The sequence below is a fragment of the Haliotis rubra genome, unplaced genomic scaffold (assembly GCF_003918875.1).
Source record: "Haliotis rubra isolate DU_JTF1 unplaced genomic scaffold, ASM391887v1 Scf1684, whole genome shotgun sequence".
NCBI lineage: Eukaryota > Metazoa > Mollusca > Gastropoda > Lepetellida > Haliotidae > Haliotis > Haliotis rubra.
This window is the reverse complement of record NW_025765652.1, coordinates 55,828-127,916: the sequence shown is the minus strand read 5'-3', so window position 1 is coordinate 127,916 and position 72,089 is coordinate 55,828. Positions and strand designations below refer to the sequence as shown.

The following is a 72,089-nucleotide window of genomic DNA, read 5'->3' as shown; positions in this document are numbered from 1 at the left end:
GGAAAAACCCACAACAATGTAAATACTGCTTTTCATACACACACATATCCGACGCTTGTAAACTCCCCATGCTATGCCCCAAGTGCGGGTCGGACACTCATACAATAGACGAATGTCGCCAACCAAAATATTGCATTCACTGCAACACAACCGGCCACACCGCTACACAAAACACATGTCCCATTAAACAAAAACACATACTCAGGCTAAACAAACATATTAAAAACACCGACCTGCCCAAACCTGCACGCCCACTACTCGCATACCACTCCCTCCTCTCAGCTTCCTCATCTTCGCCCTACACTTCCTCTACCCCCAACTCATCGCTCTACTCACCCCCACCTTCACCTAAACCCAATAAACACCGCCCCCAACCAACCACCTGCCAAACCCACACGCTCCACCAACCCACCCAAACCACACCCAACCCAATCCGCCCAAAACACCCTCCACCCAAACAACCCTCCTCCCCACACCCATCCCAACTGCCCCACCCAAACAAACACGCCCCCAAACTGCACCCCCACCCAAACCCACCAGCCCTCCCCACCCCCAAACTCCTCCCAACACAAGCCACCAACCTCCCTACCCACAAACAAAACACAACACCCCACCCCCCACCCCCCCACACACACACTTAATAAAACCCACCACCAGCCCACAATCCCACACTAACACTCACACCACAAAAACTCAACCAAAATCTAAACAAATTAGTGGAATTTGTCATTATGGCCACACTCATGGACAAACCCACAGCAAAAACTACACACCCTCTCGCACACAAATCTAAACTCTACCGCAAAAAGTCTAGCCAGTCTTCTCATCGCCATCAAAAACCCCTTTTAAACACCAACCACTAAACTACTAAAGCACCAAATCTACCTTTTTCCAAATTCATGCCCCACGCCATGGCATTTATTACACTCCTCTTCCAAATTACAGTAACCATGGCACTTATACAGTGGAACTGCAACAGTCTCCGAGCGCATGGGCATGAGCTCAAGGCACTCATCGCCCATAACAAAATTGCCCCCGACATTATAGCTCTTCAAGAAACTAGATTATCACCAAAAAACGCCTTCAAAATACCAGGCTACAATTTCATTCGGAAAGATAGACCTCGGCCACATAATTACCCAGGCCCCCCTGGCGGGGGGGGGGTGGGCATTTACATCGCAGAGAAGTTAAATTATACCATTTTGCAAATTCCCGTAACCAACCTAGAAGTCCTGGCTATCAACACTAAACTAAATAACAAGAAATCACAATTATTAACGTCTACAGAAGCCCTACTATCAAAATCACCCCCCAAGATTTGGAAATATTGTCTAAATTCATAGCTCCCAGCACCATTTTACATTTTACACTTAAACAACCAAGAAATTGAATTAAAAAAAGGAGCGAAATTTCTAGGAGTAACCTTCGACCACCACATGACATGGACACCCCATATTAATAACTTGGTCAATTCATGTCAAAAAGATCTGAACTTAATGCGAGCCATCAGCGGCACAAATTGGGGTGCCGACAAACATACCCTCATTAATATATACAAAACTCTCATATTATCGAGATTGGACTACGCCGCACCGGTTCTCCACTACCTCCCCCTCCCACAATCTTCAAAAACTTAATTCCATCCAATTTAAAGCCCTTAAACTAGCCCTCGGCGCGAGGAGTGGTACCTCTCTTAACACACTACTTCTTCTCACAGGCACCTCTTCAATCACACAAAGAATAAACCAAACCACACTCACTTACTGGGCTGGGGCCCAACACAACCCCACATTTAAATTAATCACAAACAAATATAAAAACATTAAAAAATCTACACTTAAAAAATTCAAATCAAACCCACTTAAAGCATCATGCCTTACCCACCTATACAGTCTGCTACATGCACAACAGCTAAACACCTTACAACACACACCTCCCATTACAAGCTACATTCACGACAAACCCCCACCCATCACAGACATGTCCCTTGACACAATCATCAAACAACTACCTAAAAAACACCCGTCAAACCACCATAACTAATATCACAAACAACTACTTAAATACAAACTACCCCAATCACACACACATATATACAGATGCATCAGTCAGCTCTAACAAACCCACAGGCCTAGGCATCCACGTTCAACAAACCCCTCCCATCAGAACAAACTTCCACTACACCAACTACACCACAATAAACACTGCCGAACTCACTGCCATTCTCACTGCACTACACCTAATTCCCTCCCTTCCCCAAACAAACTTCCTTATACTATCCGATTCACTCAATTCTATCAAACAACTTCACAACATGCATTCTAAATCGCGCCCAGACCTCATACACAATATAATAATCCAAACAGACTCACTCACACGCTCAAACAAAAATATCACATTCACATGGATCCCCAGCCACTCAAACATCACAGGAAATGACACCGCCGATACAGCAGCCAAACTCGCCACATCCCATTTTTCACCAAACCTCAACTTCCACACATCCAAATCAGAAATTAAAAAACTCATCAAAACAAACATATCAAATACCAACTTTCAACACAACATCAGCACAAACAAATCAACCTGGGTCACATCCATCATCAAATCCCCAATAAGAAAAAAATTCCCACATATTCAAACATCAAAAACATTGACACGGCAATAACCAGACTAATCACAGGCATCACTAACTTAAACTACACACTCTATAAACAAAACAGACATCCAGACGGATTATGCACACACTGCAACACCCAGGAAGACATAAACCACATATTCACTCACTGCCAGCTGCAACAAACAAACATTAAGCAATTACACAACAACATTCTAACGAAATTCCACAATAACATACACCTCCTACTTAACCCCCACAATCCAACCATTATATTCCATGCCATAGCCACCTTTCTTGAAAACTCTAACTTACTCCACAAAATTTAGAACCTCCCAAACAAACCCTCTCATTACCACTCACTTCTAGCTTATATATTTAGATCAGGCGTCAAAATTCAATTTACCCATAACTATCACTCTATCACCAGCACGTGCCTACACATTTAGACCTGGGGATGTGAGCCATTAGCATCTTGGTCATTGTTGCAGCTGGTACCAACTTTTCATTTCCCAAAGTACCTTTCCTCAGCTGAAAATGAAGCGCCGCTCGGAAATAATCTACACTTCGTTGGAGTCATCAGAAACACGCTTTTAATGACACCCAATTTCAACTTTGCTAACAATGCTCCTACATCACGACTGGTGGATTATTCTTTCACAGATGACAGTGACAACGATTATGAAAACGACTGTCGTGATCCACATTTCACAGAACCCCTAGAGAAACTCAACTCAGAACTGGCTCTGCTAACATCCAGAGCACGACAGGTTCAACGTGATCGTCGTCGCCGAGATGTTCAAAGAGGATTCAGCAGACATTTAAAGGAAAGAGCATCTCTTAGACTGAAGACAGAAGAGGACGATGAGAAGCTGAGAAACGAATGTGTCTTAAAACGATTAAACGATGCTTTAAGACTTCCCCAAACCCATTTCAACATCCAAGGAAGACTATGCACGCTTCAAGAAAAGCAAAGATCAAGGAAGAAGATGAAATCCACGCAGTCCACTTCATTTGCAGTGTATGATACCGAACGACCGACAAAAAAAACCCAAAATGGATTTCAACTTATTTAGGAGGTGTTCTAAGAAAGTCGTTGTCAAGAAGGTATCCGGCAAAAGGAAGCAGTTGTGCAGTTTGGCTGTAGACGATGACAACACAACGCCTGCAGACTGCCTTTTTGGATTCCTCAAGATGAAAAGATAAACTTTCCTACAATACTGTTTGATAGGTTTATGCAAAGAAGTGCTTTGTTTTACCCGTTTCAGTGCTATTGTATGTCTTCAGATTTATTGCTAATAAACTTCAAAGGGGATAAAGGCTTTACTCTTGTTTTTGCATCCTAAATTACAATCTTTCTAAATATGAGGAATTTAAAGAAAGAGTGTTGCTTAATAGTTTCCATTCAATGTCTTATTGATAGTATGCATACTCGTTTTCTCCATTGTCAGTTATGCAAGTCAGCAACAGTAAAAAAGGCTACGCCACCACAACAGAGTGAGTTTAGTTTTACGCCGCACTCAGCAATATTCCAGCCATATGGCGGCGGTCTGTAAATAACCGAGTATGGACCAGACAATCCAGTGATCAACAGCATGAGCATCGATCTAAACAATTGGGATACGATGACATGTGTGGACCAGGTCAGCGAGCCTGACCACCCATTCCTCTTAGTCGCCTCTTTCGACAAGCATGGGTTACTGAAGGTCAATTCTAACCCGGACCTTCGCGGCTCACCACAAAAGAAATGGTTCCAAATTGATGTTGCATGGACATTACCGAGAACAAACGTTTGACACACGCAATGTAACATTTGCAAAAGGTGGCTGCAAGCGGTTTGTCACGTCTGACTTTGACAGATCTAATTATGTTCCTAAAACTATGACAGAAGTTAATGGCTGCATATTTTTAGATGTTCTTGGTGAGTTTTCTTGCAAGGCATGAAAGCATTGGATATATATCTGTGTATCCAAGAGCTTACTCTATATGCTTAACATTCCAAACCCAGACAGAGAAATAAGTGCAGTGATTCCAAATCCATGTCAATCACATTAGCCCTTTCATATGTGAAACGCTTCCCTTTGCTTGACAACATAGTCCAAACAATTAACACTAGTAAGTGGGACAGGTTTTCTTAGCCTGGAGCACCAAATGCACAGTAAGAATATGCACCTTTACACATCCAATAATCAAACAAATCATGCACACTAGGTAGATATACGTGCGATCATTTCACAATCTGAAAAAGGTTTCAATGAAACCTGCTTACAACAAGCACCTATGTCATCCAAACAATGCACAATGCAGGATATCAAAAGAGTGTGAAGCAATATAAAATCCACGACATGTTGTGACAGTGGCTTAAGCTGAAATAAACATATATTATATGGATTGCACTATTTAACTTTCAACTCCTATAACTTAGAGGGGTCCCTACGAAAAGTGTAAGGCGAGATGACAGAGGGGACCCTTTGGGCCTGTACAACAGATGAACGGGAAAATGTTTACTGTTCCGTGCGTTATCATTACCTTTTATAAGAGCTTTGGCAAAGTATGGCACGTTCGACTCCTTTTCCCTTTTAACTTGAGCAACGCAATAACAGCTTGCCATCTGTGTCAGCTTAATGACACTGAATAGTTAACTCAATCAAACCTTGACCGTCAATCAGTGAATAATCAATCCCAAGTTGAGAGATAATTGTTATACACACATCCTTGCTTTTGCAACGGCGCTGTGCTCTTGTCTTTGGGATCACAGAACTGTATCAAACTAATACTCAGTTCTTTGTGGAGAAAACATTACTTGCAATTCATGCAGATGTCATGTCCTGCCTTGTTTGGTCTTTTCAATTCCGGTGGATAATAGACAGAGAGTGCGCTTTTCAATGCCTATCTGACACGCAAATCATGTGGCTCTTTATTGAAATAAGTGCAAATGTGGGAATTTTCAATTTTAAACTACATACCATACATATCTATGCAAAGATGTTTAGTGATAGTTGTTTGTAAAATAAACATTACATTCCAACCCGTGTGCAATTTGTACAATTACAAAAGATAGTGCTTTGGGAGTTTCTTCAGATGCCATGCTTAGGTTACCGGTAGTAATATGTAAGAAATTCCACACAACTACAGTTACGTGCTGGATTAGATCTCCTGAAGCTACTGGAGAGCTGAACAGATTAGCGCCTGGATCTTTTGAAAACGCGAAACGGATTACAGGTCAGTGTATGGAATCAAATAATTTCAACAATGACAAGTACTTAAACCAATCTATACCAATCTACTGGAGTGGTGTTGTTATGGTCGAAAGATACACCTGTCCTTCTTTTCAGAATGTAACTGCTTGATAATGAATTGTAATCTGTCTGTATTGATGTCTCTCCACAATTTGAACAAAGGTTGGTGTTTTCTGTGTAAACATACCTTCATTGTCAACGTGCACGATTTGACGAGCCCATTTATTTCAGTTAAGCAAGGCTGCTATATAAGAGGTCAAGTTGGGGATGTGAGCCATTAGCATCTTGGTCATTGTTGCAGCTGGTACCAACTTTTCATTTCCCAAAGTACCTTTCCTCAGCTGAAAATGAAGCGCCGCTCGGAAATAATCTACACTTCGTTGGAGTCATCAGAAACACGCTTTTTAATGACACCCAATTTCAACTTTGCTAACAATGCTCCTACATCACGACTGGTGGATTATTCTTTCACAGATGACAGTGACAACGATTATGAAAACGACTGTCGTGATCCACATTTCACAGAACCCCTAGAGAAACTCAACTCAGAACTGGCTCTGCTAACATCCAGAGCACGACAGGTTCAACGTGATCGTCGTCGCCGAGATGTTCAAAGAGGATTCAGCAGACATTTAAAGGAAAGAGCATCTCTTAGACTGAAGACAGAAGAGGACGATGAGAAGCTGAGAAACGAATGTGTCTTAAAACGATTAAACGATGCTTTAAGACTTCCCCAAACCCATTTCAACATCCAAGGAAGACTATGCACGCTTCAAGAAAAGCAAAGATCAAGGAAGAAGATGAAATCCACGCAGTCCACTTCATTTGCAGTTTATGATACCGAACGACCGACAAAAAAACCCAAAATGGATTTCAACTTATTTAGGAGGTGTTCTAAGAAAGTCGTTGTCAAGAAGGTATCCGGCAAAAGGAAGCAGTTGTGCAGTTTGGCTGTAGACGATGACAACACAACGCCTGCAGACTGCCTTTTTGGATTCCTCAAGATGAAAAGATAAACTTTCCTACAATACTGTTTGATAGGTTTATGCAAAGAAGTGCTTTGTTTTACCCGTTTCAGTGCTATTGTATGTCTTCAGATTTATTGCTAATAAACTTCAAAGGGGATAAAGGCTTTACTCTTGTTTTTGCATCCTAAATTACAATCTTTCTAAATATGAGGAATTTAAAGAAAGAGTGTTGCTTAATAGTTTCCATTCAATGTCTTATTGATAGTATGCATACTCGTTTTCTCCATTGTCAGTTATGCAAGTCAGCAACAGTAAAAAGGCTACGCCACCACAACAGAGTGAGTTTAGTTTTACGCCGCACTCAGCAATATTCCAGCCATATGGCGGCGGTCTGTAAATAACCGAGTATGGACCAGACAATCCAGTGATCAACAGCATGAGCATCGATCTAAACAATTGGGATACGATGACATGTGTGGACCAGGTCAGCGAGCCTGACCACCCATTCCTCTTAGTCGCCTCTTTCGACAAGCATGGGTTACTGAAGGTCAATTCTAACCCGGACCTTCGCGGCTCACCACAAAAGAAATGGTTCCAAATTGATGTTGCATGGACATTACCGAGAACAAACGTTTGACACACGCAATGTAACATTTGCAAAAGGTGGCTGCAAGCGGTTTGTCACGTCTGACTTTGACAGATCTAATTATGTTCCTAAAACTATGACAGAAGTTAATGGCTGCATATTTTTAGATGTTCTTGGTGAGTTTTCTTGCAAGGCATGAAAGCATTGGATATATATCTGTGTATCCAAGAGCTTACTCTATATGCTTAACATTCCAAACCCAGACAGAGAAATAAGTGCAGTGATTCCAAATCCATGTCAATCACATTAGCCCTTTCATATGTGAAACGCTTCCCTTTGCTTGACAACATAGTCCAAACAATTAACACTAGTAAGTGGGACAGGTTTTCTTAGCCTGGAGCACCAAATGCACAGTAAGAATATGCACCTTTACACATCCAATAATCAAACAAATCATGCACACTAGGTAGATATACGTGCGATCATTTCACAATCTGAAAAAGGTTTCAATGAAACCTGCTTACAACAAGCACCTATGTCATCCAAACAATGCACAATGCAGGATATCAAAAGAGTGTGAAGCAATATAAAATCCACGACATGCTGTGACAGTGGCTTAAGCTGAAATAAACATATATTATATGGATTGCACTATTTAACTTTCAACTCCTATAACTTAGAGGGGTCCCTACGAAAAGTGTAAGGCGAGATGACAGACGGGACCCTTTGGGCCTGTACAACAGATGAACGGGAAAATGTTTACTGTTCCGTGCGTTATCATTACCTTTTATAAGAGCTTTGGCAAAGTATGGCACGTTCGACTCCTTTTCCCTTTTAACTTGAGCAACGCAATAACAGCTTGCCATCTGTGTCAGCTTAATGACACTGAATAGTTAACTCAATCAAACCTTGACCGTCAATCAGTGAATAATCAATCCCAAGTTGAGAGATAATTGTTATACACACATCCATTGCTTTTACAACGGCGCTGTGCTCTTGTCTTTGGGATCACAGAACTGTATCAAACTAATACTCAGTTCTTTGTGGAGAAAACATTACTTGCAATTCATGCAGATGTCATGTCCTGCCTTGTTTGGTCTTTTCAATTCCGGTGGATAATAGACAGAGAGTGCGCTTTTCAATGCCTATCTGACACGCAAATCATGTGGCTCTTTATTGAAATAAGTGCAAATGTGGGAATTTTCAATTTTAAACTACATACCATACATATCTATGCAAAGATGTTTAGTGATAGTTGTTTGTAAAATAAACATTACATTCCAACCCGTGTGCAATTTGTACAATTACAAAAGATAGTGCTTTGGGAGTTTCTTCAGATGCCATGCTTAGGTTACCGGTAGTAATATGTAAGAAATTCCACACAACTACAGTTACGTGCTGGATTAGATCTCCTGAAGCTACTGGAGAGCTGAACAGATTAGCGCCTGGATCTTTTGAAAACGCGAAACGGATTACAGGTCAGTGTATGGAATCAAATAATTTCAACAATGACAAGTACTTAAACCAATCTATACCAATCTACTGGAGTGGTGTTGTTATGGTCGAAAGATACACCTGTCCTTCTTTTCAGAATGTAACTGCTTGATAATGAATTGTAATCTGTCTGTATTGATGTCTCTCCACAATTTGAACAAAGGTTGGTGTTTTCTGTGTAAACATACCTTCATTGTCAACGTGCACGATTTGACGAGCCCATTTATTTCAGTTAAGCAAGGCTGCTATATAAGAGGTCAAGTTGGGGATGTGAGCCATTAGCATCTTGGTCATTGTTGCAGCTGGTACCAACTTTTCATTTCCCAAAGTACCTTTCCTCAGCTGAAAATGAAGCGCCGCTCGGAAATAATCTACACTTCGTTGGAGTCATCAGAAACACGCTTTTTAATGACACCCAATTTCAACTTTGCTAACAATGCTCCTACATCACGACTGGTGGATTATTCTTTCACAGATGACAGTGACAACGATTATGAAAACGACTGTCGTGATCCACATTTCACAGAACCCCTAGAGAAACTCAACTCAGAACTGGCTCTGCTAACATCCAGAGCACGACAGGTTCAACGTGATCGTCGTCGCCGAGATGTTCAAAGAGGATTCAGCAGACATTTAAAGGAAAGAGCATCTCTTAGACTGAAGACAGAAGAGGACGATGAGAAGCTGAGAAACGAATGTGTCTTAAAACGATTAAACGATGCTTTAAGACTTCCCCAAACCCATTTCAACATCCAAGGAAGACTATGCACGCTTCAAGAAAAGCAAAGATCAAGGAAGAAGATGAAATCCACGCAGTCCACTTCATTTGCAGTTTATGATACCGAACGACCGACAAAAAAACCCAAAATGGATTTCAACTTATTTAGGAGGTGTTCTAAGAAAGTCGTTGTCAAGAAGGTATCCGGCAAAAGGAAGCAGTTGTGCAGTTTGGCTGTAGACGATGACAACACAACGCCTGCAGACTGCCTTTTTTGGATTCCTCAAGATGAAAAGATAAACTTTCCTACAATACTGTTTGATAGGTTTATGCAAAGAAGTGCTTTGTTTTACCCGTTTCAGTGCTATTGTATGTCTTCAGATTTATTGCTAATAAACTTCAAAGGGGATAAAGGCTTTACTCTTGTTTTTGCATCCTAAATTACAATCTTTCTAAATATGAGGAATTTAAAGAAAGAGTGTTGCTTAATAGTTTCCATTCAATGTCTTATTGATAGTATGCATACTCGTTTTCTCCATTGTCAGTTATGCAAGTCAGCAACAGTAAAAAGGCTACGCCACCACAACAGAGTGAGTTTAGTTTTACGCCGCACTCAGCAATATTCCAGCCATATGGCGGCGGTCTGTAAATAACCGAGTATGGACCAGACAATCCAGTGATCAACAGCATGAGCATCGATCTAAACAATTGGGATACGATGACATGTGTGGACCAGGTCAGCGAGCCTGACCACCCATTCCTCTTAGTCGCCTCTTTCGACAAGCATGGGTTACTGAAGGTCAATTCTAACCCGGACCTTCGCGGCTCACCACAAAAGAAATGGTTCCAAATTGATGTTGCATGGACATTACCGAGAACAAACGTTTGACACACGCAATGTAACATTTGCAAAAGGTGGCTGCAAGCGGTTTGTCACGTCTGACTTTGACAGATCTAATTATGTTCCTAAAACTATGACAGAAGTTAATGGCTGCATATTTTTAGATGTTCTTGGTGAGTTTTCTTGCAAGGCATGAAAGCATTGGATATATATCTGTGTATCCAAGAGCTTACTCTATATGCTTAACATTCCAAACCCAGACAGAGAAATAAGTGCAGTGATTCCAAATCCATGTCAATCACATTAGCCCTTTCATATGTGAAACGCTTCCCTTTGCTTGACAACATAGTCCAAACAATTAACACTAGTAAGTGGGACAGGTTTTCTTAGCCTGGAGCACCAAATGCACAGTAAGAATATGCACCTTTACACATCCAATAATCAAACAAATCATGCACACTAGGTAGATATACGTGCGATCATTTCATTAATCTGAAAAGGTTTCAATGAAACCTGCTTACAACAAGCACCTATGTCATCCAAACAATGCACAATGCAGGATATCAAAAGAGTGTGAAGCAATATAAAATCCACGACATGCTGTGACAGTGGCTTAAGCTGAAATAAACATATATTATATGGATTGCACTATTTAACTTTCAACTCCTATAACTTAGAGGGGTCCCTACGAAAAGTGTAAGGCGAGATGACAGAGGGGACCCTTTGGGCCTGTACAACAGATGAACGGGAAAATGTTTACTGTTCCGTGCGTTATCATTACCTTCATGCTTTGGCAAAGTATGGCACGTTCGACTCCTTTTCCCTTTTAACTTGAGCAACGCAATAACAGCTTGCCATCTGTGTCAGCTGAATAGTTAACTCAATCAAACCTTGACCGTCAATCAGTGAATAATCAATCCCAAGTTGAGAGATAATTGTTATACACACATCCATTGCTTTTACAACGGCACTGTGCTCTTGTCTTTGGGATCACAGAACTGTATCAAACTAATACTCAGTTCTTTGTGGAGAAAACATTACTTGCAATTCATGCAGATGTCATGTCCTGCCTTGTTTGGTCTTTTCAATTCCGGTGGATAATAGACAGAGAGTGCGCTTTTCAATGCCTATCTGACACGCAAATCATGTGGCTCTTTATTGAAATAAGTGCAAATGTGGGAATTTTCAATTTTAAACTACATACCATACATATCTATGCAAAGATGTTTAGTGATAGTTGTTTGTAAAATAAACATTACATTCCAACCCGTGTGCAATTTGTACAATTACAAAAGATAGTGCTTTGGGAGTTTCTTCAGATGCCATGCTTAGGTTACCGGTAGTAATATGTAAGAAATTCCACACAACTACAGTTACGTGCTGGATTAGATCTCCTGAAGCTACTGGAGAGCTGAACAGATTAGCGCCTGGATCTTTTGAAAACGCGAAACGGATTACAGGTCAGTGTATGGAATCAAATAATTTCAACAATGACAAGTACTTAAACCAATCTATACCAATCTACTGGAGTGGTGTTGTTATGGTCGAAAGATACACCTGTCCTTCTTTTCAGAATGTAACTGCTTGATAATGAATTGTAATCTGTCTGTATTGATGTCTCTCCACAATTTGAACAAAGGTTGGTGTTTTCTGTGTAAACATACCTTCATTGTCAACGTGCACGATTTGACGAGCCCATTTATTTCAGTTAAGCAAGGCTGCTATATAAGAGGTCAAGTTGGGGATGTGAGCCATTAGCATCTTGGTCATTGTTGCAGCTGGTACCAACTTTTCATTTCCCAAAGTACCTTTCCTCAGCTGAAAATGAAGCGCCGCTCGGAAATAATCTACACTTCGTTGGAGTCATCAGAAACACGCTTTTAATGACACCCAATTTCAACTTTGCTAACAATGCTCCTACATCACGACTGGTGGATTATTCTTTCACAGATGACAGTGACAACGATTATGAAAACGACTGTCGTGATCCACATTTCACAGAACCCCTAGAGAAACTCAACTCAGAACTGGCTCTGCTAACATCCAGAGCACGACAGGTTCAACGTGATCGTCGTCGCCGAGATGTTCAAAGAGGATTCAGCAGACATTTAAAGGAAAGAGCATCTCTTAGACTGAAGACAGAAGAGGACGATGAGAAGCTGAGAAACGAATGTGTCTTAAAACGATTAAACGATGCTTTAAGACTTCCCCAAACCCATTTCAACATCCAAGGAAGACTATGCACGCTTCAAGAAAAGCAAAGATCAAGGAAGAAGATGAAATCCACGCAGTCCACTTCATTTGCAGTTTATGATACCGAACGACCGACAAAAAAAAACCCAAAATGGATTTCAACTTATTTAGGAGGTGTTCTAAGAAAGTCGTTGTCAAGAAGGTATCCGGCAAAAGGAAGCAGTTGTGCAGTTTGGCTGTAGACGATGACAACACAACGCCTGCAGACTGCCTTTTTTGGATTCCTCAAGATGAAAAGATAAACTTTCCTACAATACTGTTTGATAGGTTTATGCAAAGAAGTGCTTTGTTTTACCCGTTTCAGTGCTATTGTATGTCTTCAGATTTATTGCTAATAAACTTCAAAGGGGATAAAGGCTTTACTCTTGTTTTTGCATCCTAAATTACAATCTTTCTAAATATGAGGAATTTAAAGAAAGAGTGTTGCTTAATAGTTTCCATTCAATGTCTTATTGATAGTATGCATACTCGTTTTCTCCATTGTCAGTTATGCAAGTCAGCAACAGTAAAAAGGCTACGCCACCACAACAGAGTGAGTTTAGTTTTACGCCGCACTCAGCAATATTCCAGCCATATGGCGGCGGTCTGTAAATAACCGAGTATGGACCAGACAATCCAGTGATCAACAGCATGAGCATCGATCTAAACAATTGGGATACGATGACATGTGTGGACCAGGTCAGCGAGCCTGACCACCCATTCCTCTTAGTCGCCTCTTTCGACAAGCATGGGTTACTGAAGGTCAATTCTAACCCGGACCTTCGCGGCTCACCACAAAAGAAATGGTTCCAAATTGATGTTGCATGGACATTACCGAGAACAAACGTTTGACACACGCAATGTAACATTTGCAAAAGGTGGCTGCAAGCGGTTTGTCACGTCTGACTTTGACAGATCTAATTATGTTCCTAAAACTATGACAGAAGTTAATGGCTGCATATTTTAGATGTTCTTGGTGAGTTTTCTTGCAAGGCATGAAAGCATTGGATATATATCTGTGTATCCAAGAGCTTACTCTATATGCTTAACATTCTCACAAACGTATATACTGTTTCTTAATGTTTATAACATTTCCTAATGACCATTGAATGTTTCCGGTAAAACTTTTGAGAATTGAATGATGTAGTAAAATCTTGAATAATGAATGCTATATGCACATGCACTGGTTGGAAGCTGAAGGAAAACGTTATACGTGGTGTATGACAGCAAGCACGTGCACATGCAACTCGCCTGTTTTGAGCGTTGTCAGATACTTTCTATGGGGAGATTTACGAGTTTCCAGTATTGTGAACCATAGTTGACTGTGCAGTTAACAATACTGGTTAATCTACATTGTGTTAGACGTCATTTGTCGCCTGAAGACCTGTCACGAGGCGTTTGAATGTTGCAAAGTGGGGAGACTCAGCATGAAGTTGGTGAACAACTTGGTGTTAGCCACAGTGTCATCAATAAGGCATGGTACTGCCGCCAGACGCCATGGCGGAGGTCTGGGGAGGTCAATAACGCCACGGCATGACCGTTATCTTTACATACTGATATATGACTAAAACTATTAAATATTGGTGCAGACATGTTCATTTTTATAGATCACCCAAGACTACCTTTCCAGTGTTATGAGATGCTAAAGTCACTTAATTATTGGGTCACACACATAAACAACATATTATTTAGGTATGGATTTGGATTTGAATCTTTGGATTTGAATCTTTGTTTAAGCAGAAACTTTGTGATACTGTTCAGCAAGAATGGTTGAGTGATTTAACTTATTCCTCAAAGTGTATGTTGTAATAAACAATTCAAGTCATTACTGAATGTTGAATTTTATCTCACGTGCAATATTAATCAGACTTAGATCCACCCTATCAAGATTTCGATGTAGTAATTTGGGGGTTTGACTGTAGAAACTGGCAGATATTGTAATATACTCATGCCAATAATGGTTGTCACCCCCCTTCCCACCCCAACACCACACCCCCTCTCCAATTAAAAAATGAAGGGGTGACAACCATTATTGGCATGAGTATATTTTGTACTCAGAAAGGTATTGTCCATTTTGTAAATTGAATAACGAACTCTATATAGAAGATGAATACGATGTAATGTTTATCTGTAATATATGGAATCCTGGAAGGGACATTGTCGCATTGTCGCCCTCTCAAATATAAGCAAAATTAAACAAAACGCGACACGCGACGCGACACGCGACATCGCGACAACGCGACATTTCGCCCATTTGTCGCATTGTCGCGTTTTGAATAATATATTTTTTCATTCCTCCAAAGGGCGACACGCGACATAGCGACAATTTTCAAGGTCAAAATATGTCGCGTTGTCGCGCGTCGCCCTATGTAAGATGTGTATAAACAGCCTAAAAATTTACTAAAACGCGACACGCGACAATGCGTCAACGCGACATTTCATCAAAATGTCGCGTTGTCGCATTGTCGCGTCGCGTTTCATTAGTTACGGTGGATTTTATAAACTATCACAAGCATGATTACTTTTCGATGTTTGGAGCGGAGTGGAGCGGAGTGGAGTGAGTGAGTGAGTGGAGCGGGGAGGGGAGCGGAGGGAGGGAGCGAGCGAGGGTTGATTTCTGGCACTCCAAGGGTACGCAACTCTGCCAAGCGATTTGACCGCTTTTAAAATCATAATCATAACATTCCATTTGTATGGCGTTTTCCCAAGAAGAATATCACGTTCAAAGTCGACCAAAACTGTATTTGAGGTGCTGGATGGTTAAGTGATATTACCATCTCATTCTACCTGGTATCCATCCACTGCTGGCTGAACAAGTTCATCAGCGTCGGACAGGACTGTACCAAGAATCTCTCTGAGGAGCCACACTGTGGAACATAGTGACCCATTCGTGGACATCACTTGATGTTTCTGCCGATGTGGCCTGAATTTTAACAATATTTGAGTTTTTTCACAACTTGTGAGCTTGATATGGGTGAAATGTCCAAAGTGATGAGTGTGTATGGTGCTGGGATTAGAACCTATGATCATAGTTTTCTGGTGTGACTAAGAGACACAACTCTGCACAGCAAATTGCCCCGCCTTGAATGACTAGAGCCACCGTGTGCCGTGATTACAATGAATAGTAGCGCTAATAATTTGTCTTGCTGCTAAAACACACTTGATTGCCCAAATACATTTACAATATATACAATAATTTTCAAAGGAACAATGAAAGATTTCCATTAAGTTCAAGAAAAGCAGCCCCCATTCTCATTACGCGTACTACTTCATTGTAAAAACCATTGGAGGTAACAAAAGACCACTGAAGTGTGAAATAGAGTATAACATTTCCTGCGCATGCGTAGACTCATTGACTTTCTACGCATGCGCACCGGTAATCGAAAAGGGCTAAAACGCGGCAATGCGACATATAATATGTCGCATTGTCGCGTGTCGCGTTTTAGTGAATTTTTAGGCTTCTTTATACACATCTTAGACAGGGCGACGCGCGACAACGCGACATATTTTGACCTTGAAAATTGTCGCGTGTCGCCCTTTGGAGGAATAGAAAAATATTATTCAAAACGCGACACGCGACATCGCAACAATGCGACAAATGGGCGAAATGTCGCGTTGTCGCGATGTCGCGTGTTGGTTTATTTTGCCTCACTTTACTTGTTTTTAAGAGGGCGACAATGCGACATAGCGACAACGTCCCTTCTAGGATTCCATAGTAATAGCTACAGTTCACTTACAAAAAACTTACCTTAGTAAATTTACACAGAAAGATTGTCAGTCTGTACAACACTTTGTATATTCGATGTCCTCAACAAATAATAATGTCATGTATAATGTATGTCATTATCTGGAGAAAGTCCAAAGATTAAGGAAAAAGATTAATACTACTTTATTACTTCGAGCCTAGGTTAAACATTCTGTAAAGACTGTATTTTGGGCCTATGGCCTATTACTGAAATAAATGTGTCTGTGTGTCTGTCAAGCTTTCAGACACAATAGCAGAACCCCTTTCAGACACAATAGCAGAAATGCTTCACAGGTGAAAGCTGACCTCCACACTACCCACAGTGTTGCCATTTCAACACAAACAGTCCGAAGACGACTTCATGACGATGGTTTACGTGCGAGACGACCCTGTGTTCGAATTCCTTTAACCAGTGCTCACGTCGACAGTGGGTTGCTGGTGAGGTGAAATGGATTACACAAGACTGGAGACCTGTCTTCGGCACACACATACTCACAGACGAGTCCAGATACAGTCTGGACTTTACTGAAAGACGTGTCAGAGTGTGGAGGGGTCAGGGTCAACGTTTACCAGATGTTTCTTTCTACTACTGTGCTTAGTCCTAACATATTGCTGTCGTTGTGTCTATCTTTCCACTGCTGTCGAACTGACGTTGTTCCAATGTATTGCTGTCGTTGTGTCAATCTTTCTACTACTGAGGAACTGGCATTGTAACGATGATATGACGTACATGTATTTGCCGTTGTTCTAATGTAACAATGCTGTTCGTGATTGATCTAATATTCTGTCTTACACACATTAACATGGCGTGGAGAAGATTTTCATTGGGACTCAGATGACAGATAGTGGGTATGCATGCAGCTGGTATGTCATTGAAGGCCAGCGGGCGTCAGCTTGGTTATTGCCACTCTGTCACCAGTAGACGTATCCGGAAATACCAACAAACAGACGCTGTCAAGGATCGACCACGGCCACAGGGCCCGGCAACCCTGCAAGACCACTCCAGCGGAAGATCGCAATCATATCCCATTTCTAAAACAAGGAGGTGGTGGTGTTTGAAGGCACAAAGTCACACATTTTCGACAATATTTTGGCCGATATTATACATATTGGGGCATATGCACTCACGTTAGCTTCCTATTGATGCAATAAAAGACTTATTATCCCTTAATGCAACGTTTCATTAATTCATTCGAACTTTTTAATTTAATATTGTAATTTAAATACGTATTTTTTAAAAATTTATTATATGGTAGCTTCTCTGAGGGCTGATAGTGTTATTGAGAGAAATGCATTATTTATTTTTAAGAGAAGTTTGAAGTGATTTAGTGCCTTTAATTAAGTTCTATGTGTATATATGGTAGTCTGTTGTTTTTCCTGTCAAATAAATAGAGATATCTGTTGGTTATAACACTGGGTTACATGTAGATGAATGGCATCTTGCTGGTGTCGTGCGATGGCCCCTCGTTATGCTATGAAGAAGGTTGGGGGTCTATCTACTATATAGTGTCAGAAAGTTAAATTTTAATCCCTCGTAGTCAGGGTGTGAGTTAATGGGAGCGTTGGCGTATATAAGGAATGACCGCACAGCATATTATTGATAAACACTATTTCCAATCTGTCACCCGCAATAAAGTGTTCGACAATACACGTAGCGAAGTCAGCAGAAGAAGCGGTCGATATTATTTATCATATATGAAGTTGTATTGCTCCAGTGTTCACTTGCAATCTGCCAAACACATAAACACGAGACATTTATGATCGTGCATGACATACAGAGACAAAGGCGTGTTCTTCCCCGCCTGCACTTCCCCACGTAAACCGGGAGTGGAGCATCATTGAAATCTGCGGAGGGAAACCTGTCAGTCAGGTGGCATATCACCACCTAATCCACACTTCTTGTGGCATTCCCAATCCACTATTGAGGAGCCCTTAAAAGTCGACAGCTACATACACGACATCAGCACGATGTTGACCGGCTTCAACACAGTGTTCCATGAAATGATTATATTTAGTCTAACATCGAAATGCAAAAATATCTGGTCCACTTCGGATTAGGCTCGGTTGTTTATGGACCGCTGTTAGCGATGTGAATCGTAAAGAAAAGTCACCACAAACGTTATAATTAATCAATTCAGTAAGTGGGCATATATTTTATCTGAATTCAGATGGTGAGCGTTTTAAGAAGCTATTCATTTTTTGTAACTATAGTTTTTAGGTCCATGTAATACTTACTGAACATTGCATGCTATTCTGCTCAGCTTATACAACATTTAACGTGTGTTTGGTGCCTCCACGACCATGGCAGTCCCCTGTGGGGACAGTCAATACATCGTGATTGTAGGACTCCCGACACATGAGCTTTGCTCATTCACTCAATCGGCTTAATGCAGTCAATATGATGTAGTGAGACCACGCCCGATATATGAGATAAGGCTTACTTGTTATTGAAGGCGTTGTCATGGAGATGTAAACTCCTTTGTCTGCTTGGCCATACTACTATGGGAACGGACACTAATGAAAAGCAGCATTAGAGGGTATTACATAACATCCAATAACCAACACAGAATGTCACCATCCCAAACCAGTGCGCAGCAAATATACTAGCTGGTCAGGTACTTCGGGTCATACATAAACAATACAATGTCACCAATTTAAATCGGTCACTAATCTAAAAAAATACAATTGTATAGCACCCAATATTAATCTGCTAGTTGCAAGATGGCATTTGAAGATAGGGTGCGTTTATAGGGTTTCGTAGGAACAGGGTTAAATATTGAGATGCTTTAACGATATAACATATTAAGGCACTGTACATAGTGTAATGATGAATACCATTTACCTTCTAAGTCACTACAGACAAATCAGTCAACACGCAAGTACTGTAAGAACACTCACATTTATTTTAATCAGAACTGACAATAGTTTTGTAATATTCCAGATAAGGTTGTAAAGCCAAGATGATAAAACAGTACAGGAAAAAATCTCAGATAAAGAGCTGAATAATTATTCTAAATATTCTATATATATTGCACATAGCATGCATTTGTAACAAAATGCAACATGCCACAACTATAAATGCTGTAATACATTATGGAGTCAAAATACACCACAAAAAATAACAAGCATGATCCAACCGAAGTACCACTGGATCCTGCATCTCCAAGACCATACTTGGGAGTGTCCATCGTAAACAAGAATATGTCTTGACAATTGGAACACAAAATATTGCACAAAACACTGATTGTAACCAGGATATCCGAAATGTTGGTGAACATGATTAATAATGCAAACATCTAAGAAAGAATATTGGTATAAACATAGATAACTGTAAACAGTTCATAAATCATTTATTGCACATAACCACATATTTCATATATGAACTGGTCACAAATTATGGGAGAATATATACAGGTTTGATGTAAAGATATAACAGAAACTTCAATATACCTTAAATAAAAACATTCTGTTCACATGGAAACAACATGTAACACTAAAATAAATATCTGATTTGTTGCATACTGATTACTCTCATAGGCATCTGGTCCCCTGACATTTCACCATTTGAATAGCGTTAGCAACATTATTGTTCTCCTTGAGTAGATTAGTAAACCAGTACTGAAACCACCAAAACATTTTACAAAGTTGGTGAGAGCTAGTTTGATAACAAAGTTAAGTTTAGTTTTGGATAAAACTGTCACTATTTTCTTTGAAACAAACTGAAAAGAATTGTAACAGCTTTAAATGTGTTGTACCGGTCTCAACTTGCTGAACACAACACTAGGTAATACCCTCACTAAAACACCTCCTACCACAATGGATACAATGGATATAACCTGTGATGTCATTTATTACACCTGTTGTAATGTGCTTGTAACCAGACTAAAACCATTTGTCATTAAAAGATGTGAATCGTTAGAATTTCAGTGTCACTAATTTAAGAAAGGGACAGTTACCAGCCAGTAAGATGAGATTGCTTTGTACTTATGCCGGGAATGCTACACTGTGAGCCTGTAACTAAAGCCCCATCCAGCAAACATGGCTTGTGTGACCAGGAAGTACTCTCAAGTGCTAACACACTACAACCTGAATAAAGACAATAATAACAAAATATCTATAACTAGCTCCCAACAACAAGCTTTTCTGAAATAATATACCCCTTAATTGTTGTTGCATGTAAGGCTTTTTAATGTGAAGGCTCGAGCAATTGTGTGATCCAAATATGGTAAAGAAGAGCCGATGAAATTGAGAAGTAGGGAGCATTTAGTTGTTAGACCTCTCTGGTCAAACACTACGATGATACTGAGCCACCAATATGTACAAACAGGAAATAGTAGTTCTGTAAGTGTAACAACAACCAGACATCACTTGATGCAGCATTTATTGAATAAAAGAAAATAAACTGGCATTCCCAAGTCAAAGTACAAGTTGCAAACTTGACAGTTTACTGGCAATACTGACTCAGTCACAATTTTCCCAAATGAATGCACAGTCACTATTAATTTACCATTGCAATGTGGGGAAATATATCATTGACATCATTATCAAAGGATTTATTTCAGTGTCAAAATCCTGGAGATGTTTTGTTTACCCGAAATTCCTCAATTTATTGTCATCAGACACTTCCCACTATCATTGTAAAATGGCCCTCTTCGGCAAGTGTAAGAAATCTAATAAAGACTGAGAGCTTATTAAAACTGATCAAATTTGAACATTTGTGTCCTGGTACCGTAATGGCAACCTTACATTCCATGTGACATTACCCAGCCCCCAATCACAGTTAATGACACAGTGATTATTACATATAATTATGCTGAATGAATCATCTAACCTAAGGTCATATATGACAAAGCAATTATCTATATTACACAAATTGAAAAAAACAATGTCTTAAGACAAAAACAAATCCCAGAAACAATTCTAAAAATAAGAGGAAGTTATAGAGTAAACTAAATTAGTAGATGTAATTGCTTTTTCAAACTCTTACTGCAAAATGTGCCCAAAGCATAAATAACTACTGAGCTCACACCATGGTGGAGCTGACACTCAGAGGTATCCATGAGCAGATTGGAAGCAAACATGGACTGCCATACATATATGGTGGTATTGAAGTGACTAAAACAACACTAGTAAAACCCTCGCACAAACTAGTCACCCTCATATCTGTTGCAACACATCCTTCTGGCTGCTTTTAACTGACACACTTGGAAGTTGGCATAGTCCTTTGTATTTTGGCAAGATCTACATTGAAATGAAATGACGGATGAATGACAAAATACAGCCATGTGTTCCACTTCCTGATCAGCTGTTCGTAGCGAGGACTAAAAGAATACTGAATCACTAAGAAGTTACGGCATGGAGTCCCGACTCACATGGACCTAGCAGCATCCTGGGGCAGCACCAGCAGCATGTCATGCTGAATACCACCACATGTGTCGGCACTACATACAGGGAATACATCTAACAAACATGTGATGTTAGAAAACATTGTTTCATATTCCTTACATCAGAATTTAGACAGAGACAGTACAACACTCTCAACAGGAGTTATAAAGTACATTAGTTACAGGTTTGGGTATGCAAGTAATGTCATTAGTTAAAAAATGTTATGAGCAAAACATCTTTTTAAACACCGATCTTGTTCGTAAATGAACAAGGTACTGATATTGTATGTTACATACTGTGACTAGTGTGAGTCATAAATACTGACATTTAGGACACTGCTTCGTGTTGAAACTCCAAGAGGGTCACCCTTCGGCAGGTGCATGCTGTGACCCAGCCTTGTCTCCAGGCCAGGCACACAATCACATAGGAAGGTCACTCCCCACAACTCTCCCAGAAGTCACCAATTGTGCCCGAACATTATTGCTGTCTATCCAAAGAAGTCACTAGGCCAAACCTACAGGTCCAGAATTGACGAAGATGATGACGTAAGGTTTAATAGAAACAATGACGTATTTGAGACAGGTGACAAGATGGCTGATGGTCAATATCATCACAAGGGACTAATTACTGACAAGATACCACACCCGCCATCATCCATCCATGACTATGGGCAGACTACCTTGGAGATGAAAGTACCTGAAACAACAAAGGAAATAATTGTCCATTTGTCTACCAAGAACAGGCCAAATTAAACAATACATGTTCAGTTAGGAATAGAAACTAAAGAAACCCGTCTTGGCTGAATGCATACTTTCAAAAGATAAAGTATAAAATAAAATATGCACAATGAATTCAACATACTAATGCATACTAAATTTTCTAAAAGGCTTATAGCATAACAACATGTATGCATGTCTGTATATTAGTTTTACAGTGTGCATCATGTAAACATGTTCATGAGCATCATTTAAACATGATAAGTTACAATAAGCAAGATGTACTCCTGTGCATTAATTGCAGCAGTCAAGTGTTTTGAGGCCATGTACATGATGTAGGCATGTATTCCAAACACACAGTCTAAGTAAACTTAGACTCAGTATTATTTGTTACACTGCTATACTGAGTCTAACAAAACCTTGTGGAAGGTCGCGTCAGGTAACCTTTGAGCGACCTATGACCGTCCAATCAAACGCAAGACGGCCCGAAGGGATTTAACCAATCAGACAAGAGCTACTATTTAGGTTTCGGCGGGACTTACAAAATGGGTTTTCTCTTCCTCGTTCGCCAACACTGATCTCCCAACAAATGAAAATTGCATAAAACACAGATATTTGACCTGCAGTATATATGCTTTGGGGTTTCTGTTGACATGGCTATCATTAGCCAATACTTCAGCAAGCTGACATGCTTGAATACTGACAAAACGCTATTTTTTCGTGACTGTTTACTCACTGCTGTGGCATGCCTCACTAGGAACCGATCGTACGGAAAATAGCCCTCGGAATCGTTCGGTACAAACTTTTTGGGAGGTAAAAGTTCAAAAGGTATGTGGGAATGTCAACTTTCGCGATTTGGTAAGCTGTGTTCTGATTGGTCAATTGAAAAGGTTATCTGACGCGACCTTCCACAAGGTTTTGTTAGACTCAGTATAGCCGAGTAACGAATACATTTGTAATACTGAGCCTAAGTTTACTTAGACTGTCCAAACACATTAATTGAATTAAATGTCACCTGACACAGCATTAAAAAAATTGGAAAGGGCATACCCATCGGTTTTGTGTATAACCACTAGACTTGGCTCAAAGGAGAAGGGAAAGTCATAGCATAAGCAAATATAAAACATATCTGTAGCCTTGTACACATTGTGGACAACACAGCTGACCACAATCATTTGTCTGTTACATCACGAGGAAGTTCTTAGGCCAGATTTATGTTTATATACATGTGTCTGCTATTCCAGAGATGACTGTAATGGCAAGTTGGTTTTAAATATAGAAATATTTTACATATCATTCATGTTTTACTGGTATTAAAATATTATTTTCCACACATTGTCTGTATCTACTGTGCTCCTTTAATACAAACTGTAAATTGGCATAATTATTAGATATACCTCATTTTTCCATTTGAGTGGAATTTTCCTCTTACCGGTTTATTGATAAACATGCTGAATGATGCAATGCATCAATACCTATAAAATGATAATATGACAGCCAGTCATATCAGTGGCCTTTCCATGTGTGATGTGATGTGTGATTTCAAGTCAACATAACTCATTTCTAGCCTGGCTTGCAGATGTTTCTGTTACAAAATCTCATAATTTGCATACAAACACAAAAATTACTAGGATATGTAACATCAAAATTATCATACTTACATAAGCTGAAATCAATGGTAATAGCAAAACTAAATTCATAAGAGGATTACGTTAGTCTTAGCATTATGTACTGTGTGTAGCATGTACAGTAGATATGCTGCAAAATACAAACTGTTACAGATTTGGGCACACAAGTACTCAAATATTATTTTACAAGGAACAACAGGAAGAGAATGAGATGAATCCAACTCACTGGTTAATGAAGGATATGTCTATCGATCTCACCATTTGGAGGAAATTGATCATTTAATGCTGAGATGAATATGATCTTTAATACACTCAAAAGAATGTTTATGAAATGTTACAATGGACAGATTTTGACAGAATCACCGCTGCACAAAGTCAGCGGCCTAACCAACTCAGCCACGGTGGCTTCAACAAAAATGAAAAGCCGTGGTGGCTGAGTCGGCTGACTTTGTGTGCTGGCGATTTGGTGCCCCACTCTGAGTCTGAGGGTTCGAATCCCGGATGAGACTCAAGCCAATAAAAGCACTAGAATCTGTACTTTACTGAGAAAGTGTAATCCCAAATATCACATGTTACATTTGACCACTTTCTAAATGGAATTGTGTATTCATATGTACATATAAAAGGATGAACAATCGTCTGCTGTAGAAATTCCCAAAAATTATCCACGTGTTATGGATTTGGCATTCAAACTCTGAAGGACATCCATTGTTGTCTCGGTTAAAAAATAACCTTATATTATAACACAAGCCATCATTCAATAATTTACACGGTCTGCGTGACGCAACAGCCCCCATAATGTTCAGCCCGAGTGAGCACTGCTGGCACAAAGCCTATGATGATCCCACGATACACGATAGTTATCCGTAATGACAAAATACTGTGCCTTTTAACTGACACAGTATAAACAAAGAAGACCACTTACCGCAGAATTCTGGCATTCTATGGACCCGAGCTAACCGCGGCTGGGGTACCTACAGACATGGTGAGATTGGAGTCGTGAACCTGCGTCACGCCGAAGTTCTCTGGGGCGGGGATGGTGGTGGTGTGTGCAACTGTTGAGGAAGGCATCTTGTTTAGTTTTGGCTTCCAAATCAAACTGTAGTAAGTGGCCAACACTATAGCAGCTAAGGACACTGCAAGTACATAGGCGAGAACTGTGGCGAGGCGAACCCACTTTTTGTTTGTTTTCGCTGCCATTTTATTCTTGCTCTTCTCCGTTGTGAAAGTTGGTCCTTTCGAGGCATTGGTTGTGGCATTGCCTCTGTAGTTAGCGCTTCCATCTTCCTTATCCATGTTAACTGGTGAGAGCTGAGGATGTAAACAGCCAAGCGGGAGAGCGACGAACGTAAAGTGAGCCTTGGGCGAGGTCACAACACTGTCAGTTTGCCGTACTTCGATCTGACGATGTAAAGACCCAGCCTTCCTATCGACTTCTGTTCCAACTGTGTGGTGGCGCCCTCTATAAAACCATTAAAGTGGCACCACGAAAGATAACTCTGGCGATGCTTATGTACAGCAGCTGTTGATCGTGAAAGTGTATCCGAGCGTTGGAAGTGGATGTATGGGATGGTGGTACAAACACGAGGATGTTTTGGTTGCTTATGAAATTGTATTGCCAATCAGGTGATGTTGGGGATTTTGTAATGAAGAGTCAATCCCTACCATTAGAGACTAGATACATAAATGGAATATTTGGTGCAGTTTAATAAGGGACCGGTCATAATTTATGGCTGTGTACACGTGTGTGCGTGCGTGCGTGTGTTTTGATGATCTTTATGAAGAAGAATGTACAATGTGAGTGACGATATGTTGAATGTCTATGATAGTATGAATGACCAACGTAACTCTGTGTTACAGTTGTACATTGCGCTCGGCGTCTCTGTTACAGTTGTACATTGCGCTCGGCGTCTCTGTGTTACAGTTGTACATAGCGCTCGACGTCTCTGTGTTACAGTTGTACATAGTGCTCGACGTCTCTGTGTTACAGTTGTACATAGCGCTCGGCATCTCTGTGTTACAGTTGTACATAGCGCTCGACGTCTCTGTGTTACAGTTGTACATAGCGCTCGACGTCTCTTACAGTGTGTTACAGTGTGATGTTACATGGCGCTCGACATCAAAATATCTGTTCCACAGTTTTGAATAATAATGCTATCTGAGATGTTAATAGCGCTAATGCTATCGGCTGTCATGTCTGATGACCTAATGCTATCTGAAATGTTAACTGTAACATGTCCTGATGACCTAATGCTATCTGAAATGTTAACTGTAACATGGTGCTAATGCTATCTGAGATGTTAACTGTAACATGTCCTGGTGACCTAATGCTATCTGGAATGTTAACTGTAACATGTCCTGGTGACCTAATGCTATCTGAAATGTTAACTGTAACATGTCCTGGTGACCTAATGCTATCTGAAATGTTAACTGTAACATGTCCTGGTGACCTAATGCTATCTGAAATGTTAACTGTAACATGTCCTGGTGACCTAATGCTATCTGAAATGTTACATGTTAACTGTAACATGTCCTGGTGACCTAATGCTATTTGGAATGTTAACTGTAACATGTCCTGGTGACCTAATGCTATTTGGAATGATGTCCAGTGTGACCAAGACAGATCACATTATTAGGCTATACCAGAATCGAAACTGTGTAGAAACTGACATGGGTCGTGTACATTGTATCACGTATTGAAGGTAAACTATGGGAAGCTTGGTAGCCTAGTGGTTAAAGCGGTCGGTCGTCACGCCGAAAACCCGGGTTCAATTCCCGTTATGGGTACAGTGTATGAAGCCCATGTTGGCGGCCCCCGCGACGTGGTATCGCTGGAATATTGCTAAAAGCGGCGTAAAACCATACTCACTTTTCCACTTTGAATTTCTTCTGCACAAACTCAATGTCGGTGTTCCTCTATGGACACAAGAAAGTTAATAAAACGGTTCCTGTCATCCCGTAACTTGAAGTGAGCAGGAGAAGGGTACAGGAGTTAGATCTCCGGGACGTAGATAGCGTTTGCACCTGCTAGTAATATCGCTGGAGTTGTCTCCCTTCATGAATCAGTGCCATTCAAGAATATATGCATGTTATAAATAGCAAGGAGAAGCCCTTATAATGATTTTCCCCAACATAATCATCAATACACTCTTGCTAACGACAGAGGAGAGATTATATCTTCACTTGACTGTCCAAAAAGCTGTCCACAGCTGCTATGACGTCCTCTCTGGAGTCGAAATGGGTTCGATTTACTATGTTTGGGAACAGATGTAAGTGTGGCCGAGTCAGATCAGAATAAGGTGGGTTCTGAGGGAATTAGAAGCCATGCCCGACGATCGAGGCCATGACAACGACTGATTTGTATCGTCACTGTACACACATATAACACACACGTATGTTTAATAGTTTACTCTCTCTCTCTCTCTCTCTCTCTCTCTCTCTCTCTCTCTCTCTCTCTCTCTCTCTATATCTCTATATATATATATATATATCAGATCGAACGTTGTAAAGAATGTTCCAATTTATACTTGGATAATTACTTTTTTCTGCATGTATTGTCGAATTAAGAAAACTTCTTCCTACTCTATTTGAAGGTATAGCTGTATTTACACTTCCGTTGATTTCTACCTTCCATTTACCGATCGTCAAGTGAAGTAAGCAGTACTTCAGATATATTCGTATTTCATTTTGGAAGAAGTATGGGTAGTTTACATAGTCGGAAATCAGTAGCATGTCTATGATGATCCGTAATAATAAACCAGCCTCCAAATCTCACAAGTATTATAAAGCGTCTAGAATGTCCTGCTTTATTTGTCCATCTTCCAAAGGTCAGCCCTTAGACCCCGGCATCTCAAGCTTGTTTTATCTCTTGGGGTTGGGAGCTCTGCTTCAAAATAATCCAAAAATTTGTTTGTTTGGTTCCAGATTTTTGTGGACACCTTTCAATAACATCATGCAATGTCCATAGCAAACATTTTTTACTATTAAGCCATTCCTCTTCATTATCAGCTAAACATAGCCAAACTACTATGTTATTATGAACTTGAAAGCTATAACAAATACTGTGTGTAGTGAATTTTCCTGTGAGCCTCGGATCACAAGAAGCACGTGTTTTGTGTGATTTAACTACACGTGTATTTGACAAGAATTTATTTTTGTTTTCTATTTAATCTAGTTTTCTAACTATGCGGAGTTCTATAACTTATGTATATACAGATGAAATACTTATTATTATGATTAATCTCAAAGTCCAAAATCGATGTTTCTCCCAGATGAAATAACTTTCACTTTGCCTAAGTGACAGTACATATGAAAATGTACATCTGTACAATCGTCAATTGTATAAACTCAAATATCCTTCATGTATATATTCTCCTTGTGCATCTTGTTGTGTATCACTTGTTGGATAACGGCGGTAACATCAACACCAACACGTCGCATCTGTAGCAATAAAGAAGTTGTCAATCCATACAATTTAATTGTTCCTCTTCAAATATTAATTTTGTTCGAAAACTTGTTGAGAAAATACGTGACATTTGAAAGGAAACGCCATATATTTGCCGCGACATAATTTTAAGGCTACAGGCTCCACATCATTAAAGACGCGTCATAAATGTTACGGGTATTTCGTTAGAAACAGGATTGAAATATTGTCGACACAACAACCACCGGGAACCTAGTAAAGATGACACCGTAGACTAGTTCCCATAGCCACCGCTGGTGTCTCCGCACTTACCAAGTGCGTGGGAACGAACGGGAACCAGTCTACAGTGGGGGAGGGTGGAATAATCTCGTGACCTCTCGTAGGTCGGCAAAGCAACATGGCGTTTGCAGACGACGCATGGAGATATGTTCGCGACCTCGCTGAAAGTGAACTGCAGTTGATATACTATGTGTCATATATGTTCCTGGTGTGGGGAGTACTTGTTGCAGTGTCCTTACAGATTGTCAGTGCTCCGTATGGCCGCTATTCTCGGAAAGGTTGGGGAGTCGGTTTGAAGGCGAATGTTGCCTGGGTGATCCAAGAACTGCCCTCCTTCGCTGTGCCGTTACTGCTCCTCGCATTTTCAGACTCTCCCAAGTTTCATAATCTGCCAAATAAAATAATCCTCGGCATGTTTCTCATTCATTATTTTCAAAGGTACGTATACTGATTGACAATGCCAACTGTAGACTAATTTGCTGTTATATTACATGTTTTATCATATTGTGAACAATGTTATAACTTGTATTGACAGTGTTCCAATATTGTAATCTGTCATGTAATAGACATTGTATTCATAAATATATTAACACATTGTTATTTTCACTGTATCCGTTATGTGTCATCAGTTAAGTGTTTGTGGTCAAGTGTTACACAATGCTGTTGTATAATATAAACACTTCTGTTTTAAAAGGTAAGACTTGCCATGTTCAATATTACATCCCTTTGGATATAGCAAGGATAATGGCATTGCTCAGCAGGTGATCGTCAACCAGTTAGTATGATCATGTCAACAAGGCAGTATTTGCTGTCTATACTATCCATCTATGGGTAAAGTCTAAAGTTATGTATTCAACACAGCCAGCAGTCTGCAAACATGGAGCTTGTGAGGATAAAGTTGTCATTGTTCAGAACCTGAACTCCACCTTTTCTCTTAATTCTCAAGTGTGTATTGGTTTGCATACAAGAAAATATAATAAGATGAGTGTGTAAACACTACAAATAAGAGTCCATTCAGTTGTCTGATAGTGTGGGATTCCATATACAGAATGAAGTCTCTATCAGTGGTCTAATTTGCGTGGATGATATGATCACAGGTTTATCTGTGTTGTATGGCCTGTCATCAGCTGTTGGTGGAGTAGATACCTTTCATCACACCACTATGAGCCCACACCACTCAGGTGATCCAAGATTCTGATAACAGCACTCAGCATTACTCCAAAACAAAACTAACTCCTTCACATCAACACTACAGCATTTAAGTACATCTGCTTCTTAAAAGGCATATTGCCAAACCACCATTTTCCCTATTGTTACTCATTTTCACTTTGAACATATAGTTAAATCACTTGTGTGTAGAGGACCAGTAATGTATTTGATCATTTATATCCAGATTGAAAACAAATACAAAAGCTGGGTTATCATCTGTCATGTGTGCGTGACAGCACTTTTTTTTGTCTTTTCGGAGACTGAAATTGATGGCTCTTCTAACTTCGGCTGGTCCATACTTATGTGGTCAGTTGTCTATTTAGGTATCTTGTAAGGGAGACAATTGGAATATGTTTGCTAAAGATCCCCAGAAAACAAGTTGTCAATCTCATGTAAATCAAATCATGGTGGTCACTACCTCTAAACAAAGACCTGAAGACATACATTTACAAGTCACATCAGTTCATCTATTTAACCAATCAAAGAAATGACTAACAAGAAATTTACACTAGCCAAGCAGATATCAGATCCCTGAAGCTTAATGGTGCAAATTTCTAAACTTTCATTCCATATTATGCTTTTTTTTAATTCACAATTAAAAATTGAACAAAAGTCAATTTTGGAATGGCCAATAGATGGCTGAGATTGCATGGCAGTACTTTTCATGGGCGGCAGAGAGTCGCTTCTATTGCAAGTGTTTTTCCCACTGAAGCAAGAGATAGACGATATGACAGTGTGTTAAGCATGATTCAAAAAGACATTCCTATTCTGTAAGTGATGCTCTAGTTTGTCGAGTAGAAGGTTAGTTTTTGTAGTGGTAAGATTGAATCAGACCTGCTGTTTGAAGATGAATACCTGGTTGAATTTTGACAGATTCACACACATCCAGAATTTGTAACGACCATTCACAGTAGAGGGTACCTGAGATCAAACTGTATTGATGCCGCTGAGGTACAGTGCTCCAGCACAGGAAAGTCCCTATCAGACTTGTAGGTTATTGTTTGGTGTACTGCATTAGCATATCTTTTTTCAGTTTACAGGATTTGTCAGACCACTCTGTCTCTGGTGGATTAGGAATGTAAATAGGTACAAGTTCAGAACTCAAACAACAAAAACCTACCAAGTATTTACTTTTTTAAATAATTATCAGATATATATTATATAGCCTAATTAGGGTTTTCTTATCCCCCTTTTGCCAAACAGAATAAAAGAAATATTGCGCTGAACAAATGTTTTTCACCTATTGGTATCCAGAAGATCTGTAAACTATAAGAGTACGGTCTAAAGAGTTCCACTGAAACATTCCAGGACATGAGTGAGACTTTTACAGGTCATTAGACATCACAACACTATCTTCACAGTTTATGTATATATTACACTACACTGCAGACTTTTCATTTTAGGGAATATCAAAATGAAACGTGAAAGTTGAATATTTCTCACATGATCACATCTATGCACCAGATGCTGGGTGCAGGGAAACAAATCATCAAACAGAACAAGCATGAAACATGCTTCAAGAAACTTAAGGATCATCTGAAGATGAGAAAATGAAGAAGGTTTGATGTTGAAAACATTTATACAATAGTAAAGAATTTTGTAGGTTGTGTAGGTCTGAACTGATGAATTATTTCAGTTTTAGACTGCACCTATAATATTTCCTGCTATATATGTTGCTTACCAGCATACAAATGTCAATATGAGCCAGGTAAGCAGCTTGGTATTGAGTGACTTTGTTAAGTATGGAGAGGACACATGTTCTGTGAAGAAGGTAACAGCTCAGCTAAACTAATATTGGCAGACATTGAGAAATACATCATTGAAGTTATTGATGCTTTATCTTTGCAGAACTTTTGTTTTTTCAATACTGATAAAAGGAGGCAAAGCTACACCTCTGGTGCCATTCCTTATGGCATGTGTGTTCTGTGCAACCAATGGGTATATCCAGGGTCGTTACCTGCTCAAGTATGCTGACTTCAGTACTGACTGGGAGAGGAAACCTACTTTCCTTCTAGGTATGTGTTCAATCAGTCTCTGAATTAGTTTGTCTGGATTTATGAAGACACAGGTATCAGTTAAAATAAATGCACCAGATAATTTCATATTGCGGTGTTCACCTGTATTTAGATGGATCCACCTGAAGTAGTTGGTCCGTACACATCCATTATGGTAAGGATCTAAGGTACTTGATGTCTGTGTCTATATTTCTCTACTGGACAGAGCTTGTTATTCTATCTTTATTCCATCAACACGGAGACACCGGCCCCCTAGTATCCCAGAATCCTATGACTGTGTGATAGAGTCCCAGATTTGACCTTTCCCATTATTGTGAGTTTCCAAGACCTGTGTCATTTAGGGCTTTCCTCATATGTAATGCTGACAAACTTTCATATGGCTTAAATACTATTAATAGCAAGATTAAATGCAACTCACCAACTCTGAAATTTTGCAGAGCTAAAGATATTCTTACAGTTACCAGTTGTGGTGTTCTGAATAATTGAAATAATCGAAGATTGGTCGCAGTGACTAAATGATCAAGCAATCAGTCGTATTTTCTCGTAATCGAACACAAACAATTTTGAAACACTTGTTTGCATTAAAAAAATTTTTTAAAGGTTTGTTTTGTCTGTGTCATAAGCACTACAAGCTCGTTCCAAGCCATGATTGAATTTATCTCAAAGACTCCAGGAAATTTATGTTCCTAACATACTAGTAATCCTTTAAAGATGTGAAATTTGCAAATGTATTTTGTACAATTTGAAAAAACAACAACTCAAAAACGTCTGTGCATTAACAAACATAACAGGAATTTTGATAATGATGCAACCCAATTATTTTCGATGACTGATCGGTTGTAATGAACCAATCTTCAATTATGAGATTTTAACCAATTCCCAACACTAGTTACCAGTAACTCTGACAATTTTATTTCAGGCATTGCAATGTTTTTCTCAGGGATGTTTATCAATATCCAGTCTGACTCAATACTGAGGAACCTCCGTCAGCCTGGAGAAACCTGCTACAAGATACCCAGAGGTACATATTTGTCAGGGGTCCAGATGCATTGTATGCCTTCAAGTCTTCAACACAATTTTAACATAATCAAATGACTTGCATTCCAGCTGGTCTTTTAATGTTAAGACCTTTTGATTTCCATGATATATTTGCATTGTAGTATCCATGGATAACATGTAGTGTTCTGGCATGTGTGTGTATTTCCTGCATGCATGTGTTTGAGTATTCTTCTGGCACCAGTTAGCATCTGTTTTTCCTGCTACAGGAGGGATGTTTGAATATGTTTCTGGTGCCAACTTCCTGGGCGAGATTCTGGAATGGTGGGGCTTTGCTATAGCCAGTTGTACCCTCCCAGCATTGGGCTTTGCTGTATTCACCACATGTAATATCGGCCCACGTGCCTGCCAACACCATCAGTGAGTGTCTGACTTTAACCACTCTTTATATCTTAGTTTAGTAAGTTCATGGACCATATTGAATAATACTATTACCAATACCCTACCTCTATTACATTATAGACACAAATCTCATATTGACTGCAAGCCATTTATCGACAGTTGCCAAGAAAGGTGTACTTATGAAATACTTTGTAAAACATAGTCAGTAGGAAGAATGATGGGGTACCTCATGCAAAGAATCTTATGTTCAAGACACACAATTCATCTCCCTCATAGATACCAGTTCTTGATAGTGAGCAATTACAGATATAGATCATTACTTCTATATAGCCACATCTAAGTTATCGCATCAAAAATGCAAATTTTGATGTTGTGTGAGTCTGCCTCTGCAGCAGTGGAACAGTACTGGAAGACGTGAAGATAACCACTCCAACTATAGCTGAATTGCTACACTTCAGAGAAGTCATGCATATCAGGCATGGCACAATTGAGGGGGTTGAAGAGTCCAGGGATCAGTAGCCTTAGTTACATGTTAAGTCTGCTTACTTATCATAGGTTAAGCACCTAGACATCATCTTGGTCTTAGAGTGTTCTATGCTTCTGGTGAATGGATGCATCAAGAGGTGAGACTGAATTTGTCATCAGAGAACCAGACGTGAAGTCAGAGCAGATAATGCTGTCCAAACCAAAACTCACACTTTTCCTTCTGTGAAGGATCGCAACTCTCTGAAATTTGCATCAGAGTTGTATTAGGAAGAGCCTTCTGCCAGGGCAGTTTCTCCTTTTATGATACTACTTTCATGGCAACTGTTTATAGTTTGCAGTGAATCTGATCATCTGATGGGACAATCAGACAAAACAAATGTTTTGTATGTTTTATGTAATGGAGGTAGTATTCTCATTATTATACACAACAATAATTACTGTTTAAAATGTAATTGTGGTTTATCTCATAAGCTTAAGGAATATAGTCATATTTTTGTGGATCACATTGTATCACCAATAACACGTTGAAGTCTCACAGTAACTGTTAATGTGTGATGTGTTGTTGTTGCAGGTGGTACAGACAGAAGTTTGAAGATTATCCCAAGACTAGAAAAGCTGTTTTCCCCTTCATTCTATAACTTGTATTTCTGAGGAATACCTGTATGTGCCAACAGACATCTTGTATCTGACTGACTCCACACTGGCTGTTCACATATACATTTTGTTGCTTACAATGTGAAAAAAATGATCTGGGCTTTTGAAGTAATTATTTACTGATGACTTGAAGAATTTAAAGTAGCCTGTGTACCCACTTTTAGTTTGTTCCTAGAGAATCTGTGTCGGGTAGTAATCTCACAGTTTCGGGCACTCACTATTACATACATGATACAGTGTCCTCCCATCAGAGAGTTATCCTCTCTGTCAGACAACAAACTGTATGACTGGCTGCACAGGTAATCCTCTAACTGGCTGCACAGGTAATCCTCTACCTGGCTGCACAGGTAATCCTGCACAGGTAATCCTCTAACTGGCTGCACAGGTAATCCTCTAACTGGCTGCACAGGTAATCCTCTAACTGGCCCCTGCATTAATATGGTTTGGTCCAACAGTCAGTGACAGAAAAACAAAGACTTCATTTCTTCTCATATTATTCTGCATCCTATAGGGAAACTTGCACATTTTACTATCAGAAAGGACAAAATATAATATGTGTTTAATAATACATTCCAGAACATGAGCTAGTAGTCTGTCATGGATAAACTCAAAGTGTACATATCATTGGTTGTAATTACATTTAAGGAAATGTTAATTTAATATGTATTGATGATGTAAGTGTAATCAAATCTATACACATAGCAGCATGTAAATATTTTCTTCATGTTAAATTATCCTTACCAAACCATGTTTTTGTGGTCATTATCTGTTGGCATTTATGGAAAAATGCAAAGTTTGAGGCATTAAAAATATGCATTTTAATAAGCATGGCATTCTTTTATATTTGAACATTCTAAAACAAGCTCATATTCATCAAATAAACCTTTGTTTAGATGTTAGTTACATGAAAGTTGTGCAACAATTAAGACGTTTTGAGTTTCGTTATCTTGATTTAAAGGTCACACAAACATTGAAATGGGGCATTGTTGTAAAGAGCCAACAGAACATTATTTGACAAATATTGAATACTGTTGTGAAAGCAGAAACATGTACATTACTAGATAGTAATATAAATTACCACCAGTACATAAACTGACTAGGTTTATGTCATCTAATGTTGATTTTATTGGTAACTTGTAGATGTACATTATCATTGAAGTGGAAAGGAATTGAGCTTGGATAGGTATTGTGCATTACTGAGTTGAGAAGTTTATTCCTAAGCAGTCTAATATTTCCACCAAGTCCAGTTTGGGACAGTTCATAAAGAAATGGGTGTAGACCTGATTAATCCATTTGCCATTGACTAATGGGACACTAACCTAATGGGTGAAGCCCAGGGAATTGGTCACTGTACTATAACATGAATTTGTCGGAGGTGTCACAATAAACACTACAGATTTAAACTGTTCTTATGATTGTTGCCACATAGTCTTTATTTTTCTCCATCATGGTGGTAGTCATCAAGAAGTAATGATTTGTTTAATGTACAGTTACAGGTTGCAAAACTCAGATTTAAGTTTACTCAGATGTTTTGAGTAGACAAAATAGTTTAAGGGACCAGTATTGCACAATAGAACCCCTGGGTCAGTGGGAACCAAGTGAGGAGTCTTTTGGGAAGGCTTGTTTCAAAACTGACATTTCATAGTAAGATATAATGTGCTTTTGCATTGTGGCGTATCACAAAGGGTCATAGAAAACATGTACTAGGACATAGTGAGGGTCAGCCAAAAATATAACAAGCATTAATGTCATTATTTTCACTCCATCAGTGCTTTTACATCATCTGCCCCCACCTGGAGTACTGGATGACCTGGATGGCAACTGTCATGGAGCAGCTGTAGCTGCATACCAGTAATACTGCACAATGTGGACCATAACGTATCTGTGATTGCTGTGGGTGGTTTTGGTTTCATTTCATTTTCTTTGAATAAACTCTAGTCCTAATGTTATGCTGTTTAGTTATATGTAATTGAAAGTTACTTTCTAGGAGGCCTGAGACCTCGCTGAGATTTCAGGTTAGAATTCGTCTTCAGCAACCTGTGAATCATTTGAAGTGACTCAGTGCATTTTGTGTTCAGACACGGTGACCTGGTCTCCTCTAGAGACCAGGTTAAAATTATACTTCAACAGCCCATGTTTGCCTAAAAGACAGCTAATGGACCAGATTCCCAGCAACATCAGTGACCATGTGTCAGTGTCATCTGACCTCATGGGACTAGTGATAACAATGTCTGATAGTCTGGTCCTCTTGGGACAAGTGATAACAATGTCTGATGGTTTGGGACTAGTGATAAGAATGTCTGATAGTCTGGTCCTCTTGGGACAAGTGATAACAATGTCTGATAGTCTGGTCCTCTTGGGACAAGTGATAACAATGTCTGATAGTCTGGTCCTCTTGGGACAAGTGATAACAATGTCTGATAGTCTGGTCCTCTTGGGACAAGTGATAACAATGTCTGATAGTGATAACAATGTCTGATAGTCTGGTCCTCTTGGGACAAGTGATTACATGGTCTGATAGTCTGGTCCTCTTGGGACAAGTGATAACAATGTCTGATAGTCTGGTCCTCTTGGGACAAGTGATAACAATGTCTGATAGTCTGGTCCTCTTGGGACAAGTGATAACAATGTCTGATAGTCTGGTCCTCTTGGGACAAGTGATAACAATGTCTGATAGTCTGGTTTTCTTGGGACTAGTGATAACAATGTCTGATAGTCTGGTTCTCTTGGGACAAGTGATAACAATGTCTGATAGTCTGGTCCTCTTGGAACTAGTGATAACAATGTCTGATAGTCTGGTCCTCTTGGGACAAGTGATAACAATGTCTGATAGTCTGGTCCTCTTGGGACTAGTGATAAGAATGTCTGATAGTCTGGTCCTCTTGGGACTAGTGATAAGAATGTCTGATAGTCTGGTCCTCTTGGGACTAGTGATAAGAATGTCTGATAGTCTGGTCCTCTTCATTATTCACAGGCTGAGGAGTGAGGGAAATTACTACAGAATGTCCTTTCAGTGATCCACATGTTGAAGCCCCACCCTGAGAATGGTAACATACTACAGTGAATATATCTTAGGTTATTCTGTTGTTTAACACCACACTGTTAACTATTCAGAATATATGACCGTAATATATAAGTAATTGAGTCTACATCTGACAATCCATCGATTACCATCATTAGCACGATTATGGAGTTTGGAAACAATGACGTGCATAAATTGATGTTTTGTGGTAGCAATACCCCTTCACGTTGACGCCTGCAAATCCATGATGCATGGTTTTATAGTTTGATCCAAATGCAACATGTAAAGTGTGTGGACTCAGGGACGGCCGTGGCACTGGGCAGGACCCCCGTGACAACATCCTGGAGGCGTAGGTTGTGCAATTTGTGCGCCATCGTGGACGTCGTTTTGTGTTTCAGGATGGCTACGTAAGAGCACACATGACTGCTATCGTTCCCGAGTACGTCCGACAGGAGACCACTATGACCTAACCCGCCGTGATATTGCTGGAATATTGCTAAGAGCGGCGTAAAACCATACTCACTCACTCACTAGGACCTAACCCAGGCGAGCACTTTGTCCAAACTCATCAGCTTAGAACATGCTTGGGATATTATCCTTAGACGGCGCGTAACATCACATCGGCTCGACTACCCGAAGTCAGTCAGTATCATCAACTCCAAAGCCCTAACACCATCGACTCAACTACCCGAAGTCAGTCAATGTCCTCAGATCCAAAACCCCTAGCACCATCGGCTCAACTACCCAAGTCAGTCAGTATCATGAGCTCCAAACCCCTAGCACCATCGGCTCAACTACCCAAGTCAGTCAGTATCATCAACTCCAACCCCCTAGCACCATCGGTCCGACTACCCGAAAGTCACTGAGTATCATCAGCTCTAAACCCCTAGCGCCATCGGCTCAATACCCGAAGATCAGTCAATATCTTCTCAGCTGAATGGGAGGCAATTCACGTAAGTCGCTCGACAAACGCAGTAGTCTTTATCAGAATCGCTAAAGACACAACACGTCGTCAGTCAAATATCCCATACAAATACCCAACACTGTTAGATCAAGAAAATATGTGGAGCCATTTTTTAACCAGTCTCACATGGAAATCCTGTCCTGACTTTAAACTAATTCAGAACGGATTTGCTGACATGATACACCCGGAGTGACCTGCTCACGGATATTGTAATGTTGTTTTTGGCGTTTGGAAAATTTCCTAGAAAAATAAATGTATGTGTGTTATATGTGTAACCCGCTCTAACAGCTATAGTTGTGCGTGGAAATGCGCGCTAGAAACAAGAAAATACCGTACTTACCCTACAAGTCCAGTAATATTTAACCTTTTCAAGGTTGTTTTTATCCTAGTCCATCCAACTAGTTTGGCCCCAAAGTCCATCATCCTGTAATACGCACCAGCGATAAGACGTTTGTTAGACGTAACGGCTCGCTACGGCTGAAACTACTTTTCACCATGTGGTCCTGCCGCACAAATTGTGTAAGTAAAGTCAAACGTTAAGCCTTTTGGGGGCAAATTTATCGTATTTTGATAACATAATAGTTATCTAGTGACTTGATCTAAAAATCGGACTAAATGTTACTTTAATTGTGTAACAATTCGAAGTTATTTGGTATGTTTTGGCATCAAATGGAAATAATGTCTGGTTTTAATTGTCATAACAACATACATTTCACAAACCAATGATATAACAGGTGACAAGTATTACGATATGTATGTGTGTAATTGGGTGTGGATTAATTCAATTAAATAGTGAAGTTACAGACGAATTTCTAATTTGAGAGGCTACGGTATGCTAAACGTGGAGACACATGTTTGCTAGTGGCAAATTGTTTTCGTTGATACGGTTTCCTTTTTTTTGGTCTTCCAGGTACATGAAGTACAGGTGTTACGACTCCGATGTAAAAAGGGCCCTATTTGATGGAAATATCAAAAAAATGTGTGACACCCATCCAAAAAATTAACCGAAAATTAGAGCAGAATGTTTGTCGCCAGTGACTCGCCAAAGACGGGCAAATTGCAATATGTGACCAAAATTTTCAAATTGTGCCTATAAAAGTTCGTAATAACGGACAAAAGGTACTTCCGTCACCTCACAGTGAGATCACACTGCGTGCATATGAAAGTGAGACATTCTCAGATGAATCAAGTGCGCAGCCAGAAACAAGTACAACTGGTGGTACAGAATCACAAATAAGTACGGTCTTTTCAACTAAAGAAATTAGTGATAATAAAAGTCATGAAGCTTTCTTCGGAGAAGGTGGCAAACCTAGTAGTGACACCTCGGACTCACCAAATGAGAGTATTGACGAAGATGTTGAAAATTATTACTATCAGTTGTAGATAGTTTGAGAGAAGTTGGTAGATATTCAGAATGGAAACGTTTCTGTCACATGTTAGCCGACAGAACATTCCCAACAGAAAACAGCGCCTTCCATTTATTCATTGATGTTATCAAACTACAACGAATCTGCGGTTCAGCAAAGAGGTCATGTGACTTTTTGGAAAACAGGTTACAGACTGTTTCACGGTCGGTTTATCCGATTTATGTCTGGATGTAAAACCTTGGTGAGGTTGAGTTGGGGGATTCCACACTGGATAATTATTATCCATCTTCTTCAAGTATCAACTTTGCTGTCCCAAGTTTGAATATTTTAAATTCAAATAATCGTCAAACAATTCCTCATGACATAAAGCCAGGCATATCTCAATTTCTTTCACTTTTGAAGTTAAATCAGCTTTGAAATGGAGTTTTACAAACTGCAATAGTTGTTAATGTATTGATGTCACTATTGCGGTGACCATTAGCAAACCAGTAACAGACACCATAGCAAACTGTATTTATGCACATGGCTTACCATTAGCGACCGTAACATCACATTTATAAAATGTGAATATCATGTCATATCAGCCTTTCTTGACATATAGCGGTCAGTGCAGTTAACAATCATGTTATGGTAATGCTTCTTGAAAATAAATATATGAGTTGAATTTCTCTTTACGACAAATTAAGATAATGATAAACAAATGAAATCGAAAGCATCAACACTGTTTAGAATCAAAGGGTCATAAATTAGTAAATTTACATTTAAAACAATTCCTTTCAACACAGTCTCATTTTCAAATACTTAATCTAAATACTGGCTATCTATGATTGACAAGATTTTTACATTGTAGTATATTAATGTGATCAAATGTACCTGTGACGCAACCAATGTTATTCTGCCGTAGCGAGCCGTAACTCTGTACATAGCAAACCGTAACGGCCACTAGCAAACGTCTTATCGCTGGTGCGTATTACAGGGTGTGTCCATAGTAAAAACCTTTTTTTTCTAAGCCTCCTTCCAGCCATTATATTCGAAAGAATCCGCGATGCAAGGGAAAAGAAATCGGTCTGGCCTTATATTTTTACCTAGTTGTTAGTAATGTTGCTGAGACATAATGTTAGTGTAGTTATTTGTGAGTATGTTATGTTTATTGGTCTTAAAGAAAAATATTATATTGCTTTTTCTAAGAAAGGTTGTTTCTATTCTTTCACATCTACGGGTCTCGTAACTGATGGTTTGAATAAAAACATGATATTTGTAAATGTTCATGCACATGACCACACATTCATATACTTCTGTGAAGTGAATATTACAAAATGGCATTGACTTAAAATATATTGAAGTTGAATGGATATCATCAGAATCTATTTTGGAACCATAAAAGGCGACGTCTAAACAGTGTTGCTAATATCACAATCTTAGGTGTTTACTAATCATAATAAGCTAACTCTGTTGGCTGAAGTAAGCTGAGGAAACATTATTTTTTTTCTTTTTAACTTTAAAATACGTGAAAAAGAAAAATTCTTGATAATTGACAATAATGAGATATTCTACTTCGGCCTACAGAGTTGCCATAGCAGTACCGATCCATGTTTATCATGAATATGTTTTCATCAAAACAATTATGTAATTTTTTCTTTTTGCATCTTTATTTTTATATTTTATTTTTATTGATTTTTCAGTTACTGTTTTTGATATATGAAAACTAGAAAAAACACCATGTACAATTAGTAAACAAAGCAATTATTTTTAAAATATTAAAAAAAATATTTTCCGGTTGGCTACATTGAATTTCAAGAAAGCTTGAAAATGGGCACTTTCCAAGGGACTGTTTCCCTGTTGCCATTAATAATCAAACAAACAGAAAAGGAACCGGAAAGTAAATTACAGACGTACCAGTAACAACCGTGTCTTTTCGACTTTTTTTAAGACGACATGCACTTTATGAATAACATAGAGTTGTCTCCCTTTAAATAATTTATATTATGGCTGAGCCATCTCGTAGTATGGAAGAGAGACCCAGTACTCTTTTACAGTTACCGGAACACATCATACAGAATGTGCTGTCATATCTCAGTTACCATGAAATAAGTGAAGCTCGTCGGGTATGCATAGTGTGTTATCATAGTGTAAAAAAGTAAGAAGGACCGTGATCTTCTCAGACCTTCTATTTTCGCTCACAGTGCAGCAAACTTGATACAACCTTGCTATACTGGTATACTTGTACACAATGTAACAAATTTCTGTTTTTTGTGACTTCATAAAAGAAAACTGAGTAACATACTGACACTAAAGTAAAGGTCCTTTGAAAGGATTGCAATGGTTGTAAAAATGTTGTGATGTGTAAAATAATACCACTCCACAAAGAGAAATGTTGCCTTGGAAACGAGTGTGAAGAAGACTGTATCTTCAATAACATTATAACACAGATATGCTTTGGTTTTTTATTGTATTTGGTCCCAGAGGTTTTAATAGTATATTCCACTGATGGGCACATCCTGTGCAGGTAGTTGTTGTTTGTAGTCAAAAGGGTCAAAGGACGAAAGGGCCAAAATTTAAGAAGTCAAAAGGGCCAAAGAAAAGTCAAAAGGACCAACGAAAAGTCAAAAGGCCATATCATTTTGTCTAATGATATGGCGCTCCATTGATTGATTGATGTGACCATGCAAATGTGTAATGGGCCAGAGGCCCCTTTACGGAATAAACAATACCATTAATAGGAAGCTAAAGTGAGTGAATATATCTCACAAAATAGTTTCGAAAATGTGTGACATTGTGCCTTTAAGGATTTTTTTTGTCAAATTGAAAATATATAACTTGTTTAAAGTTGCATTCCAAGCCCAATGAGCTTCCACCCCTTCTGGACAGTTGTGTGATGACAGATGTGGGACTGCTTCAGGTGTGTGATGACAGATGTGGGACTGCTTCAGGTGTGTGATGACAGATGTGGGACTGCTTCATATGTGTGATGACAGATGTGGGATTGATTCAGGTGTGATGACAGGTATGGGGTTGCTTCAGGTGTGTGATGACATGGTGGGACTGCTTCAGGTGTGTGATGACAGATGTGGGACTGCTTCAGGTGTGCCATGATGACAGATGTGATGACAGGTATTGATTCAGGTGTGATGACTGCTTCAGGTATGGGGTTGCTTCAGGTGTGTGATGACAGATTGATTCAGGTGGATTGGGGTTGCTTCAGGTGTGTGATGACAGATGTGGGATTGCTTCAGGTGTGTGATGACAGATGTGGGATTGCTTCAGGTGTGTGATGACAGATGTGGGATTGCTTCAGGTATGATGGCAGGTATGGGGTTGCTTCAGGTGTGTGATGACAGATGTGGGATTGCTTCAGGTGTGTGATGACAGATGTGGGATTGCTTCAGGTGTGTGATGACAGGTGTGGGATTGCTTCAGGTGTGTGATGACAGATGTGGGATTGCTTCAGGTGTGATGACAGATGTGGGATTGCTTCAGGTGTGCCAGTACTTCAACCGCTGCTGTCAGGAATTACTTACACAGGGCTTCAACCACATCGACAAGTTTCATGCACAGATACAGAAGGAGGTGAAGTCCAAGTTGCCACGCCGGGAGTCGGAGCGACGGAACCACGAACTGTCCCGCCATGTGGACATCCTCTCAGCAGTGGAGACCAGGTTGTCGCTGCTGTCCATGACCTACTCCAAGTACATAGACCATGGTCTCTGTTGCTTCATCCCGGGCAAGGTAGGTGGGACTGGGCAGTCTTCAGTTTGGTTTGACTTACGGAGAGCTTGGAGAATGATGGGACAGGCTTTTTCAGACCCATACGAAGTGCAGTAATTTGCAAACCATCAACAGTTATTATGATAAATATACTACCCATCAAAAGTCTCGACTCACTTAAAGCATTCACTATATGTTATGTATATATATGTGGTTACATCGAAGATGAATTTCTCCCCTAACTTGGGGAACCAACTGCAAACCTTATGCAGATGAATTGCATTAGGATCATGCATCAAATTGCTGAAAAACGTGCAAATATCGTGCATGTGAACAGCTGCGTTTTGGTGTAAAGTTTTGTTAAGAATTCGCCAATTTTCACTGAGTTTCATCATTCATTGAACTCATGACAATAATCTTTTCAATGTTACGAATTTGTTTTACAATACATCAGTTCATGTGTAAACAGTACCTTTAAACAGTATGGAATATTTTGCAAAATCTAGTTTAGAACAGTTGACTGAAGTAAGTGGCTACATTTACACTAGTAAGTCTAAACTTTTGATGGGTAGTATACATTGTATATATTTTCAGTACAAGGAAGTCATTTACTTATAACATTAGTACATGTGTTCTGATTATGGATGGCTGTTTAGTTTTGGGTCATGTGAACTTTTAAACTAGAATGTTAAGGTATCAAGACATTATTGGGATAGTGTTCAGGGGTGGAAATAACCCATTGCCCGACACCCGAGTCCAGTGTTTTTTTCTGCCGGGCAAGCAAATTTGTATATCACACTGTACCGGTGTCCAGTTGACTTTCCAATATTTATTATGTGGTTTATTTAAAAAATCAACAAGAAAACGGCCGGTATAGTGGAAAAATTATCAGGGCAAGTGATTTTACATGTGCCACTGTACCGGAGTACACTAGCAATTTTAAAGTTCCTTCCACCCCTGGTGTTGCAGTTGTTTGATGACTACATGGCATCCACCTTTCCTAGGTCCTGTATGTTGCTAGAATCTCATTAGTGGGGTCATATTATGATCTAACGTAAATGTATGGACGTGTTTATATGTATACAGATGTGTCTCTTGTAACATGATGTTTATGGGATAAGCTAGCGATATCTGCATGTTGCCACCAGGTTTTGGATGAGCTGTTCACACTCCTCAAGAAGTTGCAGGAGAAGAAGTCACAGCCTCCCAGAGCTCATGAGTTCTTGCAGGAGCTCCGTGACATCTCCTCCATGGCTATGGAACACTTTGAAGAACACATCATCCCAGCACTCAAACAACAGCTGCCTGCAGGCTCTCTCTCACTTGCCCTGCCAGATCCATTCTCTCCAGACCAAGGTAAACAAACACTTGTCTTGTCAAGGAAAGACTATCAACCTATTCATGGAGAGTGAGTGAGTTTAGTTTTACGCCGTTTTTAAGCAATATTTCAGCAATATCACGGTGGGGGACACCAGAAATGGCCTTCACACATTGTACCCATGTGGGGAATCGAACCCGGGTCTTTGGTGTGACGAGCCAACGCTTTAACCACTAGGCTACCCCACCACCCCTATTCATGGAGAAGGTTAAATAACAAAGTATGATAGGATTATCATCATAAGTCAGGTTAATACCTTGATAATGTTAGCAATTTTGATGAAATCTGTGGGGTTTTTCTGAAACTAGATGGTAAGGCATCACCAGGATATCTTAGGTTATGGAGTCTGTTTTATCATGATCACAGTCCTTGTGAATGTACCTGACACACAAATCAACGATGTTTAACGGATATTGTGATTGTGAAGATTGTCATCATGTAATGCAGATATTCTGACTGTATTCTGAAATGCTATGATGTTCTGAGGTGGATCCAGTATTTGGAAAATAACACATAATTCCCAAGCAACTTGGCAGGGGCTGAGCACCCACGCACACCACACAACATCACGCAACACAACACCATATCACCAGTGATGTAGTTTAACTCTGACTGTAACATATGTTATATTTGGGATTACGAAGTCTGCAGTCTAGACTACCAGTTGTCCGACTTCCATTTTTGTGAAAGCCGCGGTGGCTGAGCGGTCTAGGCGTCTGACTTTGTGTGCTGGCGATTAGGTGCCTGACTCTGAGGGTGTGAGTTCAAAACCTGGATGGGACTCAACCCCCCAAAAGTACTAGAATCTGTACTTTACTGAGAAAGTGTAATCCCAAATATAACATATGTTACATTTGACCACTTTCTAAAATGGCATTGTGTATTTAACTCTGAATGCAAGAATACTAAAAACACTTGGATATTTATTTAGACTATTGATATTTCGACTTTGCATTGATGTATTGCCATGAACCCATGACCAATTGCACCACATGAGCAGTAAGATAAATCAAGGTCATTCTTAAGGTTATACCCCTGAGTATGTTCAATCATGCTGCTTTCTGTGCAGGCTCCTCATCCTCCATGGTCCACTTCTCAACGCCCATGCGTATGCCGTCATTGCGGCAGGAGCTCCTGCGTCTGCAGCATCAGATGCGTGTGCAAAGTGGTAGTGTGCTGTCATACAAGAAGGAGCTGACAGAACAGAAGAACAAGATGGTAGAGCAGCGGAAGATCAACATGGAGCAGGAGAAGAAACTGCAGGAACAGGATCGCAAACTGCAGGAACAGACTCGAATCATATCTGAGCAGAACATCCGCATTGATAGACTTGAGAACTCCATCAGTGACTTGGACAACAGACTTGCCACAATGTACAACCAAGTGAGTGGTGGCAGTGCTAACATGGACAGCAATGTGAAGAGTGACCAGCCTCATGGTCCCACACACAGGACCAACAGGAGAAAGTGTGGGAAGTCAAACCAGGAGGTACAGATGACGACAATCAAAACCCGCCCGAAGAGGAAGCAAGCATGTGAACTTAATGAAGAGGACTGTGGAAGAGGCAAAGTCAAAAGCCTGAAGAGAAAGAAATATTGACAACTGTGATAAAGTGGGAAGGAAGTGAAAAGAGTGAAACAATAAATCTGGATATGCAAGACTGTACTATGTGACATAATACATACAGGTTGATCTTGGTTTTATTAAACTTGCAACTAGTAAACAAGCAAAATCTGATTTTAAGAAATTCATTTATAATGGTCTTTCAAAGAAACAGGTGAAAATTGTGTCATTTGTGTATGAGACAATGAAGTGAAGATGTCATGGAGCTGTCTCCCAGTGCATGTATTGTTTCATCTGGAGTTGAGAGTGTTGCTGTTGCCTATTTAGCACATAGGCGGATCCAGAGGGGGGGTGCAGGGGTGCGCACCCCCCTTTTGTGCTGAATGTTTGTTAAATGACCATTGAAACTCGGGTGAAAATAAAGTGTGCACCCCTCCTTTTCTCAATAGTGTCACCCCCCCTTTCTCAAAAAGCTGTATCCGCCCCTGTAGCATATGAGGTGTTAGTGTATAGAGGCAAAGGTGAAGCCTCACAGGCCGAGTGTGAGCTTCACAGGTTGAGTGTGAACCTCACAGGTCAAGTGTGAGCCTCACAGGTCGAGTGTGAGCTTCACAGGTTGAGTGTGAGCCTCACAGGCCGAGTGTGAGCCTCACAGGTCGAGTGTGAGCCTCACAGGCCGAGTGTGAGCTTCACAGGCCGAGTGTGAGCCTCACAGGCCGAGTGTGAACCTCACAGGCCGAGTGTGAGCCTCACAGGTCGAGTGTGAGCCTCACAGGCCGAGTGTGAACCTCACAGGCCGAGTGTGAACCTCACAGGTCAAGTGTGAGCCTCACAGGTCGAGTGTGAGCCTCACAGGCCATCTTATGCAAAGAAAGTAATTCCATACACAACTAAATGTAGTATCATAATGTGTCACAGTCACCAAACATTCTGTCGTGATGTAATTATCAGGGAGACACCCCCTCAAGTCTACTTCATGTAACTTCAGTTGATTCAATTGATAAAGAATAAATGGAACTTGAGTGAAGTGTCTGTTAGTTTAGGGCAAATCTGTTTATACTGTAAGATTAAAGATCGGGCAGAGTACTAGTTTGCTTCATGATGTTTACAGACATTGTCTACTAGTACGAAGTATTTCTCATCATCCATTACTATCCAAGTTGTAACTGATGAGACAGTGGAAGAAGGTGATTTCAACCTTCAGATTGTATGCATGGACAGTGATTCGGTGACTATTGAAGGGACAGAATGTTGACAGTTCTGTATTTTTAAATCAGAAATGAATTTTCTCCAGATTTAGTTCTCAGACCAAAACACCAGTGCCCAAACAGCACAGCCAACATCATTACATAGAGTAAACTGGCTTCAGACTGGATTTTTTATTAGAATATTAAATATTGTGTTTTTCTGAGGGATGAGTTATAAAATACTCATTGTCAACTTGATTATATTTGAAGCCAGTAACTCTTGTAACCAAAGTATCTATCGCAGAGCACATCTTACAGTTCACAGTCCTTCAATGTGCTTTTCATAAATTTCATTTTGGGCAAGTTTTGATGAATATATACGCTATGAAACGTTTCATTGAGAAAATATCCTTATACGTGAAAAACTATTTCCATTTGTGTAGTTATCCTCCACATACTGTCATCAAACCCCGTCAGAGAGCTTGCAGTGTGGTCACTTATATATGTAAAGGTATATTGCCACGCACCTCACTGTCACAGATGTAGCAGCCAATCAATAGAATTATGCAAAACAATATATAAAGCACACCAGAAGGCTTATATAATTCTCATCTGTTCTTATTTCAACATAAGTGCATGTTTCAAATCACGGCTTACAACCATGTTTGTGTTACTGGAGCAGAATATGGCGAGCAGAGAGTTTAGGCAGCTCGGGGGTTATCAGCTATTGCTTTCAAGCATTTCTCCAGAACGGTTTACACACCCTTTACATGTGGTAGAGATAGTTTACAAAAGTGTAACAGTCCCATCGAGACACATGATGGGACTCCTGTAACATATCTTTGTCATACAATGACTCTTCCCTTGGAGTACAGGTCAGCTCCACAGTCGAGGGCAGTTGGGTGTATGAAGAACCTGAATGTTTGAATAGACCTCCTTTCCAGGGTTTACTTGTCCATTTGTGGTTTGCAGGACATATATTTATCTAGTATTTATGCGTGTTAATCATTGTTAGAAGGGCCAGGAAGTTTTAGATGTTTGTTTGCTTTGTTGTGAAACATGCTATCCCATCCTCATGGTTTTGTGAGTGTAATCACACGAAGTGATGTCTGCCTGCTGCCATGGAGTGGGTCATACACAGGTGTTCAGACCTATTTTCACAAACCCTTTCGTCAAGTTTCAACGTATGTTTTAGCAAAGACCTTTTGTTAAAAATCCAACACTTATTTCTGGAAAGTGTAAAGGTTTTGCACATCTCAGGGTAATTCTTTGGAAAATAACTCCATTGTTCAGAAATGCTGAAATTTCAACATTATACTTTCATATTTGTCAGTGTATTTTGCCTCTTGCTATCAGATTTGTATTAAGAAATAAGAACCATTGTTCTAACTGATACTTACTAATGAAAATCCAGTTATAGTTTAACCTGATGATCAAACAAAACGTTATGAGGATTGAAACATATCAAAGTTTACACTTCGAGCCATGTTTCCATATTTTTCTTCCAGTGAAAGGGGCATTGTATTGTGAAAGTGCAATCATATTTGCAAATCTGGTTCAGTTGTATTTTGCAAAATAAATATGTGGAAAAAATATGAACATTATTATGTTGTTTTTTTAATTACAAACTATCGTAACAGCATAGTTACCTTTCTGGGCTCCTATTGACAAAAAAGGGCCTAGAATTAATCAAAACAAGGGTAAAGAAGACACACTAACAATAAAGTTACAGTTTAAGGAGAACTGAGGACAGACATCCCTGGAGGATGACTCGTCGGGTCCAGGTATGTACCCTAACCTAAACTAGGGGATGACTCGGTGGATCCAGGTATGTACCCTAACCTAAACTAGGGGATGACTCGGCGGGTCCAGGTATGTTACCTAACCTAAACTAGGGGATGACTCGGCGGGTCCAGGTATGTACCCTAACCTAAACTAGGGGATCACTTGATGGGCCCAGGTATGTTACCTAACCTAAACTAGGGGGTCACTTGATGGGCCCAGGTATGTTACCTAACCTAAACTAGGGGGTCACTTGATGGACCCAGGTATGTTACCTAACATAAACTAGGGGATCACTTGATGGGCCAGGTATGTACCCTAACCTAAACTAGGGGATGACTCGTCGGGTCCAGGTATGTACCCTAACCTAAACTAGGGGATCACTTGATGGGCCCAGGTATGAACCCTAACCTAAACTAATGGATCACTTGATGGGCCCAGGTATGAACCCTAACCTAAACTAATGGATCATTTGATGGGCCCAAGTAGGTACCCTAATATAAACTAATGGATCACTTGATGGGCCCAGGTAGGTACCCTAACATAAACTAATGGATCATTTGATGGGCCCAGGTAGGTACCCTAACATAAACTAATGGATCACTTGATGGGCCCAGGTAGGTACCCTAACATAAACTAATGGATCATTTGATGGGCCCAGGTATGTACACTACCCGAACTGGGGAATCACTTGATAGGTCCAGGTATGTTGCTTTTAGCTGAGGTCTGTGGGGTAGCCCAGTGGTTAAAGCGTTCGCTCGTCACGCCCAAAACCCGGGTTCGATTCCCCACATGGCTACAATGTGTGAAGCTCATTTCTCTTCCCTACTGTGATACTGCTGGAATATTGCTAAAAGCGGTGTAAAAGTAAACTCAGTCACTCACTTTGAGCTGATGCTGAAATATTCTGAACCGCTGTCTTAATTCTTGCTCACCATGCCTGGTTGCAAAACTTTGCGATTAATAGGCATGGTTAGTCCAGGGATAGCCTACAGAGGTGTTGTTCAGCCTGGTGAACACAACTTGATTATACTACACAAAGTAAATGTGCATTATTAGTATGAACGACATTTTTTAAATTCATCTTTGCCCTTAGTTTTTCCTTTAGTGATTTCACTCTCAGGAAGAACACATGCTGGTTTATAGATTTGGGTTCAAGCGCTCGGGTTTTCAAACCTCGCTAATGTTTTGCAGGTGTATTGATAATTATTATCGGTCTTTACAAGGATAAAACTGAAAATTCTTTGTCAGGAAAGTTCTAAGATCCTTCGATCAGTTGACACAACAATGCTTTCGAGGTGAAACTTCGGCTACATCTATGTATGGGCATTAAACAATGATTGTTATGTCAATATTCATACAAGGTTAGTCAAATCCACCCTTGCTGACAAACCTATACTGTTGATTTTAAGCAGCAAATTTGGTCTTAGAAAGGGAATTTGGCATAGACCATTTAAAGCCATAAATCTGTTCTCAATATTCATACAAAAAGCATTTTCCTGCAAAACGATATTGCTGAAATGCGCTCACCAATTAAGATCTATCTCATGATAATCATGTATATTATTCACTACCCTTCACAAGATAATCTCCTTGAAGACAGAATTACGAGTACAGTTCAGATAAATTTTAACGTCCAATACCAATCATCTTTTCGAAAGCATCTACTATATTCACTATTCATTATGGATACTTTTCTAAAGCTGTAGTAGGGGAAATTAACAATTTGAAAAGTATATAACAGCAATGATAGGCTTGATATGTGGTATCTTATAGCAATACCGATTCCTTATCAGTAGTGCTTGTGTTTCGGTAAACATTTCAACTCGAGCCCATAAGGGCACGTTTGTGTCCCCTGCAGTTTCTCAAATTTGAGAGGCCTGGTATCTTCCTATGCCCCTTCCATTGTTTAGGTCCAATAAGAGTCATCAGGTGATGACAAATCACCCCAGCCCCCACAAATTTAAGACAAGAAATCATCTGACAGTCGCTTAAAGTCCAACTTGATGAGAGAATTTCTGTCTAATATGTCCGTCCATATACAATAGCAGTTATTGAGCTATCAACACAATAACATGGAATTGGGATTCGCATCTTTGTATATACATGTACTTCTGTGTCAGGTACACACTAATATCAACGTCAAAGAAAAAATATAAATTCTAAAAATCCCTAATCACAAACGGCAGCAGTTGACAACCTGGTTTTTGTTTGTGCAGTTTCATAAAGGAATATGTAGTACTCTTTTGAGATATGGTCCCCACAAACACAACTCTATGAACAAAGTCAAAATCAAGTTTGTTTCCATGGAAACAGGAAACAAATTCACTTTCTAACAATTCCTAAATAACAAAAGGCAATTTGTCTTTCAGTGGCATTTAGAAGTTGTACATTGATGTCAAAGATATTTTTATGGATTAAACTTCTTTTTAATCTAATAATTAAAATCTTGATAATTAAAAAGAAGTTTAATCCATAAAAATATCTTGGACATCAAAAGGCAATTTGTTTAATACATATAGGAGGCTAGGATGGAAAGTCTTTGAAGTTTTTGAGCGGTGCTATGGAAATGAAATGAATTCTGAGACTAAGTCAAAATTGTTTCCATGGAAATTGAGAAAACAAAAATACCAAAAATCTGCAAATAGCAAAAGGCACCACTTTAGGTTCTGTTTGATATATCTACCAATTTTTGTTGAAAAATATGGAACATTTTTTAATTCTGCTCAGGAAACGACACCTATCTCCATTTCAGCTAGATCTTGTTTCAATGGAAACGGAAAAATCAAATTTTGAAAAATTCATAAATAGCAAAAGGCACCACATCAGCCCTTGGTTAATACATGTACTAGTTTGGATGAAAAATCTTTCATGGTTTTCAAGTTGTGCTCTATAAACGATATCCAACCCCTCTTCTTGAAACCAACTAAAAAATGTTATCATGGAAATCAAGAAGAAAAAAGGATAAAACTTGGTTCTGTACATAATTTTATAACAGATCCTGTTTCACACATTCAGTGATGTCGATGTCAAGTTTTTCAACTGACCAATACCACAGTGAGATTGCTGGAATATTGCTGATAGCACCATAAAAAACAGACTCTCTCAACCTACCAAAACATATGACCAGCAACATGTTGCAGCCACACAAACTAAATGTATTTCTATAACACAAACGACTAGAAAAAAGAATTCCTACAAAATCCATGTGATAAAATTATTATCTCTTTACTTTATTCTGCAATATCTGAGAACTGATTTCAATGTTTCAGCATTTACAGAATAATATAAACACTAGTCTGCATACTATGTACATCCTGGAAGTAGAGTATGCTCACTGGTTTTTACATTTATAATTTTAGACTGAAATCAGTTCACAAAAAAATAGATATCTTGACAAGAATATTTTCAGATTCTGCGTATTTAATCATTCACACACACAAAAACTGTATTGAACAATGAAAATCAGTGCCATCACTCAGTCCAATACTGCATCAGAAGCCACCACCATTCTCCTATCAACCAAACAGTACAACATTGGTTGACATGGCCTAAATATTCTGTTTACAGGAACGAACACAAGAGAAAATGTTTGGTTAGTCAATCAAATGCCATGATAACTCTTGCAATCTATTGAGAAACGTTTCTAGTTTTGGGTATAACATGGTATTCATGGCTTCCCTGGAATACCCTACGTTGTTCATAACAAATGATGATTCACAGGTCCTTAAGCAAGAGTGATGGTACAAAACCCAGACACAATATATGCCATGTGTATTGTCCGTCACTGTTTCACAGTTCACAACTTAAAGGCAAAGGAAGCCCCACAGGAGCAGCCCTGCTCAGCCTTAGGATTGTTGATTATCCTGAACGCAGATCTGATAAGTTCCTCTTGGTAGTCCACAGTAGAGCCTGTCAGAAACTCCATAGAATCTTCATCCACAACAACCCGCACACCATCTCGCTCAAACACCCTGCAAAATAAACAGCAAACATAAATAGACTGTCAGGGGAATGGTACACTGTATATCCTGAATCTTTAGAGAGATAATGATGCATTCATGATGTGTTGGTCAGGGGAATGGTACACTGTATATCCTGAATCTTTACAGAGATAATGATGCATTCATGATGTGTTGGTCAGGGGAAAGGTACACTGTATATCCTGAATCTTTACAGAGATAATGATGCATTCATGATGTGTTGGTCAGGGGAAAGGTACACTGTATATCCTGAATCTTTACAGAGATAATGATGCATTCATGATGTGTTGGTCAGGGGAAAGGTACACTGTATATCCTGAATCTTCACAGAGATAATGATGCATTCATGATGTGGTGGTCAGGGGAATGGTACACTGTATATCCTGAATCTTCACAGAGATAATGATGCATTCATGATGTGTTGGTCAGGGGAAAGGTACACTGTATATCCTGAATCTTTACAGAGATAATGATGCATTCATGATGTGTTGGTCAGGGGAAAGGTACACTGTATATCCTGAAACTTTACAGAGATAATGATGCATTCATGATGTGTTGGTCAGGGGAAAGGTACACTGTATATCCTGAATCTTTACAGAGATAATGATGCATTCATGATGTGTTGGTCAGGGGAAAGGTACACTGTATATCCTGAATCTTTACAGAGATAATGATGCATTCATGATGTGTTGGTCAGGGGAAAGGTACACTGTATATCCTGAAACTTTACAGAGATAATGATGCATTTATGATGTGTTGGTCAGGGGAATGGTACACTGTATATCCTGAATCTTTACAGAGATAATGATGCATTCATGATGTGTTGGTCAGGGGAAAGGTACACTGTATATCCTGAATCTTTACAGAGATAATGATGCATTCATGATGTGTTGGTCAGGGAAAGGTACACTGTATATCCTGAATCTTTACAGAGATAATGATGCATTCATGATGTGTTGGTCAGGGGAAAGGTACACTGTATATCCTGAAACTTTACAGAGATAATGATGCATTCATGATGTGTTGGTCAGGGGAAAGGTACACTGTATATCCTGAATCTTTACAGAGATAATGATGCATTCATGATGTGTTGGTCAGGGGAAAGGTACACTGTATATCCTGAATCTTTACAGAGATAATGATGCATTCATGATGTGTTGGTCAGGGGAAAGGTACACTGTATATCCTGAATCTTTACAGAGATAATGATGCATTCATGATGTGTTGGTCAGGGGAAAGGTACACTGTATATCCTGAATCTTTACAGAGATAATGATGCATTTATGATGTGTTGGTCAGGGGAAAGGTACACTGTATATCCTGAATCTTTACAGAGATAATGATGCATTTATGATGTGTTGGTCAGGGGAAAGGTACACTGTATATCCTGAATCTTTACAGAGATAATGATGCATTCATGATGTGTTGGTCAGGGGAAAGGTACACTGTATATCCTGAAACTTTACAGAGATAATGATGCATTCATGATGTGTTGGTCAGGGGAAAGGTACACTGTATATCCTGAATCTTTACAGAGATAATGATGCATTCATGATGTGTTGGTCAGGGGAAAGGTACACTGTATATCCTGAAACTTTACAGAGATAATGATGCATTCATGATGTGTTGGTCAGGGGAAAGGTACACTGTATATCCTGAATCTTTACAGAGATAATGATGCATTCATGATGTGTTGGTCAGGGGAAAGGTACACTGTATATCCTGAATCTTTACAGAGATAATGATGCATTTATGATGTGTTGGTCAGGGGAAATGGTACACTGTATATCCTGAATCTTTACAGAGATAATGATGCATTCATGATGTGTTGGTCAGGGGAAAGGTACACTGTATATCCTGAATCTTTACAGAGATAATGATGCATTTATGATGTGTTGGTCAGGGAAAGGTACACTGTATATCCTGAATCTTTACAGAGATAATGATGCATTCATGATGTGTTGGTCAGGGGAAAGGTACACTGTATATCCTGAATCTTTACAGAGATAATGATGCATTCATGATGTGTTGGTCAGGGAATGGTACACTGTATATCCTGAATCTTTACAGAGATAATGATGCATTCATGATGTGTTGGTCAGGGGAAAGGTACACTGTATATCCTGAATCTTTACAGAGATAATGATGCATTCATGATGTGTTGGTCAGGGGAAAGGTACACTGTATATCCTGAAATCTTTACAGAGATAATGATGCATTCATTCATGATGTGTTGGTCAGGGGAAAGGTACACTGTATATCCTGAATCTTTACAGAGATAATGATGCATTCATGATGTGTTGGTCAGGGGAAAGGTACACTGTATATCCTGAATCTTTACAGAGATAATGATGCATTCATGATGTGTTGGTCAGGGGAAAGGTACACTGTATATCCTGAATCTTTACAGAGATAATGATGCATTCATGATGTGTTGGTCAGGGAAAGGTACACTGTATATCCTGAATCTTTACAGAGATAATGATGCATTCATGATGTGTTGGTCAGGGAAAGGTACACTGTATATCCTGAATCTTTACAGAGATAATGATGCATTCATGATGTGTTGGTCAGGGGAAAGGTACACTGTATATCCTGAATCTTTACAGAGATAATGATGCATTCATGATGTGTTGGTCAGGGGAAAGGTACACTGTATATCCTGAATCTTTACAGAGATAATGATGCATTCATGATGTGTTGGTCAGGGAAAGGTACACTGTATATCCTGAATCTTTACAGAGATAATGATGCATTCATGATGTGTTGGTCAGGGAAAGGTACACTGTATATCCTGAATCTTTACAGAGATAATGATGCATTCATGATGTGTTGGTCAGGGGAAAGGTACACTGTATATCCTGAATCTTTACAGAGATAATGATGCATTCATGATGTGTTGGTCAGGGAAAGGTACACTGTATATCCTGAATCTTTACAGAGATAATGATGCATTCATGATGTGTTGGTCAGGGGAAAGGTACACTGTATATCCTGAATCTTTACAGAGATAATGATGCATTCATGATGTGTTGGTCAGGGGAAAGGTACACTGTATATCCTGAATCTTTACAGAGATAATGATGCATTCATGATGTGTTGGTCAGGGGAAAGGTACACTGTATATCCTGAATCTTTACAGAGATAATGATGCATTCATGATGTGTTGGTCAGGGAAAGGTACACTGTATATCCTGAATCTTTACAGAGATAATGATGCATTCATGATGTGTTGGTCAGGGGAAAGGTACACTGTATATCCTGAATCTTTACAGAGATAATGATGCATTCATGATGTGTTGGTCAGGGGAAAGGTACACTGTATATCCTGAATCTTTACAGAGATAATGATGCATTCATGATGTGTTGGTCAGGGGAAATGGTACACTGTATATCCTGAATCTTTACAGAGATAATGATGCATTCATGATGTGTTGGTCAGGGGAAAGGTACACTGTATATCCTGAATCTTTACAGAGATAATGATGCATTTATGATGTGTTGGTCAGGGGAAAGGTACACTGTATATCCTGAATCTTTACAGAGATAATGATGCATTCATGATGTGTTGGTCAGGGGAAAGGTACACTGTATATCCTGAATCTTTACAGAGATAATGATGCATTCATGATGTGTTGGTCAGGGGAAAGGTACACTGTATATCCTGAAACTTTACAGAGATAATGATGCATTTATGATGTGGTGGTCAGGGGAATGGTACACTGTATATCCTGAATCTTTACAGAGATAATGATGCATTCATGATGTGTTGGTCAGGGGAAAGGTACACTGTATATCCTGAATCTTTACAGAGATAATGATGCATTTATGATGTGTTGGTCAGGGGAAAGGTACACTGTATATTCTGAATCTTCACAGAGATAATGATGCATTCATGATGTGGTGGTCAGGGGAATGGTACACTGTATAGCCTGAATCTTCACAGAGATAATGATGCATTCATGATGTGTTGGTCAGGGGAAAGGTACACTGTATATCCTGATTCTTCACAGAGATAATGATGCATTCATGATGTGTTGGTCAGGGGAATGGTACACTGTATATCCTGAATCTTTACAGAGATAATGATGCATTTATGATGTGTTGGTCAGGGGAATGGTACACTGTATATCCTGAATCTTTACATAGATAATGATGCATTCATGATGTGTTGGTCAGGGGAATGGTACACTGTATATCCTGAATCTTTACAGAGATAATGATGCATTCATGATGTGTTGGTCAGGGGAAAGGTACACTGTATATCCTGAATCTTTACAGAGATAATGATGCATTCATGATGTGGTGGTCAGGGGAATGGTACACTGTATATCCTGAATCTTTAGAGAGATAATGATGCATTTATGATGTGTTGGTCAGGGGAAAGGTACACTGTATATCCTGAATCTTCACAGAGATAATGATGCATTCATGATGTGTTGGTCAGGGGAAAGGTACACTGTATATCCTGAATCTTTACAGAGATAATGATGCATTCATGATGTGGTGGTCAGGGGAAAGGTACACTGTATATCCTGAATCTTCACAGAGATAATGATGCATTCATGATGTGTTGGTCAGGGGAAAGGTACACTGTATATCCTGAATCTTCACAGAGATAATGATGCATTCATGATGTGTTGGTCAGGGGAAAGGTACACTGTATATCCTGAATCTTCACAGAGATAATGATGCATTCATGATGTGGTGGTCAGGGGAAAGGTACACTGTATATCCTGAATCTTTACAGAGATACGGCAGGCCAGGTCAGGCGACTGCGTTTGTATATGCGTTCTAAGGCTTTGGTGACTTCGTTAGAATCTTTGGTCATCAACGGTTAGGCTTCCTTGTAGCGACTGGCGACGGCAACGACTGTCAGGGCGTACTTGTAGGTTTTACGCCTCAACCTGTCGTGAGGTAGAAACAGGAGGTCGGCTTGATGCATGCGATTCGGCGTCAAAATGTCGAACTTTCTTCTCGGGATGTACCGTGGCGCCGGCAAGTAAACTTGCCAGATAGCTTGTTTTTTAAGCCAAGCTTTGTCTTTCTCTTCCGAGACTCGGGATGGCGTCCGCGCCTTTCCAGTATCCACGTGGGCTGTAATAAATTTTCTCCATTATGTATGTATTGTGTGCGTTTTAATTATTTAATACACGCACGTGTCCGTATGCGTAAGTGTTGACTCTGGCGATGGCGATCCATCGTTTCATGTCCATGGGACCTGACAAAAGTCGTGAACAATGGAACGCTGCTCGTGGCTTACGTCCCTACACAAAGACGCAGCGTGATCGTCAGCACGTTGAGGCAAAGAGTAGCCCACATGCTGTCGAGCAAACCCGGGACGCAACATGTGGGATTGCAGATTGTTTCTGAATTCGACAGCGTAGTAAACGTCCTGGAAAATCTGCCGGCGAAATCCATGCTGTACATACAAGTCTACCTCGGCGAATTGCCGTCAGCACGTGACGTCATCGAAATCGTGAAAGGGATCAAACTCCGCTGGGCCAAACAACAACAATACCAAGTTTGCTCCGTTTACGTGCGGGTGAACGTTAGAGCATATACCAATCTGCAGGGAGTCACCGTGACTGTGGAAGACACGATATCACTCACCAAAATTTTCCTACTCGACAACATACATCTCATGGGTTTGAAGTGCACATCTGAGGAATTATCCGATAACCAATTGAAAACCATTTCGTAATTTTGTATATAAAAAAAACAATGAACAACCATCATCCCAACATAACGCTAGCTGATCTCGGAGACACGCGGGGATTTGATCTGCCCGGCGAGGAAAACACCTTGTACGTCCTGCACTTAAAAGACGACGCATCATACGAGCGGGTGTCACTATCAGACTTCTAACAGCCCGACTGGTTGATCGACATGACCCTCACCGCACCCAACATATCTTTTGAAAAACAATGGTTACGTCTCCAAAATTACAAAAAACGGGATCCTTCTCACGTCTTTCACTCCAGAGTTTGATGTACAAGTTTTACGAATACCAGGTCACATGGGCAACATGTTAGCTTCAAACAATGTGGCTTCATATTTACGGTTCGACGTACCCGATTACCAACAGGATTTTTTCGATTCAAATTTGACTATCAAATCACACACCACTATCGTAATAGAAGTCTATCTCGCAGACGCTCATGGGTCAGAACGAACACTTTTGACTGGGTTGATAATACGCTGGTTCGCCAGACACAATCACCAACGGTGTCGTATCGTCATAAGACCAGGATCGACACCCTTAGTAAGCCTCAAAGGAGTTCGTGTTATAGAAAAAAAATCGATTCATGTCTTGAATATTTACGTGTACGATAATCTAAACCTTATCAGCCTCAAACACATCGATCGGATATTAACAGAAAAGCAATTAAATATTATGTTATCAAAATATATATATACACACACAGGATGGGACTGTATCCAGTCGTGGATGAAGAAGCAAAAACACTGGAAACTGTAGACGGGTTTCGTTTGCGACAGATATGCGAGATCAAACAACAACTAGAACGTGAACGCGATAAAAATACAGAAAAAATATCACTGGGCTGTCAATTCCATGGACTGCGTTGACACCGCTCTGATTTAATCCAGCATGGCATTAGGCGCGGCAGGTGTCGGATTGTTATCCACCATTGTGGTCGCACCTGTAGTGTTAGGCATAGAAATAACAGCTGGATGGGTAGGGTTGGCGGGATTGGCCCTTAAGTACGTATCTCGCAGACTGCAACGTAAAGCATTGAAACACAACGAAATTCGAATTCTAGCCGAAGCAAAGCTAAACACAATAGACGATCATATTTCCACCGCACTCAACGACTCTAAAATCTCAGAGGAAGAGTTTCGTTTGGTGCTAAAAGAAATTGCAAAATATCACAGAATGAAGCAAGAGATTCGAACCAAGACTCGTAAAACCACTTCCATCAGCGAAGACGAGAAAAAAAAGTTCATAGAACAAGGGAGGCAAGAGGCCCGGCAAGACTTCATTACGAAAACCAAACAAATCATAGAAGGAGATTCACAATAAACTGTTTCGCAGATATCAACATAACGTAAATAGCCAGCCAGCCGGTCGGCTGAACAAGACAAGCCGAGACAGACACACACACACTGCGACTCGCTCACAGCGCTCACTCAGTGCTACCGAGACGGCAGCGAGGCGACCTGGGGGGACTGCCGAGAGCTGCGGTATGATTTAGCTTCAAGAGGCTCTCGCCTCGCTACTTTATAACAAGTACGGAAATACATTGGATAGTTAGCCTTTCGCCGGACAGACCCCATGCTCACTCAAAAGTCAATATTTCAGAAACTATTATACCGATTTTCGTGAAATTTTGCATGCACATCCGCGAGTAGTATACACAATAGCGGAACGGATTAGGGACTTAACAAAGGCTTAATTTGTCCCCCTCACCATGCTACAACACATGAGTGTCAGGTGTCCCCCCCCACCATGCTACAAAACATGAGTGTCAGGTGTCCCCCCCACCATGCCACACCACATGAGTGTCAGGTGTCCCCACCATGCTACAATACATGAGTGTCAGGTGTCCCTCTCACCATGCTCCAACACATGAGTGTCAGGTGTCCCCCACCATGCTACAAAACATGAGTGTCAGGTGTCCCCACCATGCTACAACACACGAGGCGTCAGGTGTCCCCCACCATGCTACAAAACATGAGTGTCAGGTGTCCCCCCCACCATGCTACAACACATGAGTGTCAGGTGTCCCCCTCACCATGCTACAAAACATGAGTGTCAGGTGTCCCCCTCACCATGCTACAAAACATGAGTGTCAGGTGTCCCCCCCACCATGCTACAACACATGAGTGTCAGGTGTCCCCCTCACCATGCTCCAACACATGAAAATCAGGAACTCTTTTTACACTTTCTAGTTACTATAATTACATAAGTGTAACTATCAGGTGTCTTCCTCACCTGTCCTCCCCTTCAACCATGTTGGAGTCCAGCTGGAATTTGTACTGGAAGCCAGAACAGCCTCCTCCTTCAACAATCACCCGCAAACATGTCGCCTCACTCTTACTTAGCTTCTTTAATTGCTGCAGAAAGAAATTCACAACACTGACATGTCATTTTTAGTATACTGTTACAGTTTGCTGGTGTGTTTATGTGTTAGTGACTGCACATGTGTATGTAAAAGCGAAAAACATTTCATGTTTCTATTTAAGATTCATAAGAAAGTCTTGGGCACTTCTGGTTGACTGGTTGACTAACTTTTGCCCCATTTCTCAACTCTGAGATGATTTATTCACAACATACTACATACTACTAAATACTTGTAGACACAAAATGAGACCAGTTTGCTCTGTAGTAAGACTGCTGTATCTGTGTTGTACTGAGACAGCTGTGTCAGTGTTGTACTGAGATAGCTGTGTCTGTGTTGTACTGAGATAGCTGTGTCAGTGTTGTACTGAGATAGTTGTGTCAGTGTTGTACTGAGATAGCTTTGTCTGTTGTACTGAGATAGCTGTGTCTGTGTTGTACTGACATAGCTGTGTCAGTGTTGTACTGAGACAGCTGTGTCAGTGTTGTACTGAGATAGCTGTGTCTGTGTTGTACTGAGATAGCTGTGTCTGTGTTGTACTGAGATAGCTGTGTCTGTGTTGTACTGAGATAGTTGTGTCTGTGTTGTACTGAGATAGCTGTGTCAGTGTTGTACTGAGACAGCTGTGTCAGTGTTGTACTGAGATAGCTGTGTCAGTGTTGTACTGACATAGCTGTGTCTGTGTTGTACTGAGATAGCTTTGTCTGTGTTGCACTGAGATAGCTTTGTCAGTGTTGTACTGAGATAGCTGTGTCTGTGTTGTACTGAGATAGCTGTGTCTGTGTTGTACTGAGATAGCTGTGTCAGTGATGTACTGAAACAGCTCTGTCAGTGTTGTACTGAGATAGCTGTGTCTGTGTTGTACTGAGATAGCTGTGTCTGTGTTGTACTGAGATAGCTGTGTCAGTGTTGTACTGAGATAGTTGTGTCAGTGTTGTACTGAGACAGCTCTGTCAGTGTTGTACTGAGATAGCTGTGTCTGTGTTGTACTGAGATAGCTGTGTCAGTGTTGTACTGAGACAGCTGTGTCAGTGTTATACTGAGACAGCTGTGTCAGTGTTGTACTGACATAGCTGTGTCTGTGTTGTACTGAGATAGCTTTGTCAGTGTTGTACTGAGATAGTTGTGTCAGTGTTGTACTGAGACAGCTCTGTCAGTGTTGTACTGAGATAGTTGTGTCAGTGTTGTATTGAGACAGCTGTGTCAGTGTTGTACTGAGACAGCTGTGTCAGTGTTGTACTGAGATAGTTGTGTCTGTGTTGTACTGGGATAGCTGTGTCAGTGTTGTACTGACATAGCTGTGTCTGTGTTGTACTGAGATAGCTTTGTCTGTGTTGTACTGAGATAGCTTTGTCAGTGTTGTACTGAGATAGCTGTGTCTGTGTTGTACTGAGATAGCTGTGTCTGTGTTGTACTGAGATAGCTGTGTCAGTGATGTACTGAGACAGCTCTGTCAGTGATGTACTGAGATAGCTGTGTCTGTGTTGTACTGAGACAGCTGTGTCTGTGTTGTACTGAGATAGCTGTGTCAGTGTTGTACTGAGACAGCTCTGTGAGTGTTGTACTGAGACGGCTCTGTCAGTGTTGTACTGAAATAGCTGTGTCTGTGTTGTACTGAGATAGCTGTGTCAGTGTTGTACTGAGACAGCTGTGTCAGTGTTATACTGAGACAGCTGTGTCAGTGTTGTACTGACATAGCTGTGTCTGTGTTGTACTGAGATAGCTTTGTCAGTGTTGTACTGAGATAGTTGTGTCAGTGTTGTACTGAGATAGCTGTGTCAGTGTTGTACTGAGATAGTTGTGTCAGTGTTGTATTGAGACAGCTGTGTCAGTGCTGTACTGAGACAGCTGTGTCAGTGTTGTACTGAGATAGTTGTGTCTGTGTTGTACTGAGATAGCTGTGTCAGTGTTGTTCTGAGACAGCTCTGTCATTGTTGTACTGAGACAGCTGTGTCAGTGTTGTACTGAGACAGCTGTACCTGTGTTGTACTGAGATAGTTGTGTCAGTGTTGTACTGAGATAATTGTGTCAATGTTGTACTGAGATAGCTGTGTCTGTGTTGTACTGAGATAGCTGTGTCAGTGTTGTACTGAGATAGCTGTGTCTGTGTTGTACTGAGATAGCTGTGTCAGTGTTGTACTGAGACAGACGTGTCAGTGTTATACTGAGACAGCTGTGTCAGTGCTGTACTGAGACAGCTGTGTCAGTGTTGTACTGAGATAGTTGTGTCTGTGTTGTACTGAGATAGCTGTGTCTGTGTTGTTCTGAGACAGCTCTGTCATTGTTGTACTGAGACAGCTGTGTCAGTGTTGTACTGAGACAGCTGTACCTGTGTTGTACTGAGATAGTTGTGTCAGTGTTGTACTGAGATAATTGTGTCAATGTTGTACTGAGATAGCTGTGTCTGTGTTGTACTGAGATAGCTGTGTCAGTGTTGTACTGAGATAGCTTGTCTGTGTTGTACTGAGACAGCTGTGTCAGTGTTATACTGAGACAGCTGTACCTGTGTTGTACTGAGACAGCTGTGTCACTGTCAGGGTTGTACTGAGATAGCTGTGTCTGTGTTGTACTGAGATAGCTTTGTCAGTGTTGTACTGAGATAGCTGTGTCAGTGTTGTACTGAGATAGCTGTGTCTGTGTTGTACTGAGATAGCTGTGTCTGTGTTGTACTGAGATAGCTTTGTCAGTGTTGTACTGAGATAGTTGTGTCAGGGTTGTACTGAGATAGCTGTGCCAGTGTTGTTCTGAGATAGCTTGTCTGTGTTGTACTGAGATAGTTGTGTCAGTGTTGTACTGAGATAGTTGTGTCAGTGTTGTACTGAGACAGCTGTGTCAGTGTTGTACTGAGACAGCTGTACCTGTGTTGTACTGAGACAGCTGTGTCACTGTCAGTGTTGTACTGAGATAGCTGTGTCTGTGTTGTACTGAGATAGCTTTGTCAGTGTTGTGCCGAGATAGTTGTGTCAGTGTTGTACTGAGATAGCTGTGTCAGTGTTGTACTGAGATAGCTTGTGTGTGTTGTACTGAGATAGCTGTGTCTGTGTTGTACTGAGATAGCTGTGTCTGTGTTGTAACAATGGCATACCTTAACACAGTTGTCACTGAGTTTCAGAATTTCTCCATCATTAGCTGTTTTCAGGCTGGATCCAGACACTGTCCGCAGATTTTGTTGGAAATTCTGTTGACGTTGGACTGACCAGCTCACTACTCTGAAGCGACAATTTTCATATCAACTGAATGAGATCTTATGCTGTAATACGATCTCTCCCTTCATAAGAGTTATAAGCAAAATAGTAGGTGCATTATTATTGTGCTGGCACTATGTCATTGTTGATTATTTTAACCTTCGTGTTTACTGTTTATTTGAAATGATACTCTATGGTATGAAGTTCCTGTTTTGTTTCATGTGTCCTAAATGATATTGACATGACATAAACAACATCTGAAGGAGCAAAAATTAATCATGTACAAATGTTGCAGTCAAATTGTGTAATGTTTTACATACAGACACAAGCAAATATATATGGCATCTATAAACCTATTTAGTCAAGTTCTGCTCATGACTATTCAATATGCATGCATGTTCAATATACATATGTCAGGGTAGAGACTGCGATCTGGTAGAATCAGAGATTCTACCAGTAGAGATTGCGATCAGAGTCTCTACCAGTAGAGACTGCGATCGGAGACTCCGACCGCAATCTCTACTGGTAGATTCTCCAATTCTACCAAATCGCAGTCTCTACCCTGACATACATATATAATTATAGACCTATTTTGTTTTCTTCATCCAATTTTATGAACATACATGATAAATTCATATTACGTTATGTGTTCACATAGGTATCTGTTGCTCGTTCATATGAAAATGTAATAGATATTGGTTGTGTGTAACAGGGTTTCAGCAATTAGATATCCATTCAAAAAAATATATACATACATATGGTTTATGTGGTGAAGCTTTCTCTTGTGGAATCGTTACAACCATATTGTTAAGGAACCATTAGAATTTCTACATAGGATTTTGAGGAAATAATTCATTTCATAATCTGAAGCAACAACCAAACTTACATGTCCACCTGCCACTTTTGATTGTTGGTATGTTCAACTCCACATATTGATATATGACTTTGTATGTCAAAACCGATGTTGTGCCCAAAAGTAGGTAGGGTTGGGGTCAGTTAAAGGGTTAGGTCTGCTGGAGACCATATCATGAATTTGCTGTGTGGAATCACTACAGAATACTGATTCAGAAAGAATAGAAAATTGTGTTTATAGTATAGGATGCAAAGATATGTTTTACTTCATCAGAAGTAAAGATTTTTCGAAAGTATGAGACAGCTACAATAAAATATTCTGTCAGTGTCAGTCGTCACTGCTTCTCAGAAAAGCTTAAGCAGGACTACCATACAAACGGTGAACAAATCATCAAAACTGAACTCATATACACCAAAACAGAACAAAAATCACCAAAACTGCAATGATATCCTCTAAAACTGAAACAATACTGCACAATGTGGTCCCTCGTTCGACCAAATAGGATTTCTTGTCAACATGTTGACACTTAAAAACATGTTGATCACTTATATATGCAATTCACGGAGAATGAACAAAGTTTTTGTAAACTTTTTAAATCACTAAAATATAGTAATGTTGAATGTGATGCTATGAATACTTTATTGACAAAACCGAAGAGAAACTGTAGCACGGCATGTTGACAAGAAATCCTATTTGGTCGAACGAGGCACCACATTGTGCAGAATTGCAAGCCTGACAATTAGAAGTATGGACATAGGTTTGAAGCTTACTACGATAGGGGGTTTATGCACTACATCCCGATATCAAATTTTCAAGATTAGACTCATAGTGACGAAAAACAATTATGTACCAAAGCCTATTTGTCTCTCCTAGCCGCCATCTTTGATGATTTGTATGCCGTTTCGGGATGCTATGACTGCCGTGTTGGGATGCTATGAATGCCGTTTTGTAAGCTCGACCGTTCTCGCACGCTCTTGTAGCTGATACGCGAGTTTTGTTTCCATTTCAAACGATTAGTCTTCCATTAACGATGTCTTGTTTCGGTTTTAGAGGATATTGTTGCAGTTTTGGTGATTTTTGTTCTGTTTTGGTGTATATGAGTTCAGTTTTAATGATTTGTTCACCGTTTGTATGGTAGGCCTGTTAAGGTACGTTAACCATAATTTTTCCCTTGTGACAAGCTGGACAAGTGTCTGGTATAGAAATACTAGACAGTTGATCACAGCAGGGAGAATAGAAGACGTACATTGTAGATTATCCCTGATCACAGACACAGGTTTGTTATTTCCTGTCTAAAATGCAGTAAATAATGTAGCCGAGAGCCGCGATGCGGTCCTGATGCAGGGTCATGTCTTGACTGTATAGGACCGCATCGCGGCTCTCGGCTACAAAGAATGATGAACATTGGAAATACTCCGAAGTAGTACTGTTCAAGTATGGACAGAATTTGCATTAATACCTGCTTGCCAACGTAAGTACATGGGTTGACTTTCTAATTACAGAAGCCATGGTCCAGATGATGACATAACAAACTGCTCTTCCACAACAGACTGCTGCTTCCGCTAAGGGAGGTAACTCTTGAGGGAATGTGATAACCGAAATTTTCTGCAGTGAGCACCTTCTCGCGGAACACTCGCTCGTCTTTTTTACCGAGAATACCAAATGATGTACATGTATACATATATTTGTGTTGTAAAACCATTAACCGTGATCAACAGGAAGCCTTCCACCCGCGTCCCAGTTCTGTAGGAAACACTGCAAGATACGAACGAAGCTGCTGAAGGGGACATAAATTTGCGTAAACCCCACACACACACACACACACCACCCCCAAATTGATAATAATAATAATCTCGTAATAACGACGTATAATCTTCTTATAACGACTTTTAAAGCTCGTAATAATGTCCTTACATTTTAAACTGTAACACGATAGCTAGTTCACTGTACCATACACTAACCTAAGTATTCTCACATTTTATACATCACCATAGCTAGTTAGGACACTTAGGTTAGTGGTACAGTGAACTAGCTATGGTGATGTATGAAATGTAAGGACATTATTACGATATTTATAGGTCCTTATTACGAGATTAAAAAGTCGTTACAACGAGATTATAAGTCGTTATTACGAGATATTTTTTGTTATTTATTTATATTTTATTTTTATTTATAATTTTTTTAATATATTTTTTTATTTTTTATTTTTTATTTTTTTTTTTTGGGGGGGGGAGATACGCAATTGTCCCTTCAGAAGCTGCGCAGCAAGAATTCACGTTGAAAACATAATATTTTAGGAATGTTAGAATAGCAACAGAGTGATAATGTTTTGCCGTGGTTCGCAGAAAGCTTTGTTTCACTGAGGAGAAAAAACAAAACTCGGTATGGGAACAGTCGTTCAGTAGCCGTCGTTTCACTAATGAATATTATGATCTTCGTTCATTAGCAGGACACTTGAGTGTATGGGCCGTGATTGACACTATACTGAATATCAAATGGTCCCGGGACAGGCGAACTCATAAATCGACGGATTATGTTGTTGATTTAAACATATTTATATTTCTGAAGGAATCTGGTGTAGTTAAAAAGCAAAACGTTCTTTTGCAAATACGTCTCTGGGCCATAGGTTAACTGCGGCTAGCGTATAAAAGATAGTGTTGAACATATATGTTGAATATTGAGTCACAATAGTACCGTTTTCCTTTCTATATGCATAAAATTAAAACTACTCAAATATTTTGTTTCTTGACAAAGAAATCGTGGACTGTATGAAGGACGTTCATTTTGGCAGAACTACTAACAACTATGGCAATGAAATTGTTCTTGTTGTTGGCACCCGCATCGATGGGTGAACCGTGAATGAATACTTATCGTTTTATGATGAACGAGACATACAGAAATACAACAGAATATTATGATATTTCGAAGGAATCTGGTGTAGTTCAAAACAGAAATACGCTTTATGATATCAACGAGGCATACAGAAGTATAAATACCTTTATGATATCAACGAGGCATACAGAAATACAGAAGTATAAAAGCTATGACAGGGCATACGATTTACGCTTTATGATATCAACGAGGCATACAGGAGATACATAAGTATAAATATAAATACGCTTTATGATATCAACGAGGCATACAGATGATATATAAGTATAAATACAGAGGCTTTAAATACGATATAATCATCAACGAGGCATGAGATACATAAGTTTATAAATACGCTTTATTATATAAATCGAGGTATACAAGGGCATACATAAGTATAAATACGCTTTATGATATAAACGAGGTATACAGAGTATACATAAGTTTAAATACGCGAGGCATACAGAAGTATAAATCGCTTTATGATATCAACAGAAATACAGAAGTATAAATACGCTTTATTATAAAATCAAGGCATACTGAAATACAGAAGTAGAAATAGATACGCTTTTTATATCAACGAGGCATATCAAGGCACATTGGTGTAGAATTGAGATACAAAAGTAGAAATACGTTTATTATATAATCAAGGCATATTGAGATACAGAAAGTAGAAATACTCTTTATGATATAATAGAGGCATACAGAAATACAGAAGTATAAATACGCTTTATTATCAAAGCATCAAGGCATATTGAGATACATAAGGAGTAGAAATACGCTTTATGATATAATCAAGGCATATTGAGATACATAAGTAGAAATACGTAGAAATTTATGATATAATCAAGGTATATGCTGAGATACATAAGTAGAAATACGCTTTATGATATAATCGAGAGGTATACAGAGATACATAAGTAGAAATACGCTTTATGATATAATCGAGCTATACAGAGATACATAAGTAGAAATACGCTTCATGATGGAATCGAGGTATACAGAGATACATAAGTAGAAATACGCTTTATGATATAATCTAGGTATACAGAGATACATAAGTAGAAATACGCTTTATGATATAATCGAGGTATACAGAGATACAGAAGTAGAAATACGATTTATTATATGATCAAGGTATACAGAGATACATATGTAGAAATATGCTTCGTGATATGATCGAGGTATACAGAGATACATATACGTAGAAATACGCTTTATTATATAATCGAGGTATACAGAGATACAGATGTAGAAATACGCTTTATTGTATGATCAAGGTATACTGAGATACATCCGTAGAAATACGCTTCATGATATAATCGAGGTATACAGAGATACATAAGTAGAAATACGCTTTATGATATAATCAAGGTATACTGAGATACATAAGTAGAAATACGCTTTATGATATAATCGAGGTATACTGAGATACATAAGTAGAAATACGCTTTATGATATAATCAAGGTATACTGAAATGCAGAAGGTAGAAATACGCTTTATTATAAAATCAAGGCATATTGAGATACATAAGTAGAAATACGTTTATTATATAATCAAGGCATATTGAGATACATAAGTAGAAATACTCTTTATAATATAATAGAGGAATACAGAAATGCAGAAGTAGAAATACGCTTTATTATAAAATCAAGGCATATTGAGATACATAAGTAGAAATACGCTTATTATATAATCAAGGCATATTGAGATACATAAGTAGAAATACGCTTTATGATATAATCAAGGTATACTGAGATACATAAGTAGAAATACGCTTTATGATATAATCGAGGTATACAGAGATACATAAGTAGAAATACGCTTTATGATATAATCGAGGTATACAGAGATACATAAGTAGAAATACGCTTTATGATATAATCTAGGTATACAGAGATACATGCTCTGAGTGAAATACGCTTATATGATATAATCGGGGTATATTGAGATACAGAAGTAGAAATACGCTTTATTATATGATCAAGGTATACAGAGATACATATGTAGAAATATGCTTCGTGATATGATCGAGGTATACAGAGATACATATACGTAGAAATACGCTTTATTATATAATCGAGGTATACAGAGATACAGATGTAGAAATACGCTTTATTGTATGATCAAGGTATACTGAGATACATAAGTAGAAATACGCTTCATGATATAATCGAGGTATACAGAGATACATAAGTAGAAATACGCTTTATGATATAATCGAGGTATACTGAGATACATAAGTAGAAATACGCTTTATGATATAATCGAGGTATACTGAGATACATAAGTAGAAATACGCTTTATGATATAATCGAGGTATACAGAAATGCAGAAGGAGAAATACGCTTTATTATAAAATCAAGGCATATTGAGATACATAAGTAGAAATACGCTTATTATATAATCAAGGCATATTGAGATACATAAGTAGAAATTTATGATATAATCAAGGTATACTGAGATACATAAGTAGAAATTTATGATATAATCGAGGTATACTGAGATACATAAGTAGAAATACGCTTTATTATATAATCAAGGCATATTGAGATACATAAGTAGAAATACGCTTTATGATATAATCGAGGAATACAGAGATACATAAGTAGAAATACGCTTTATTATAAAATCAAGGCATATTGAGATACATAAGTAGAAATACGCTTATTATATAATCAAGGCATATTGAGATACATAAGTAGAAATACGCTTTATGATATAATCAAGGTATACTGAGATACATAAGTAGAAATAACGCTTTATGATATAATCGAGGTATACAGAGATACATCAGTACAGAATACATAAGTAGAAATACGCTTTATGATATAATCAAGGTATACAGAGATACATAAGTAGAAATACGCTTTATGATATAATCGAGGTATACAGAGATACATAAGTAGAAATACGCTTTATGATATAATCAAGGTATACATAAGTAGAGATACATAAGTAGAAATACGCTTTATGATATAATCTATGAGGTATACAGAGATACATAAGTAGAAATACGCTTTATTATATAATCAAGGTATATTGAGATACATAAGTAGAAATACACGCTTTTATGATATAATCGAGGTATACTGAGATACATAAGTAGAAATACGCTTTATGATATAATCAAGGTATACAGGATACATAAGTAGAAATACGCTTTATGATATAATCAAGGTATACTGAGATACATAAGTAGAAATACGCTTTATGATATAATCAAGGTATACAGGAAATGCAGAAGTAGAAATACGCTTTATGATATAATAGGTATATGAATCAAGGCATATTGAGGATACTGGGAGATACATAAGTAGAAATACGCTTTTTATGATATAATCAAGGCATATTGAGATACATAAAGTAGAAATACTTTATATATATAATAGATACACAGTAGGAATACATGAAATGCAGATAAGTAGAATGCACGCTTTATTATATAAAAATCAAGGCATATTGAGGGATACATAAGTAGAAATACGCTTTATTATATAATCAAGGCATA

The 72,089-nt window shown here is 39.4% G+C and overlaps 4 protein-coding genes across 8 annotated transcripts; 2 read left to right on the top strand and 2 right to left on the bottom strand.

Annotated features, from left to right (window-relative positions):
* Positions 1 to 25,111: 25,111 nt before the first annotated feature.
* LOC124272313 (putative transmembrane protein INAFM2) lies at positions 25,112 to 25,465 on the bottom strand. Its single transcript, XM_046707487.1, has one exon. The coding sequence runs from the start codon at positions 25,463 to 25,465 to the stop codon at positions 25,112 to 25,114; it is 354 nt and encodes a 117-aa protein (XP_046563443.1).
* A 3,485-nt stretch (positions 25,466 to 28,950) lies between these two features.
* LOC124272317 (3-oxo-5-alpha-steroid 4-dehydrogenase 1-like) lies at positions 28,951 to 36,577 on the top strand. 3 transcript variants are annotated; one of them, XR_006897301.1, is made up of 6 exons: positions 28,951 to 29,309; positions 31,929 to 32,095; positions 33,015 to 33,116; positions 33,361 to 33,511; positions 34,551 to 34,932; positions 34,995 to 36,577. XR_006897301.1 is itself a non-coding variant. In XM_046707493.1 (5 exons), the coding sequence occupies exons 1-5, from the start codon at positions 28,990 to 28,992 to the stop codon at positions 34,615 to 34,617; spliced, it is 807 nt and encodes a 268-aa protein (XP_046563449.1). In that variant the 5' UTR covers positions 28,951 to 28,989; the 3' UTR covers positions 34,618 to 36,577. The 3 variants fall into 3 exon arrangements, 1 of the variants encoding a protein (XP_046563449.1); XR_006897302.1 differs by having other exon boundaries at positions 34,551 to 34,956; XM_046707493.1 differs by having other exon boundaries at positions 34,551 to 36,577.
* A 5,386-nt stretch (positions 36,578 to 41,963) lies between these two features.
* Positions 41,964 to 49,418, top strand: LOC124272315 (F-box only protein 28-like). 3 transcript variants are annotated; one of them, XR_006897300.1, is made up of 5 exons: positions 41,964 to 42,091; positions 43,464 to 43,712; positions 44,840 to 45,047; positions 46,139 to 47,153; positions 47,214 to 49,418. XR_006897300.1 is itself a non-coding variant. In XM_046707490.1 (4 exons), exons 1-4 carry the CDS (start codon positions 41,972 to 41,974, stop codon positions 46,666 to 46,668), a joined length of 1,107 nt encoding a protein of 368 aa, XP_046563446.1. In that variant the 5' UTR covers positions 41,964 to 41,971; the 3' UTR covers positions 46,669 to 49,418. The 3 variants fall into 3 exon arrangements, 1 of the variants encoding a protein (XP_046563446.1); XR_006897299.1 differs by having other exon boundaries at positions 46,139 to 47,414; positions 47,454 to 49,418; XM_046707490.1 differs by having other exon boundaries at positions 46,139 to 49,418.
* Positions 49,419 to 52,576: 3,158 nt separating this feature from the next.
* Positions 52,577 to 67,295, bottom strand: LOC124272316 (iron-sulfur cluster assembly 2 homolog, mitochondrial-like). Its single transcript, XM_046707491.1, has 4 exons — positions 67,166 to 67,295; positions 64,754 to 64,877; positions 61,542 to 61,663; positions 52,577 to 53,575 (listed from the first exon to the last, which is right to left on the bottom strand). The coding sequence occupies exons 1-4, from the start codon at positions 67,213 to 67,215 to the stop codon at positions 53,401 to 53,403; spliced, it is 471 nt and encodes a 156-aa protein (XP_046563447.1). The 5' UTR covers positions 67,216 to 67,295; the 3' UTR covers positions 52,577 to 53,400.
* Between the last annotated feature and the right edge of the window lie 4,794 nt (positions 67,296 to 72,089).

Bases quoted from the DNA above. Each gene is read 5' to 3' on its own strand.
- LOC124272315 (XM_046707490.1), top strand. From the start codon at position 41,972: ATGGCTGAGCCATCTCGTAGTATGGAAGAGAGACCCAGTACTCTTTTA. The intron at 43,713-44,839 runs GTAGGTGGGACT...TGTTGCCACCAG, and splicing joins GTTGCTTCATCCCGGGCAAG to GTTTTGGATGAGCTGTTCAC. The intron at 45,048-46,138 runs GTAAACAAACAC...CTTTCTGTGCAG, and splicing joins TCCATTCTCTCCAGACCAAG to GCTCCTCATCCTCCATGGTC.
- LOC124272317 (XM_046707493.1), top strand. From the start codon at position 28,990: ATGGCGTTTGCAGACGACGCATGGAGATATGTTCGCGACCTCGCTGAA. The intron at 29,310-31,928 runs GTACGTATACTG...TTATCTTTGCAG, and splicing joins CTCATTCATTATTTTCAAAG to AACTTTTGTTTTTTCAATAC. The intron at 32,096-33,014 runs GTATGTGTTCAA...ATTTTATTTCAG, and splicing joins GAAACCTACTTTCCTTCTAG to GCATTGCAATGTTTTTCTCA.
- LOC124272313 (XM_046707487.1), bottom strand. From the start codon at position 25,465: ATGGATAAGGAAGATGGAAGCGCTAACTACAGAGGCAATGCCACAACC.
- LOC124272316 (XM_046707491.1), bottom strand. From the start codon at position 67,215: ATGGCTTCTGTAATTAGAAAGTCAACCCATGTACTTACGTTGGCAAGC. The intron at 64,878-67,165 runs GTATTAATGCAA...TTGTCGCTTCAG, and splicing joins GTACTTACGTTGGCAAGCAG to AGTAGTGAGCTGGTCAGTCC. The intron at 53,576-61,541 runs GTGAGGAAGACA...TTTATTTTGCAG, and splicing joins ATGGTTGAAGGGGAGGACAG to GGTGTTTGAGCGAGATGGTG.